The sequence below is a fragment of the Capricornis sumatraensis genome, chromosome 15, assembly GCF_032405125.1.
Source record: "Capricornis sumatraensis isolate serow.1 chromosome 15, serow.2, whole genome shotgun sequence".
NCBI classification, from domain to species: Eukaryota; Metazoa; Chordata; class Mammalia; order Artiodactyla; family Bovidae; genus Capricornis; species Capricornis sumatraensis.
In genome coordinates this window covers 70,267,865-70,339,052 of record NC_091083.1, presented here as the reverse complement: position 1 = coordinate 70,339,052, position 71,188 = coordinate 70,267,865, and the positions used below count along the sequence as shown (strand labels likewise).

Sequence of the window (71,188 nt, the reverse complement as noted above, 5' to 3'; positions counted from 1 at the left end):
CCTCAACACATAAACACGTCCTGTGGCTCAAGGAAGGATTTCGCAGCTGATTTTGTCCCAACGTTTCCCCATCTGCTTGGCCAACCATCTTGCAAAGCTGGGATCACTGGGGCCGTTGTGTGGGTGGGGGTTTTCTTGTTTCCTTCATTGTTTGTAGGAAAAAGGCTTAGCAACTCTGTTAATATGTTTCCACTGTAGGAAGGGCCCCAGGATTAGCTCTGCAAGGAGATCCAAGACTGAGCATGAGCCGGATTTGACCAGAAAGGGCATGATTGGGTCTGAGGGAGGGATCCAAGCAGTGTGGGCTTCCAGTGACAGTGCTGACGCCGCCTTGACCCAGGAGATCCCAGGCCCAGACCCCACTCTGGGGCCCTTACAACATGTGTGTGGGGCAGACTGCATTTCCCAAAGGTGGCTGTGACAGCCCCTACCATCTCACTTGCTTTTCTTACCATGTGACCCTGACTCTTCTATTGAGCACAGATCAGAAAAAATGCAAATCTAGGGACTTCGCTGGTGGTCCAGTAGTTAAGAACCTACTTTCCTATGCAGGGGAAGCAGGTTTGATCCCTGGTCAGGGAACTAAGATCCCACCTGCCGAGAAGCAGCTAAGCCCACGGACCACAGCTAGAGAAGTCAGTGAGTGCCACAGATACTGAGCCTTTCTGGTCTAGAGCCCGTGCTCAGCAACAAAAACCCAGGACAGCCATTGTTAATGGATGCCACGGGTCTATCGCTTAGGGTGCTTAGCCAATGAACACACCAGGTACTTTCATTAAAGCAGAAGCATTTATTACTTGTGACAAGTAAGGGGACAAGGAGTTAGCTCTCAAAGTACAATCTCCCAAAAAGCAAGATTCAGTTCAGTTCAGTTCAGTTCAGTCACTCAGTCATGTCCGACTCTTTGCGACCCCATGAATCGCAGCACGCCAGGCCTCCCTGTCCAACACCAACTCCCAGAGTTCATTCAAACTCACGTCCATCAAGTCAGTGATGCCATCCAGCCATCTCATCCTCTGTCGTCCCCTTCTCCTCCTGCCCCCAATCCCTCCCAGCATCAAAGTCTTTTCCAATGAGTCAACTCTTCGCATGAGGTGGCCAAAGTACTGGAGTTTCAGCTTTAGCATCATTCCTTCCAAAGAAATCCCAGGGCTGATCTTCAGAATGGACTGGTTGGATCTCCTTGCAGTCCAAGGGACTCTCAAGAGTCTTCTCCAACACCACAATTCAAAAGCATCGATTCTTCGGCAAAGTTTTAAGCTAAGGCTGCAAGCATATTCATGGAAGGGCAAGTGTGACCTTCCACATAGAGGTGGAGTTTGAGACCCGCTTGTGCAGTATGACAACATGCTCAAACACACACCGCATGTTCAAAAAATGGTGGTAATCCCCTCCCTTGGGCTGGAGAGTTTAGCATTAGAATGATGCAAATCTTACTCTAGGTTATCAAAATCCAGGCAGTTAGTTGAATGAAGTCACCAGGGTCAGCAAAAGTCAGTATCATCATTCCTTAGGCTCCGGTTAGTCTGGTGGATGAGTGCTCAAGGAGGGTTGGAGCCTGCAAAACAACTCAAAAATGTGCTTCAAGCTGATCTCTACCTTTGAAACAGAAACAGGAGTCTTTGTGATTGATTTTTTTTTAATGATTTTATTTCTTTATCTGGGGCTGTGCTGAGTCTTTATTGCTGCCCGGGCTTTTCTCTAGTTGCAATGTGTAGGCTTCTCTTGTTGCAGAGGGTGGGCTCGTGGGCTCAGTAGTTGTGGCTTCTTGGGCTTTAGAGCACAGGCTCAATAGTTGTGGCTAATGGGCTTAGCTACTATGAGGCATGTGGGATCTTCCTGGATCAGGGATGGAACCCGTGTCTCCTGCGCTGGCAGGCAGATTCTTTACCATTGAGTCACCAGGGAAACCCTATGGTTGATTTTTTATCTTTGCTGAAGTTATTTCTTTTGCCTGATCACAGTTGTTTGTTCCTGCATTCTTTTGGTTTTTTGTTTTTTTTTTTTGCAGAAGATCGGGTTCAATCTCTAGGTTGGGAAAATCCCCTGGAGAAGGAAATGGCAAACCTCTCCAGTGTTCTTGCTTGGGAAGTCCCATGGACAGAGGAGCCTGGTGGGCTACAGTCCTGGTGGTCACACAGAGTCAGACACAACTGAGCAACTAACTACTGAAACCTATTCTTTGTTTCCATGTGAAGACCTATAGGAGGCTATGGTTTACCTTTCTCGCACTCCTCAATAAAGAGAACACAGAGGGGTTCTGAAATTCACACTCTGGTTCTTGAGTTTATCCAGGGCATATTACACTTTCTCTCTCTCTCTTTTTTTGGTAAGATTTTTTTTTAAGTGGACCATTTTTAAAGTCTTGATTGGATTTGTTACAATATTGTTTCTGTTTTATGTTTTGTTTCAGTTTTTTTTGACCATGAGGTATGTGGGATCTTCTCTCCCTGACCAGGGATAAAACTGGCACCCCCTGCATGGGAAGGTGAAGTTTTAACCATTGGATTGCCAAAGAAGTTCCTACACTTTCTCTTATTGCCTGCTATTCTGCTTCTGCAAAATACGACATAGTCTGGTTTAACCACATCCTTTCCTTATCACTGTACTTCCCTGATGGCTCAGAAGGTAAAGCGTCTGCCTACAATGTGGGAGACCCGGATTCAGTCTCTGGGTTGGAAAGAGCTCCTAGAGAAGGAAATGGCAACCCACTCCAGTATTCTTGCCTGGAAAATCCCATGGACAGAGAAGCTTGGTAGACAACAGTCCACGGGGTCATAAAGAGTCAGATACGATTGAGCAACTTCACTTTCACTTTTCCTTATCACTGTCTTGCTAACATCTGGGAATGCAGCCACCAGGCTATAAGGCAGCCCCAAACTATCCACCTAGAAAGGGACCACCAGAAGGGGCCTTATGTAGGGGTTTTGGTGACCGCCCCCAATGAGCTCCTAGCTGACAGTTGGCATCAGTCTCCAGACCTGTGAGTGAGTTTGCTTCCATGTGATTCCAGCCTCCAGCCACTGAATCACCCTCCAAGCACTTCCAGTTGACAACATGGATCAGGACAAACTGTCCCTAATTGTGCCATGTCCAAATTCCTGGCCCACAGAACCAGGAAGTATCATAAAATGCTCTTCTTCGACCACAAAGCTTTGGGTGGTTTGTGATGCTGAGATAGTACGGGAATACTGGCCCTCCTAGGGGTTGCCTCACCCAACATCCTGAGCCCTCCCCCATGGTGTGGGTCTCATCCCCCTCGCTGAACCTCACCCAGAACCTTTCCCAGAATATCCTGTCCTTATTCAGATGGAGAGATGGGTTCAGGGGGATCAGGGACTTGCCTAGGGTAGACCTCAGTGGCTAGCTGCCTTGCTGCAGGGGAGCTCTGATTAAACCACATCTCTTAAAGCAACTGCAAAGGACAGCTGTGGGGTTGGCCCACTTTCTGTTTTTTGTAAATAAAGCTTTATTATCACATAGCCATGCCCATTTATTTACATATCTCCTTCGCCGCTTTAACCCTGCAAGGGCACAATCAAGTATGGCCCACAAAGCCTGAAACAGTAAATGGTCCTTTATTGGAAGTTCAGTTCAGTTCAGTTCAGTCACTCAGTTGTGTCCAACTCTTTGCGACCCCATGAATCGCAAGCACGCCAGGCCTCCCTGTCCATCACCAACTCCCGGAGTTTACTCAAACTCATGTCCATTGAGTCGGTGATGCCATCCAGCCATCTCATCCTCTGTCGTCCACTTCTCCTGCCCCCAATCCCTCCCAGCTGAAAGTTCAGTTTAGTTCAGTTCAGTCGCTCAGTTGTGTCCAACTCTTTGCGACCCTATGAATCGCAGCACGCCAGGCCTCCCTGTCCATCACCAACTCCCGGAGTTTACTCAGACTCACGTCCATCGAGTCAGTGATGCCACCCAGCCATCTCATCCTCTGTCGTCCCCTTCTCCTCCTGCCCCCAATCCCTCCCAGCATCAGACTCTTTTCCAATGAGTCAACTCTTCGCATGAGGTGGCCAAAGTACTGGAGTTTCAGCTTTAGCATCATTCCCTCCAAAGAAATTCCAGGGCTGATCTCCTTCAGAATGGACTGGTTGGATCTCCTTGCAGTTAGCCTTCCTTAAATCCCTGAGAAAGCTGCTGCCCCTCCCAGAAGCTCAAACCTCCCCCAAGGGATGAAATGGAAAACTTTAAACTGAAAGTTTAACCTCAAGAGACCTGGGTGCTAATCTCCTCCTCCTCTCCAGACCTTACTTTTTTCTTTTACAAAAGAGAACAATAACTGTTCCTGCCTCTGATAGGTGAAGGAAGGATGCAGAAGTAAGGAAGGTAAAGACGCTCAGTCTACAAGCCTGTAGCCTACAAGCCTGTGAGCTCAGTCTTATGAGCACCTCCCTTCCACCCTGAGAAGTTTCTGGCTGGCGGGGCGGGGCACGAATGGAGCTGGAGCCCCCAGAGAAATTAGTTCTTCTGGCCCCAGTGGCTTCACCTCATTTGTGATGTTAATTGCATAGATTTGCATAATGTGCTCACCGAGTTGTTATTTTACTTGCACATTTAAATCATTTAATCATCTGTCTTCCTCCCCACCCCCGTAATCTTGAAATGTCAAGATGAGGAGGGGGAGGTGAAAGAAAGACAGAGGAATGTGAGTCTTTCTAGGTTTCTCTTTCTCTGACTGTATCTCTGTCTCTCTTTCTTTCTCTCTGCCACATAAACATACATACACTCTCACCGTGACAAAGCGCACTCCCAAATGCGACTCTGATGTTTAACACTCTCCATCTCCATCACTGGACTCCCGGCACACTACTTCTTACTCTTCCTGATTCATCCCTGCCTTAGGACCTTGGCACATGCCTTCTCCTCTGTGCTGGTACCCTTTCTCCAGATATCCACAGTTCCCACTCTTGCTTTATTCAGTTCTTGCCTCCTCAGGGAATTCTTCCCTGACCTCCTTGTCTTATTTAGTAGCTTCTATCCTTTTTGCATTTTTCTGCAAAGCACTTGTTACCACTCGACATTATGGTACATTTTTTTGTCAACTCATTTACAGAATGTGAACTTGACAAAGGCAAGGATTTTGTTTTTCTTTTCCTGCCTGGATTTTGTCTACTCCTGTCTCTCTAAATGCCTAGAGCAATGCCTGGCACATAGTAGGTACACAGTAAATATTTGTGAAATTCATGAATACACAGTGAAGGTTTCAAAGCCCTAAAAGGATAAGATGTAATGACTATACAGTCACGAGCTGTCCAAGGCACTGTCAACTCTGAGTCCAGGACCCAGGTTTGCTATCCCCTGAGGTCAGGCTTTCTCCAGAAATGGAGCTGTTTCTGAAAGAGCCCTTGAAACAATGACCCCAGGCCAGCATCCCCTGGGGGCTGACATTTCCTGGGCAAGCAAGAATTGCTGTCTAGGGTGTGAGCCCAGGGAGTCTGAACTGGCAGCCTTTGGGGGAACTGGGCAGTTGTTTCACAACCCTAAGCGTCATATGTGGCAGAATTCAGCAGTCAGACTGATAAGCACAGAGGTCACAGAGGGCACGAGGAGGAAGGCCTGGGTCACAGAGTCAGAGTCCTGAGAAAGCTGCTGTTCTCACTGCTCAGTGAATGTTTTGAGCCAGGGATCAGAGCTGGAAATTCAAGCCTCCTCTGCACCATTGTGCAAATGAGGAAACTGAGGCTCAGCCCAGGGAACTGGCTTGTTCAAGTGTCCTGAACAAGACCCATCTCCCAGGAGGAAAGGCTCTGGTCCCACTGACTGTATTGTGCCCCTTCCTCCTTCAGATCCTCCTTAGGCATCCCTTCTTCCAGGAAGCCCTCCTTGATACCCTTGGTTTTGGTCAAGTGCCTCTGTTCTCAGAGAGTAACACTCTCTCCCTTCAAGGTCCACATCTCTTCGGTGACAATCTGGCATTTGCGTCCCCAGCCAGGCTCTAACCTCCAACAGGGCAGGGACCATGCAGGGCTGTTCCAGTCATCCCTGTTGCCAGAGCCTAGCACACAGTGGTTGTGTCACAGGGACTCGATGACTGTTGGTTGACTGAACGCACACAGCACGTGCAGAGGTGTGGACAGAGCAGGAGCATTTTGTAGGTGACAAGGCGCCCACAGGGACTGGCCCAGAGGCTGGGACGGTGGCTCAGAAACTCTCAGGATATGCTCTGCCCGCATCCTCAGATCCCTTTTCTGCTTCCTGTACACCAGCTTCTGGTCCACGCTCATTTCCATAGCCATTACCTGGGTCTCTGTCCTGGGCTGCCTCAGGCTGCCCGGAAGCCCCATTTCTTGTGTCTGGGAGGGAGTTAGAAGAGCCTGGAAGAAACTTTCCAGCTTTCAACTTCCAATCTCTGCTGAGTGTCCTTGGTCCTGACCCTGGCATACCCACAGCATCCTCTTGTCCCTTGTCTGGATCGGAGCAGGTGTTAGGGTACTCCGAGACAAAAGCATCAGGGATCTGCATGGTTTCCCCAAGCCTTACTTTAGGATGACTGGCTTTCTGGCTGCTATTTAAAGAAGCTGTGCTCTCCTGCTCCTCCAGGCCTTTGCACCTGCTGTTTTCCTATACCTGCCCTGCAAACTCCTACACACCCTTCAAAGCCCAGCTCCAATGTCACCTCCTGCTGGAAGCCTTCCCTGACCATGCTTTTCCCCCAGGTAAGGTTTGGTGACTTCTCTGGGCACTGACTCACAGTCTCCTGTTCCTGACCCAACATAGAGCTGGCCACATATGTGCCTTTTGGTAACTGCCTCTTTTCTAGTCTGCCTCCAGGAGAACTGGGACTGATTTGTTCATCACTGAATCCAAAACACCCACCATAGGGTTTGGAATACAGTAGGTGGTTGAACAACTGTTTGGTAAATGAATGAATGAAGAAATCCAGCCACTCCTGGATTTATCATCTAAATTTGTAGCTCAAAGGTCAGGATCGGCAGTGGATCCAACTGCTCATTGTGGGGTTTTCTGGTTTGGGGTTTCATTTCATGTTGGTTTGTTCTTTTCTAAGGAAGTGGTTTCAGTCCCAAGGGGCCCTGTCTTAATTCTCTCATGACCAGGAAATTGTGGGCCTTGGCATCATGAGAGCATTTGGCAGGTCCTGGGGGAGCTACTGATGCCCTCTCCTTTGGGGATTTCACACACACGCTGCCCCCTCCCAGGTTCTTCCTACCTCCTCGGGGAGGCCCTGGGCTGTGTAGAGAGCTGGGCTCGAGAGTCCAACACATGTCTACTTTGCTGGCTCACTGACCCTGTGTAAGTCACATCCATGTTCACTGCCTCAGTCTCCCCAGTGGATAAATGGGCATCTTAGGAGTCCATGTGGGCATTCGGGGTCTCCTCTCCCTGTCCCTTGGCCCTGGGGAAAATGAAGGGCCAAGACATGTCAAGGGGTTTTCAGAAGAGGAAGACAGAGCTCAAGGCAGGGCTGGGAGCCTCAAACTCTTGGGGCTGAACGTCCTGCCAAGCACAGCCTCAGCCCCAGGGAGGGCGGCCTTGCCACCAGGCCCCTAGCAGGGCTGGGAAAGCTGAGCTGGCAGAGAGGGAGGAGGCTTGTTTTTCAGTGCCTGGACTTCCCTGGGGGAGGCTCCTCCTTAGCCTCAGGGCTCGGCCCAGTCCCTGGCACAGCCACGCCTCAGCTGGGGCGGGAGTTACCAGGGGGCGACCCTGGCCTGGCCAGGCTCCACTCTGGCATTTCCTGCTTTTCAGCCTTGACGTATCTTCCCTGGAGGCCACCCTCAGGAGCCTGGTTCTCTTAGGCCACAGACCAGTAGTTGTGAGGGCCAAGGGGTCTGCCTGTAGCAGCGACCATAGGGCTTGACCAGGGTGAGATCTCTAGAAAAGTATAGCATGGTGGTGAAGGGCCTGATGGCTGCTTTTGCAAATCCTAGCCCTGCCTTCTAACTTTGCTGGGCCTCAGTTTACCCATCTTTAAAATGGGACTAAGAATAGTGTCCATGTCTTGGAGTTGCTAAGAAGCTTGGATAAGTTATATTATACTCACTTGGCACACAGCCAAGGCTCTATAATAAATTTGTACTTAGGTTCAGAGACCTGTGGGAGACCCAAAGTACAGACCCTTTCATGAAAGTCTAGTTCATGGGGGCCTGAGCAATCCCAAAGAGATGAGCAGCAGGACAGACAGGCAGAGTGTCCCAGGAGGGAGAGAGGAGAAGAGAGGGAAACTCCCTGGCAAGGCAGAACGTGGAGCAGGTGGAGGGAGTCTTTCTTTGACTGGGAGGATGGAGCACTTTACTGTAGGTTAAAAGACCCTGAGGGTGTGTGCATGTTGTAGGGGTAGGTGGGGGTGAGGGCAATGACCTGGACTGGGGTCAGGAGCGCCAGGGTGCCAGTTCTAGCCTGTGTTGCTGGGTGACATAGGAAAGCCATTGCCCAGTTGTGAATTCTGGATTTCTTGGAGGCTGGGAGCTAGAACCATCTGGTCTTGAGGGGTTGCTTCCAGTGCAACTGATGGGTTGAGGCTAAATCTCAGAAACCCAACTCAAGAACCCGTCGGACTCTGAGTCAGAGGCAGGAAGACACAGTTTTAAGCCTCACTCTGATTAATTCTTCCTTCCTACCCAGAAAGGACCTTCTGCTCACTTTATGGATGAGGAAACAGACTCAGACTCAGCAGCTCACTAACAACCTCTCACCTCTTACCAGCAGGAATGGTTCCAGGGCTCTTTCACATGCACAACCCACTTAACTAAAGTGTCTATCTGTTACCCTGGGGCTTTCCCGCAGCAGTGAAAAATCCACCTACCAGTACAGGATGTGCAGTTTCGATCCCTGGGTCAGGAAGATCCCCTGGAGGAGGAAATGGTAACCCACTCCAGTATTCTTGTCTGGGAAATTCCATGAACAGAGGAGCCTCTCGGGCTACAGTCCATGGGGTCGCAAGAGTCAGACACGACTTAAGGACTAAACAACAGCAGCAGCAGCAACTGTTACCGTATCACGTGACGACAATTGAGTGGATGTTCACACACCAGAGATTGTGCGGTTGGGATGTGTTAAGTGTTAGTTGCTCAGTTGTGTCCAACTCTTTTGCGACCCCATGGACTGTAGCCCACCAGGCTCCTCTGTCCGTGGGATTTCCCAGGCAAGAATACTGGAGTGGGTTGCCATTTCCTTCTCCGCGAGATCTTCCTGACCCAGGGATCAAATCCAGGTTTCCCACATTGCAGGCAGATTCTTTACCATCTGAACCACCAAGGAAGCCCATGATGTTAGATACAGGCCACCCTCGAGTATTTAGAACGCATGCTGGACATTTCAGAAAGAAAGCAGATACCATCTAGCGGGGCTGGACCTGAGGCCCAAAGAGAGACAAGTGGGAGATGAGGCCCGTGTATTTAAGAGCCAAGTAAAGAAAGAAAACAATCAGGCTGGAGGGATGGATATTTCAGATACAGACACCGATTTTTTTTTTTTTGACAGCACAGTGTCCCACATGGGATCTTCGTTTTCTGACCAGGGATTGAACCTGAGTCCCCTACAGTGAAAGCACATAACCCTAACCACTGGACCACCAGGGAACTCCCAGGGAAGCCAATTTTCAATGAAGATAGCATCACAAATTCAAGTGCATGCCGTTGGAGTTAAGTGCTTCTCTGGAAGAGACAGCAGGGGTTATTTGTTTAATGACGATCAACTTGATGTTTCCACTTGAGGCAACTCAAACTTCCCAGGTCCCAAAGCAAACTTCTGCTCTAGGCTACCAGTCCAGCTCCTCCCACAGCCATCCCATTGTAGACAGTAACAACTTCCTCCTTCCTTAGGTCAAAATCCTTGTAATAATTTTCTTTTTCTTTTTGGCTGCCCCACGTGACATGCAAGATCCTAGATCCCTGACCAGGGATTGAACCCATGTCCTCTGCAGTGGAAATGCAGAGTCTTAACCATGGGACTGCCAGGGAAGTCCCACTTGGAATCATCTTTGATGCTTGTCTCTCAATCTGTTAGCAAATCTTATTGGCACTACTTCAAGATGCATCCAAATAAGGACTTCTCTGGCTCTTCAGTGGTTAGTACTCTGTGCTTCCATTTCAGGGAAACAGGTTCAATCCCTAGTTGGGGGAACTATGACCCTGCAAGCTGCATGGCACAGCCAAAAATAAAAAGAGATATATCCACAGATGTCACCACCTGCCCAGCTGCCAACATCATCGCTCACCTGGATGACTGAGACAGTCCTTTCATGCAGCCACTCCTCCCACACACAGAATCCAGAACACCCTGTGGAAACCTAAGTCAAATCACTTGTCTGCTCAAATGCCTTCATTGTCTCTCACCTCATCCAGAGTAAAGGACAATGTCTTTGGAATGTTCTAGAAGGTCCTCCTTGCTGGCTGTTTACAATACCCCTGGGAGGTGAGCAAAGGAGGAGAGATAGCTTTCACTTTACAGAAAGGGAAACAGAGGGCTGAAGGATGGCGACGCTGCTTGGGCCACCCGTCGCAGGGCTCCGTCCGCCAGTCTGTCCTGGATGCCTGAGAAGGCAGCTGCTGGTGTCTCTAATCTCGTGAGCACTCATCCCACACTCTCCATGGAGTGCTGGCTCCCTGCCCATTCTCCAGAGACAAGCCAGATGCCAAAATAGACTTGTGGACACTTTGCCCTTGGCTGGGAGAGGCCCCTGGATTCCACCCCTTTTTAGGCCAGCTTGGAGCAGTGCACGGTCCACCCTGGGCTTCTGAGTAGCCGTCAGAGGAATGTAAATCTCCTGGAGCCTGGAGTGGGTCAGTTCTGGGGCAACCGGCTGTACCCCAGCTTGGACTATCATTTGCCGAGTGACCTTGGGCAAGTCAGTTTTCTGTTCTCACTGTGCTCTTTCTGCTCTTATGAAGTTCCAGCATTTAAGCATTCTACTTAAGAACAAGCCGGTGCAATGTGGGCTGCATCCTATGAGACCAACAAATAACCAGCAGCCAGAAAATATCAGATGTCAGCTCCCTGCTGGCCTGAGCAAAAGTCTAAAATGGACTGTCACAGGGTTCTGTCCCAGCTCCATCCTGTTCAACTATCTATCCATCATTTTACAGTGGAAAGATGGCCCTTTCCAGGGTGTCTGGGAAGGGGTGGGGGGAACAGGACGCTGGGTATCAGGACCAGGGTGTCCAAAGACTTTGATCAACAGGAACAATGGGCTGACTATACAAAGATGAAATATAATGAGTGAATATCAGCTCCTATACTTGAACCCAAATGCCAACAAATGCGTTTGGGATGAAGACAAAATTGAGATGAGGTCGATTTAAGTCAATAGTTCTCTAGGGGGGCATTTTACATACTCACAGGGTCATTTGGGGCTGTCAGTGCATTACAATATTGAAAGCTTTTCATGAGCTGTCACATGAAAAACTCAATAACTTAGAAGAAGGTTGTTATTGACAGGAAAGCATAAATGGAATAAGGACATTAATTCAATTATTGAATAATTTTCTCTTTCTGCAGTCTGTCTGGTCAATGTATTAGACCATCACTGATTACATATTGAGAGGAAAAGGTTCCAAGGCGTGGATGATATTACTGCAGAAAAAAGTGAAACCAACTGTAAATATTTAATAGAAGAGATATGTAACTCATAATCCATTATGTATACATAATCCTTTTTTTTTACAGGTTTAGAGCCAAATATTAATAAATTAGAGATGCACGAAATCTGAGTTCCTTTAAGGATGGTTGCTTTGAACTTATGTTGTGAAAATTTAACATTGAGATGATTTACTCGGAGGTTACCTCTCATTTTTCAGTCTTACTCAGAAACTGTCTTCATGGAAGCACCACGAGGTTTCTTGACAGCATTAATTGGAAAACTTCCTTTTGTGATCCACCTGCTAATCCCTAATGAGGAATGTTGCAGCAAAGGACTCTTTTCTTTTAAAGTCCTGAAGGCAGAATGCACCTGTCTGTTGAGGAATGAGATTCTAAAGAAGATGTGTTTTCTGTGTGGCCACACCATTCCCCTGTCCTGTGCCATCAGTCAGTCAGTTCAGTCACTCAGTCGTGTCCGACTCCTTGCGACCCCATGGACTGCAGCACGCCAGGCCTCCCTGTCCATCACCAACTCCCGGAGTTTACTCAAACTCATGTCCATTGAGTCGGTGATGCTATCCAACCATCTGTCGTCCCCTTCTCCTCCCACCCTCAATCTTTCCCAGCATCAGGGTCTTTCCGAATGAGTTAGTTCTTCACATCAGGTGGCCATAAAATGGAAATTATTTGTCACGACACTCAGCTTCCCTTGTGGCTCAGATGGTAAAGAATCTGCCTGTAATGTAGGAGACTCAGGTTCGATCCCTGGGTTGGAAAGATCCCCTGGAGAAGGGAATGTCAACACACTCCAGTATTCTTGCCTAGAGAATTCCATGGACAGAGGATCCTGTCGGGCTATAGTCCACGGTGTCGCAGAGTTGAACATGACTGAGTGACTAACACTTTCATACTCAAATGCTCACCTTCCTTTCCTCTACCTGTCTTGGCGTGTTCTCCTTACTCCAGTGAAAGTTATGTCTGTTATCTTACACAAATGAGTTGGGTCTGTTGTGTCTTGCTCTAACAGCTGTTTTGATTTTAATTTTCACCTGTGCCTCCTGCCCTGTCATTTTCCTGCACGGCTTGTGTATCATGGCGTCTGAACTGTAATGTCCTTGGAACCCAAACTTATTCATTATGAGTAGATATGGGTTATTATGTCTTTTTGGGTGGTTGTTCCCAAGAACATATGGAGTTACACGTAATTTTATTGTAAATGACTTCCCTTTTATACCTCCTTTATATTACAGACTAGGCATTCTATTGACATATACATGTTTCTGTAGATTATCCTTCATGAATTTCATTTTGGAAAACAAAATGCAAGGAAGCATAAGATATTTGCTATGAAAAAGGGGTTTTGGCAATTACAGTTTTGGGTTTATAGCTGACTAGAACTGTTACAAGTTTTCACTGATAAACATGTGTAAGAATGTTGGTAATGACACATTCCTAATAATCCCAAACTAGAAACAATGGAATATCCATCAGAGCTGGATGGATACATAAACTGAGGTGAGCCACACAATGGAATCCTCTGGAGCAAAAACAACAAGCTTTTTACAAGAACAGGCAACAATGCAGATGAATCTTAACTAAACACTGGATGAGAGAAGCCAGACACAAAAGGGATTGTCCTGAGCAAAGGCTGTTTCTATAAAGTCCTCAAACCAGCCCTATCTGATGCTATTAGAAGTCAGTATACCATATATATTAGTATGAATTAATCTATGCTATTAAAAATCAGGATAATGGTTACCTCTGGGGAGTCAGTGATTGGTTGGAAGCACAGGGAGGACAATGGTTGTGTCCTGTTTTTTCATCTGTCGTGTTCAGTTTATATGTCCACTTTCTGTGTATATGCTTGTATTAAGAGTTTTCTAGAGAAAGAGGACCAATAGGGTATATAAATACATGTATATATATGTATGCATGTATGTTTGTATGCATATAATTTGAGGTCGTATTTTAAGGAATTGATTCATACAATTGTGGAGGCTGGCAAGTCCTTCGTCTGCAGGGGAGGCTGGCAGACTGCAGACCTAGAGAAGAACCGATGTTGCAATTCATGTCCAAAGGCCATCTGCTGGTAGAATTATAATTCCCTCTTTCTTGGGGAAGGGCAGTTGTTTTCTATTAAAGGCTTCAACTGATTAAACAAGACTCACCCACATTATGGAGAATAATCTGCTTTGTCCAAGGTCTATTGATTTAACTGTTAATCTCATCTAAAAAATATCCTTACAGAAACATCTAGAATGCTTGGTTAAATACTTAGATACTGTGGGTCACCCAGGTTGACACATAACAATGTTTTACATCCATAGAAAGCTATTAAGGGAGGAGTGTCTCTGGACTGACAGGGTTGAAAGCCACTAATTTAGCTGAAGTTCATAAGGAAATCTACAGTAAGTTACAGTCACCAGAGAACCCATTCTACATTAAACTGCATGCATAGGAGTATTGTACCTAGATCAAGGGATTCATGCAGTCTCTCTCTTCCTCTCTCTCTGCTGATCAGTCATCACTTGGAGAGTTTTGGTCATGCCTAGAGGCTACACTTTCATAGTGACCCAGGTTGTCATTGGAATGTTGTAGCCAAGAGAGTAGCTGAAGGAAAATGATTGGCACGTAAAAGGACATGATTCATATAACAAAATGAAAGTCTTAAAAAATGGGTGAGTCCTTATCCTGATAAAGGGCATCTATGAAAAACTCACAACTAATATCCTACTTACTGGGAGAAAACTAGATGTTTTCCCTCTAAGATCAGGAACAAGAAAATCATATTTGTCCTTCCTATTTCTACTCAACATTGTACTGGAGATGCCAACCAGAGCAATCAGTTAAGAAAATAAAATAAAAGACATCAGATTGGAAAGAAGTAAACTATATCTATTTGTAGAAGACCTAATTTTATACAGGGAAAATCCTAAAGGAACTAACTAGAAAATTATTAGAACTAATGAGGCTAGCAAGATTGAGGTATACAAGATCATTACAAAAAGATCTATTATATTTTTATACCCTAGCAATGAACAATATGAAATGAAATTAGGAAAACATTACAAGAGTATCAGAAGAATTAAGTATTTAGGAGTACATTTAACAGAAGATGTATAAGACTTGTATACTGAAAACTACAAAACATTGTTGAAAGAAGTGAAAGAAGATCTAAATAAATGGAGAGATATCCCATGTTTATGGACCAGAACACTTAATATTGTTAAAACGGCAATACCCTCCAAATTGATCCATAGATTCAGTACAATCTCTATCAAAACTCCAGCTGGACTTTTTTTATTTAGCAGAAGATGATAAGATGATCCTGAATTTCATACAAAATCAAGGGACACCAAATACTGAAAACAGTCTTGAGAAAGAAGAACTAAGTTGGAGGATTCACACTTGCCAATTTCAAAATTAACTACAAATCTGCAGTAATCAAGACAATGTTTTCTGGCATTAAGAACAGAGAGATAGATCAAGAGAAGAGAACTGAACGTCTAGAAATAAGCTCTTAAGTTTATGGTCAATTGATTTTCAACAAGGATGCCAAGACTATTCAGTGGGGGAAAGAAATCCTTCAAAAAATGATGCTGGACAACTGGATATCCACATGCAGACCATACATAAAAATTAACTCAATGTAGATCATATATCTAAACGTAAGAGTTAAAACTACAAAGCTGTTAGGAGAAAATACTGGCATAAACCTTCATGACCTTGATTTAGGCAAAGCCTTTTTAGATATAGCACCAAAATCACAAATGGCAAAAGAAAAAAAAAGATAAATAAGGCTTCATCACAATTAAAAATTTTGTGCTTCAGGGACTTCCCTGGTGGTGCAGTAGATAAGAATCTGCCTGCTAACCAGGGAACAAGAATATGATCCCTGTCTGGGAATATTCCACATGCCTCGGAGCCACTAAGCCTGTGCACCACAACTACTAAAGCCTGCATGCCCTAGAGCCTGTGCTCTGCAACAAGAGAAGCCACTGCAATGAAAAGCCTGTGCACCACAATGAAGAGGAGCCCAGCTCGCCACAGCTAGAGAAAGCCCGTGCAAAGCAAGACACAGTACAGCCAAAAACATAAAAATAAATGGACAAAACCAAACTTTTGTGCTGCAATTTCATCAAAAAGACAACCCAATAATGGGAGAACATATTTGCAAATCACATGTAGTATGAGGGATTTGTATCTAGAATATATAAATAACCTTAACAACTATATAAATAATGAAAAAAAATTTTAATGGGCTAAGGATCTGGATGGGTTTCCCAGGTGGTGCTAGTGGTAAAGAACCTACCTGTCAACACAGAAGGATCTGAATAGACATTGCTCCAAAGAAGATATACAGGTGACCAATAAGCACATAAAAAGATATTTGGCATCATTAGTCACTAGGGAAATGTAAATCAAAACCATGATAGCCACTAGAGTGTTTATAATAAACAAAGAGACAATATTAAGTGCTGGGGAGAATGTGGAGAAAACAGAAATTCAGACGTTGCTAATGGGAATGTAAAATAGTGCTACAACTTTGGCAGTCTCTCAAAACACTAAACAAGAGTTACTGTGTAATTCAGCAATTCCACTTCTAAGTCTATACCCAAGAAAAATTAAAACATGTGTTCAGTCACTCAGTCGTGTCTGATTCTTGTGACCCTTTGGACTGTAGCCCATCAGGCTTCTCTGTCCATGGGGTTCTCCAGGCAAGAATACTGGAGTGGGTTTCCATTTCCTCTTCCAGGGAATTAAAATATACATCTTCACAAAAACATGCACACAAATGTTCACAGCTGCATTCTTTACAATAACTTAAAACTAGAAACAACCCCACTGTCCATCAACTGATAAAAGGTATCTCTACTAATGGAATATGACCTGGCAATAAAAAGCAACAGAATTTTGATGCTATATATGCTACACCATGGACAAACTTTGAAATTATAATGCTAAGTCAAAGAGCCCAGTGAAAAAGATCACATATTGTGTGATCCTATTTGTAGGAAATGTCCGAAACGGGCAAATCCTTAGAGACAAAAAGTAGATTAGTGGTTGCCTAGGATGAGAAGGCGGAGAAGGCAATGGCACCCCACTCCAGTACTCTTGCTTGGAAAATCCCATGGATGGAGGAGCCTGGTGGGCTGCAGTCCACGGGATCACGAAGTCAGACACGACTGAGCAACTTCACTTTCACTTTTCACTCTCATTGGAGAATGAAATGGCAACCTACTCCGGTGTTCTTGCCTGGAGAATCCCAGGGGCAGAAGAGCCTGGTAGGCTGCCATCTCTGGGGTCGCACAGAGTCAGACACGACTGAAGCAACTTAGCAGCAGCAGCAGCAGCAGCAGGATGAGAAGGGGGGTAAAGAATAACTGCTAATGTGTATGGAGCTTCTTTTGGGGGGAAAAATGTTCTACTATTAGATTGTGATGATGGATGCACTACTCTGAATATATTAAAAGCCATGAAACTGTGCACTTTAAATGGATGAGTTTTATTGTATATTAATTATATCTCAATAAAACTATTTAAGCCAAAAATGGGTCCTTGATTCCATGATTAGAAATTTATGCTAAGGCAATCACTGCCAACAGACTCAAAAGAGTAGTTTGCATAATTCAGAGTTCAGTTGCAAGAAACAGAAACCACATTTTCTACTTCTAGTGAAGACTTAATAAGGGAAGTTGGGTTCTTCCAAAATTATTGAAAGACCTAGTGAGTGGGATGTGCTTCCAGGAGCGACGCTCATAAATCACCACTGTACTGCTGACCTGTAGGAGCTGCTGCCTCTACCACTTCCTGGAAGCTTCATAATTGTTGTCTTCAGAAATTTGTCACTGTGGGGAATTTCCTGGCCGTCTAGTGGTTAAGACTCTGTACTTCCACTGCATGGGGCACAGGTTCAATCTCTGGTCGGGGAACTAAGATCCCACAAGCCATGTGGCATGGCCAAAATTTTTTTAATTGAAAAAAATTGTCACTTCAGTTTTAATTTAGGGATCAGATGTGCTGATGCCCCCTCACCACCTCTCGACACCATGAGCTGGTGATAACACTAAGAGCACATCTGTAGAAAATCTTAACACCTTCACAACCAGCAGTAAACAGCCAAAGCAGGAAGATAACCTAGACATTGTTTCGCCTTTAAAATCTCACACAGTTCAGTTCAGTCACTCAGTTGTGTCTGACTCTTTGCAACCCCATGGACTGCAGCACACCAGGCTGCCCTGTCCATTGCCAACTCCTGGAGTTTACTCAGACTCATGGCCATTGAGTTGGTGATGCCATCCAGCCATCTCATCCTCTGTCATCCCCTTCTCCTCCTGCCTTCAATCTTTCCCAGCATCAGGGTCCTTCCCAATGAGTCAGCTCTTGCATCAGGTGACCAAAGTACTGGAGTTTCAGCTTCAACATCAGTCCTTCCAATGAATATTCAGGACCGATTTCCTTTAGGATGGACTGGCTAGATCTCCTTGCAGTCCAAGGGACTCTCAAGAGTCTTCTCCAACACCACAGTTCAAAAGCATCAATTCTTCAGCGCTCAGCCTTCTTTATAGTCCAGCTCTCACATCCATACATGACTACTGAAAAAACCATAGCTTTAACTAGACAGATCTTTGTTGGCAAAGTAATGAATGTCTCTGCTTTTTAATATGCTGTCTAGATTGGTCATAACTTTTCTTTCAAGGAGCAAGCATCTTTTAATTTCATGGCTGCAGTCACCATCTGCAGTGATTTTGGAGCCTCACACATGTGCATCCAATGGATATAAGCAAATAGGTCTCCAAACTTTAGCTGCAAGGGAGTCTAGGAAGGTACATCAAAAGAAACTGAAATGAATGTCTAAATGAATTATAATAAATGTCTGCATTGATGACCACTGTTTGCAATAGTGAAAACTAAATGTGCAACAATAGGGGTTTGATAAAGTGGGCTTCATCTATTTTGTGAAATTCTGTTGTAGAAATACCTGTTGTGACCTGAAACATGTCAGACATACAATGAAAAAAGGCAGGTGTCAGAATAGTACTTATCAGCAACTGTCATGACTTTAGGAACCACAGATGTTTTGTCCTCCTGTGTATCCCACTGGCTGGCACATGTTGGCACAAAGTAGGTACTCAATAACATTTGTTGAACGATGAAAAGTAATTTCAGTTTTAGAAGTTAAATCCAAAATAAGAAGTTAAATGCACACTTATATACATTTATATACATGTAGGTAAGGAATCTGCCTAAAATACAGGAGACTCAGTTTCTATCCCTGGTTCAAGAAGATCCCCTGTGGGGAGGGAAAGGCAACCCATTCCAGTATTCTTGCCTGAGAAATCCCATGGACAGAAGAGCCTGGTGGGCTACAGTTCATGCAGTCACAAAGAGTCAGACACGACTGAGTGACTAAGCACACACATAAATACACATATACTTACATATGGTATAACCAGCCTGAAAGAAATACAGAAAAATGTTAATAATTCTCTCCAGAGATAATATTTGAAATGACTTTTACTTTCCTCTTTTGGCTTTTCTGCATTTTACAAATTTTGGAGAGTGAATATGCATTAATATCAATTAAGGGGAGAAAAAATCACAGATGTTCTGCTAAAGCCACAGAAAAGAAATATGCCTGCCTCATTTCTCTGTCTCCCACAGGGTCTGACACAGAGGTGGACCCAAATCTATGTGTGGTGACCAAGTGACTGCACCTCTATTTTCTGCCTGAGTGGTTTCTGGATCTTTCTCAAGCAGCTGGAGGGTAGAATTGAGCTTCTAGGATAATCCTGACTCTAACATAGTATGCTTCTTCCAGCTAAAACTGGCAGAGTTCCAAAGCCATGTGCCCATCTCCCCAAGAGCCAGTCTTGAGTTTTGCAGAGGCTGTGCCAGAGTGAGGTCATGTTCAAGGGTCTTAAGGGACTCGATCAGTGACTCAGTCTTGCCTCTCCCATGCACCCAACAGGTCCTGGGGCCATTAATGCTTTGGCTTGCCAAGTCAGCAAGCAGGCCCGACATCCCTGCTACCAGCTGGACTCAGCCAGGTAAGGTCTCGGGGAACTAGAAGACGGGTATCTGTACTGCTCCAGGGCTGTCCCTTCAATATTATGAGAAGTCCATCAGTGGATGGTTTTTTACCACCTTCACTTACACAGCTGTTGAGGTCTTAGTTCACATTAAGAGGAGCACAACAAAGTGAATGTACTAGTGCCTCTGAACTGTGCAGTTAAATGTGGTTAAAATAGTATGTTTTATGTTTTGTAACTTACATCACAATATAGACAACATTAGGGCTTCCCTGGTGGTCCAGTGGTTAGGAATTCTTCTTAACAATTGCAACGCAGAGGACACCGATTTGATCGCTGGTCCAGGAAGATCCCACATGCCGTGAAGCAACTAAACCCATGCCCCACAACTACTAGGCCTGTGTTTGAGAGTCTGTGCTCTGCAACAAGAGAAAACACCGCAACAAGAAGCTCTCACACCGCAACTAGAGAGTAGACCCTGCTCGCCACAGCTGGAGAAAGCCCTTGCACAGCAACAAAGGGCTCCAGTGCAATGAAAAATAAATAAATAAATAATTTTTTCATTAAAGAAAAAAAAGAAGTATAGGGACCTGAGTGAGAAAAGTGAGAATCCAGTTGGCTCTGTGTATCCCAGAGTCACATTTGGACCAATCGTGTAAATTATTTTAAAAAGTTGTTTTTCCGAACTTTCCCTAGTTTTTCCAACTAACAGCAACTTTCTGCCTCATACTTTTTGCCATGGTCAGGAAACCTGGTCATGACTGACCTCCGTCCTCTTTAGGAAGTGAGGGTTGGAGGAGGTCCCAGAATGTTTGATAGTCAGCACCAGCCATCACTTCATTTATTTTTTTAGATTAATTTTTGTTGGAGTACAGTTGATTTACAATGTTATGTTATTTTTTGCTGTATAGCAAAGTGAATCAGTTATAGAAATATGTAAATCCTCTCTTTTGAAGATTCTTTTCCCATATAGGTCATTAGAGAGTACTGAGTAGGTTCCCTGTGCCATACAGCAGGTTCCTATTAGTTATCTATTATATATAATCATGTATGTATGCCAATCCCACTCTCCCAGTTTATCACCGCCCCCCCACCTTTCCCCATTGGTAACCATAAGTTTGTTTTCTACATCTGAAAATATGGAACGCTTCACAGATTTGTGCTTCATCCTTGCACAGGAGCCATGATAATCTCCTCTATATCATTTTAATTTTAATATATGTGCTGCTGAAGTGAGCACCATCTCTTCATTTATCACACCCATTAACCAGATAGAAAAACTGAAGCTCCCAAGGGGAAGGGACATGTTTAGGGTCACACAGCAGAGAAGGAACTTGTAAGAAGAGGGGCTCCCATATGCACCATTGTCTTTGGAGACTATGAAGGGCAGGACCAAAGAAGAGAAATGTCACAGAAGGATGGGACCTCATCTTATTGGGAACAGCTTACCTCACAGGACATGCAAGTACATCCCAATGTCCCAGTCTCAGGATCAGCTCACCTACAGAGGCAGGGTGGGAGAAAATGCTTCTCCTCCTGGCCAGCTGTGGGCAACATATTTTGACCTCAATTTGTTCATCTTTAAAATAAGGTCCAGAGATCATGACAATCACTCAGTTTAAGCTCTAAAATTCCATGGTTAATGATTAGATCATCTATCATTATCTTCCCCTAATCACACCACTCCACTGTTTAAAAGCTTTCCCATGACTCCCTATGGGCTAAGATGAGCCTGGAACTGAAGGCTGGCTGTGGTCTGGGGCCCACCATGCTTTCCAGCCTTAACATTCCCTCCAAACACCCCTAAACTCCAGCCACACTATTTGACATTCCATTCCCATGAATTCTCCACACTCTTTCTCACCCCTATGACTTTGCCCCTTATGCACAGATAGGTTCCTTTGGCAGCAAATGCTCTTCTTCATGGTATCTGACCAACAACTTCCTACTCATACTGCAAAACCCAGATTGTGTTACCTCTTCCATGAAGCCTGCCCTGATCTACCACACGGAGAGAGTCTCTCTCCCATCTGGGTTCCCTCAGGCCTCAAGCTTTCCTCCACCACAATCCTGAACACAGTATATGGGAAGTGATGTTTACATAGGGAGTGCCTGTTTCTCCCACTCACCTGAGAATTCCTTGATGGCAGGAACTGTGTCTTATTCATGATTCACCCCATAGTAGGTACTCAATAAATGTTCAATAAATAAATTATCCAATAGGTAATCTCTTAAAAAAAAAGCAAAACAGTTTTATCTCTAATACTTTATGGGTCTCAAAACAACATGAATCCTCTCTTGACTTCAGGATCCCTAATTATATAATGACAAGGCTGAACTGGTTTGTTTCTCAGTGAGAGAGTCATTTCCTAGGCAGGCTGATAAGAAGTCTAGGGGTCCCCAAGGAGAGAGGGGTCTGGAATTCTCAAGGAGGAAGAAAGGAGAAATTTTTTCCTTCTCTACATTCCTTAGGATTATATAACAACAATGTATTCTGCCTGAGGACAGTCTCTGGATTAAACCTTCTGGCTAATTCTAATTATCTTAAAATGTAAATTATGGGAGTAGGTCTGGTGAGGTCTTTACAACTTCCAGACATTCTTTGGATTTACTGGAGAGTATATAACTTCATTGCTAACATTAACAAGCGGGTACTCTTTCTACCCCCTTCTGATGCCTATGTCAGAAGCTTTCTCTATCTCCTTTATACTTTAATAAAACTTTATTACACAAAAGCTCTGAGTGATCAAGCCTCATCTCTGGCCCCGGATTGAATTCTTCTCCTCCGGGGGCCAAGAATTCCGGCGTCGTGACTCAACAACAACCTTTCATCTGGACATGACCTCTCTCCCCACAAGCTGTGAAGAATCAGTCCCCAGTGACGCTGTCCATCTCTTAAGAACTAAGGAGGAAATTGAGACAGAATAGAGTTAAGTAATCTCCAAGTTTTTACAGCAACCAATGTGTAGGGGCCAAATCTTTACCCCTTCCTTCATTGAGTTTCCTATAAGCCCACCATTCAGACGTAGCACACCCTTCTCAGGCACCCACACTGTGCCCAGGTCTCCACATCAGGGAAGAGCATGTCAGGCAGAGGGAACAGCCAGTGCAAAAACTCTTAGCTGGGAGCATGCCTGGTGAGCTAAAGGGGTGGTGGGGAGGCCAGCATGGTGAGAGCCGAGTGAGCAGGAAGGGAACAGAGTGGGGGATGGAAAGCACAGGTCCACAAACACAGCGAGCACTGAGCGAATGATAGCCATGCATATACTGACATATCAGTAGCAGCCATCATCGGGACATGTGGCCCTGGGAGTAAGATGTGAAGGACAGACAAGCATAAAGAATAGAAGACGAAGGCACAGAGGTGCAAACATGGCCCCACCACCTCCTCCCTAGCCTGGGCTTCCATCCTATCCCACCTGGACTCTGACACCAGCCTCTTCTCTGAGCTCCCCACATGAGAATTGGCCCTTTGACAGGGGAAAGGTATTTTGCAAAAAGCATGGGTTTTAGAGCTGGGCAGACCTGGTCCTGGGCAAATGCATCAGTTTCCCCATCTGTAAAAGGCGGAGGGGGGCTGTGTGGCTCTGAAAGGCTTTAATAAAAGATGGCTTTAATGGGAGGTGGCTGAGCTGGTGTTTGCTGCTCCCTGTGAACCTGGAAGGGAGGGCCGATGAAGGTCAAAGTTCTGCTGACCTCTGCCTCCTCGGGGCACCACAACAGATGCTCTGCCCAAACTCCAGCAGTGCAGTCCCAGTGGGTCTTGAGCTGCTGGTCTAGAAAGATGCACCTTTTCCAGGCCTGCTGGATGGCAGCTGAGAAGGCACGCCATGTGGAGGTGGTCCACTGCGTTCAGCTGGAGGGATGCATCAGAAGATGGAGCTGGGATCCACAGGGAAGGGGCAGACCAAGTGTGAAGCCACCCAACAGCCCCAGGGTCCATCCCAGCTCCGGAATGTCCACCCAGTGACCGGGCGTGCTCAGTGAACCTTGTTGCCCTCTCACAACCTCACTCTTCTCATCTGGCAATTGGGGGGATGGAGCCATTCTTCATGCAGACAGAGAATTATGGAAGAGAAGGACAACTCAGGGTCTTTGTAGGGCCGGATGGGGCTGCAAACAAACCAATGATGAGCAAGTACATGCATAAGGCTTCTCCCCACAGAGCCGGCGCACAGTGGGTGCACAAGATGCTAGCATCTCCCTCTCACCCATACCCGAGAGCTGACCTGCGGAAACAGACGGCACTTGAAGCCCCTAAAAATAATGAGTCATTAAAACAGCCAAGGTTTGTGTGGCTCCCACTGTGCCCTATGCTGACCCATACAATAGCGCATTTATTCTCAAGTCTGAGAGACTGGAACTCTCACTCTCATTATTTGGGTGAGAAAACTGAGGTGAAGTTACGTGTAACACGAAGTTACATGCACGACCTGTGTGTGGACCTGTGCTTTCCGTCCACCACTTTTGTTCCCTTCCTGCTCACTCCGCTCCCACTACGCCGGCCTCCCTGCCACCCCTTTAGCTCACCAGGCGTGCTCCCAGCTAACAGCATGTGGCTGTTGCACCTGGAAGGCCTCCGTCACTCTGCCTCTGGGTTTCTGGAGAGGCCTGGGTACCACCCAGGGAGGATGAGGATCTGGGAAGAAGGTGGGTCGAGGCATCAGCCTCTTTCCTCTTTCCTCTTCTCACCTCTCCATCCCCCAGCAAGGCTAAAAGCCCAACTGCCACTTGGGAAAGGACAGGGTTAATCTAATTTGAGCCTCCAGACCATGTTCAAGGTGATTCGTTTTATTCTTAAAAAAAAAAAACAAAAACCTAACCTGTCAGGTCTTGTTTAGAAACCTGAACATTCTGAAAATATTGACAAAGAGAGGGGGCTGCACCCAGGAGAAGATTCTCAGCGAGAGGGGTGATGTTAATCCAGTGTGACAGGGGTATTTTTTTCTCTCAGGCCAGGAAAGCAGAGAGTGCAAATTGCTCTGCTGGGGGTCAGCCGGGAAGGGTGCAAGCTCAGGAAGCCATCTCTGGGGGCTGCTGTGTGTTGGGGGGGCGTGTGCTGGGCTCGCCTCCCCCACTTCCCAGGAATGGTTTATCAGACAGCTCCATTTCCGAGGAATGGTTTATCAGACAGCTCTATCTTATTAATAGTCATAGCGTGTTGAAACCAGTGAATCTAGAGCATCAGAAATTCATTGTTGGTCCAATCTTGTCATTTCTCCAGTGGGCAAACTGAGGTCGGAGTAAAGGGGTGAAGCATTTATTCTACCAACTGTCAGCCAATCAATATGAGTTAGAACCCTCATTATGAAGCTCTTCTCCCACCAAGGTGACCAGGGATTTAGAAAGGCAGCTATGACTCCCTTTAGGACTTTGATTTGGATTCAAATCCTTGCTCTGTGGTTCAACGCAGGTTATTTAGGCTCTCTGAGCCTTGATTTCCCCAGTAAAATGAAGACAATAATCCCTAAATCCCTTAGAGTCATTTGGAGAATTTAATAAGAGAAATGTCCATTTCGGTCTTTGGTTATATGAATAGACACAGACTCAGGGGAGCTTAACAGTTTACAAAAAAAAAAAAATCAATTGTAAGGACTTGGGGATGGCTTACAGGTACTTACACAAAAGAAGTGAAAATATATGTCCACACAAAGAACCGTAGCTCTGTATTTATAGCAGCTATATCCATAATCACCCAGAGCAACTCAAATGTCCTTCAACTGGTTAACGTAGAAATAAACTGTGATGTATTCATTCAATGGAATACTTACTACTCAGCAACACAAAGGGAGGAACGGGCACTTGCAGCAATTGGATGAATCTCAAATGCACTGCGTTAAATGAGAGAAACCAGACTCAAAAGGGTATCTATTGTCTGATTTCACTTACATGACATCCAGAAAAGACAAAAAATAGGAACAGTAATCAGTTAGTGGTTGCCAGGCACAGAGGAAGTGGGGAGAGATTTGCCAGGAAAAGGGCAGGAGGGAAATTTGGAGACTGTTAGAGACGTTCTAAATCACAGTTGTGATGTGGTAACAGGACAGTACATGTCTGTCAGCTCATTGAACTGTATACTCAAAAAAGTGAAATGGAAATGCATGTATAAATTGCAACTCAATAAATCTGACTTTTAAAAGTCAAACAAAAGCTAAAAAGCCGAGCTTCAGAAAAGACAAAACGTGAAGTAGTTTTAGGAATGAACCAGCGAATTTTACCATCATTTAGAACTTGTACCAGAGTTGGAAGATGCCAAGTCCCAGAAGAGCTTCTGATTGGCTGTGTTTGGGTCCCAGGCCTGCAATTAACTAGAGTTGGGCAGGGCCATTTGATTGACAGCCCCATCAAGCCCGCAGAAAGGGGAGTTTCCCCAGAAGCAAACAAGCTGTATCTACCAAGAAGGCTGCAACTGCAGAGGCCTATAGCCTAGGGGTTCATTATCCTAGATGCTGAGCTCTGTCTTTGTAGGAACGTGGCCAAAGCTTCCATCTTCTGTGACGGTGGGATGCGCTGCTGGCAGACTACCCTCAGATGTGAAGGTTGGGTTTCAGACTGACTGGGTCAAGCTGAGGACTGCTTCAGACCTACAAGCCCTGGGTTCAATCACTTGAGTGGCTCATCAAGCAGGCGGGAGAAACAAGTGGTTCGTTCAAGCCACACAAGTGTTCAATTTAGCCGGACAAGCTCAGCCTCTGCCCTAGAGAGTCATTTATTTCCATGAAAGAGTGTTTGATTCTTATTGACTGAATGGGGTGTGTCAGGCAGACACAACCAATGACTCAGTCTAAGTGGGGGAGAAGCAGGGTAATGCTACAGAATCCAGTGGTTCATCTCCCAGGCCTCTGCCGCCCCAAATGGCCATGGTGGCTTCGCCAGGCTCCCACACCAAGGCTGAACTCCCCTGGCATGAAGTCCCAGCCATGTGGATTCCAAGTATGCACTTTGGAGCACTTGCTCTGCCCCTTCTGAGCTACGTGACCTTGGGCAAATCACTTCACCTCTCTGACCCTCCTTTTAACACAGGAAAGGATTTTTCAAGCACTTTCTTAGATTTCACTGGGATTAAGTGCTCCAGAAGCATTTAAAGACATCAATAGGACTGGGAAGTAAACAGAAACTCAGTGTACCCTTTTCAAAATTCCAAATTTCAGATGTGGAAACATTTGTGTATTTTGTCTTTACTCATGTGCTGTGCTCATGGGTTTGGTTTTGTAAGATTGTGCCAATATTGACAAAAGTTTGTTGTGTTTTTTTTAATAGACTGATGGTGAATTTTTTTTTTTTTTTGGCAAATTTCTTTTCTTTTCTTTTTTTTTTCCTCAGTCTGTATTTTTTTCTACCTACTAGAATTTCTTTTGGAGTATTTCCATTTTTATAAAAACTCAATTCTAAATGTAAACAGGTTATTATTTTCCTCTACTTAAAAATTTTATCACCTTCCAGGGAATACTGAAATCACCTTTAATCACCACTTGTTGTTGTTTAGCCACTAAGTCGTATTTGATTCTTTTGTGAATCAATTAGATTCGCCAGGCTCTTCTACACATGGGATTTTCCAGGCGAGAATACCAGAGTGGATTGCCATTTCCTTATCCAGGGGATCTTCCTGACTCAGGGATCAAACCCTCCTCTCCTGCACTGCAGGCAGATTCTTTGCCACTGAGCCACCTGGGAAGCCTTTGATCACCACTACCGCCCCCTAATTATGGTCCTCATACTCCCCCCATCACCGTCAGCAATTTGGAGAGAAATTTTCCAGACCTTCTTCTGTGTACTTCCGTTTACATATTTTGCATATATTTACTTATTATTTTCATAGGAAATGAATAGTCTTGTGGAATCACATCCTAGATAATGTCCTGCAATTTCCTTTTTTTGCTCAACGTTGTGACTTGGAATTATTTTCATGTCCATACACAGAAGCCTACCTCTTCTGGCTTTTAATTGTTGTATAATATTCCTCAGTTCAGTTCAGTTCAGTTCAGTCGCTCAGTCGTGTCCGACTCTTTGCGACCCCACAAATCGCAGCACACCAGGCCTCCCTGTCCATCACCAACTCCCAGAGTTCACTCAGACTCATGTCTATCGAATCAGTGATGCCATCCAGCCATCTCATCCTCTGTCGTCCCCTTCTCCTCCTGCCCTCAATCTCTCCCAGCATCAAAGTCTTTTCCAATGAGTCAGCTCTTCGCATGAGGTGGCCAAAGTATGGAGTTTCAGCTTTAGCATCATTCCTTCCAAAGAAATCCCAGGGCTGATCTCCTTCAGAATGGACTGGTTGGATCTGCTTGCAGTCCAAGGGACTCTCAAGAGTCTTCTCCAACATCACAGTTCAAAAGCATCAATTCTTCGGCGCTCAGCTTTCTTCACAGTCCAACTCTCACATCCATACATGACCACCCAAAAAACCATAGCCTTGACTAGACGGACCTTCCTAAGCATGACTTATTTATCCATCCCCTTTTGCTGGGCACTTAGGTTTTGGCCAGTTTCACCATAACAAATAATGCTGTAAAGACTCTCCCTGTACAGGCTCTTTGGGCACAAGTGCAAGTATTTCTGTTAGGTTTAATTCAAAAATGGGACAATATTTGCAAAGGCTTCCAGAGTTTTATTCTTACTTTATGTTTTTTTTTAAAATCCACTACCATTTTATTTATTTATTTGGCTGCACTGGATCATAATTGCAGCATGTGAGATCTAGTTCCCCAACAGGGATCAAACCCTGGGTCCCCTGCATTGGGAATGTGGAGTCTTAGCCACTAGACCACCAGAGAAGTCACTCTCAGTCAGTTCAGTTCAGTCGTTCAGTCATGTCCGACTCTTTGCAACCCCATGAATCGCAGCAGGCCAGGCCTCCCTGTCCATCACCAACTCCCGGAGTTCACTCAGACTTATGTCCATCGAGTCCGTGATGCCATCCAGCCATCTCATCCTCGGTCGTCCCCTTCTCCTCCTGCCCCCAGTCCCTCCCAGCATCAGAGTCTTTTCCAATGAGTCAGCTCTTCGCATGAGGTGGCCAAAGTACTGGAGTTTCAGCTTTAGCATCATTCCTTCCAAAGAAATCCCAGGGCTGACCTCCTTCAAAATGGACTGGTTGGATCTGCTTGCAGTCCAAGGGACTCTCAAGAGTCTTCTCCAACACCACAGTTCAAAAGCATCAATTCTTTGGCGCTCAGCCTTCTTCACAGTCCAACTCTCACATCCATACATGACCACAGGAAAAACCATAGCCTTGACTAGACGGACCTTAGTCGGCAAAGTAATGTCTCTGCTTTTCAATATGCTATCTAGGTTGGTCATAACTTTTCTTCCAAGGAGTAAGCGTCTTTTAATTTCATGGCTGCACTCACCATCTGCAGTGATTTTGGAGCCCCCAAAAATAAAGTCTGACACTGTTTCCACTGTTTCCCCATCTATTTCCCATGAAGTGATGGGACTGGATGCCATGATCTTCATTATCTACTGCCATATTAAAAAACCATGTTGTTGAGACATAATTTACTCCCCAGAAAATTCTTCCATTTATAATGTTCAATTTAACGGTTTTTAGTATAGTCACATATTTGTGCAACCATCACCACAATCTAATTCTAGAATATTTCCTTCACTCCCCCGCCCTCAAAGAAACCCTGTACCCATTATTATCCACTCTTCCATTCCCCACTCCTCCCTTCGGTCCCTGACAACTACTTTCCCACTTTCCCTTTCTACAGACTTACCTGTCCTGTACATCTCATATAAATGGACTCATACTCTGTGTAGACCTTTGTGATTAACTTATTTTCCCTGCGTGTGATGGTTTGGAAGTTCACCCATGTTGTAGACACATACTACTTCATTTTCTTAATTGTCAAATAATCAGTCACCCATTTCTGAATGTTTGTTCTCTACCAGGCATGGTGTTAATCCTCACAGAAAGCCTGAGAAGAAGTAAGCATGATTATTATCATACCCATTTTACAGATGAGGAAACTAGGGCTTGGAAGTGCTATGACTTGACCAAGATCACAGAGAAAAGTATTGGTTTGCCCAAAAATTTCTTTGAGTTTTCCCATAACATCTTATAGAAAACCTGAACGAATTTTTTTTTTGCCATCCCAATAACTGGCAGAGCTGGCTCTGAACCCAGGTCTGTGGAGCTCCCACATACATCTGTGTCCTTCGAGCTGGACGTCAGTGCCATGAAAAGAAGCAGGGAGGGACTGAAAAGTGTCTCAAGGGCTCCATGGGCAGATCATAAAGTGCCTTTTACTCACAGGCTGCCTCTGGGTCACTGTCATGGCCGATGGTGATGGCCCCATGAGGCTGGACTATTAACCCAGTTCCAGACGCCCCCAGACCTTACCAAGGTCAGAGCTCTCTTGTCTTCTTGTGCAGTTTTTCTGACGTCTCCCACTCTCTCAGCACCTCCCACCTCTAGCGTTTCTTCTCCCCAGTCCTAATGTCTCAGTGTCTAGCCTTTAGGGGCTGTTGCACAGGAAGGGTGTTACATCTTTGTTAGGACTGTATGTCAACTAAGTGATCACTGGTTGTGAGTAAGGGTCTGAGGTGGGTTTTCCCACGAGTAAAGCAAGTCTTGCTGCCTGAAATGAACAGGGCTCGACTCCCCAAAAATCCTAAACCCTCCATTCCCTGGGCTGTCTGGAGAGTTAAGAACTGCAACCACATAATGGTGACAATAAGAGGATCAGCTTACTCTCCTTGGGAGGAGCTGTCACTACTTTGGGCCTCCTCCTCTGAGTCCAGCGGGCTGTGGCAGGGAGGGGAGGGGTTGTATAGGAGATTAAGACTTGAGGTCACACAGCCAATAAAGGGAGGGAGAGACTGCTGGAGCCTGGCACTCTTGGACCCTGTGTCAGCCCCTGCCACACCAACTCACCCTGATTCCATCACGCAAGTCTCAAGTTTCACCCCATTCTCGGTTTCAACTGATGTCCAATTGCCAAGTTAAATAAAAGCAACTTTTTGCCTTTCCAAAATTGAGAGGAGAGGTACAGGCCAAGACTTATTGTTCTGTAGGGTTTGGAGGCCCTACCTTGACTCTGCCCTAACTTGCTATGTGATCTTGAGAAAGTCATCTGCATTCTCTGAGGCTCAGCAGTGGGTCTGTCTGCTCCTAGGATCGTAGGAGATATGATTGGAGAGTAAGTTGGGCCCAGACCTCTTGTCTCTGGTGGAGGCAACAAGAACTGAAAGATGCCCCAGAATCATGTTCTTTCCCCAGGCAACCAGCACCACAGGTCCTGCCAACCAAGGCTCTAATCTAACCGTCAGAGCCAGCCCCAGGCTTGAACAACGCCCCCATGCTCCCCCTTCTCTCTGTCTCTCTCTGAGGCAGGTCACTTGTTCATTCAACAAACATCTATTGAGCAGCCACCAGGAGTCTGGTGGGCAGTGGGAGACAGACACACACACATGGGTCCTTATACAAGGCATATACTGTAACTGTGCCCTGTGTGTGCTGGGCATGAAGGAAGGAAATCCTGCTTGGGAGCATGGAAAGCCTGGTGAAGCTGATAGGTGAAGAGGGATGGCATCTCAGATGGCACAACTTGCGTCCAGGCCTGGAAGTAGATAACTTCAGGATGCATTTGAGGGGGTTCTGGTGGGGCTGGAGGGTGCAAATGTGGGAGATGCAATTGGAGGGTAAGAAGGGCCAGACCTACAGGGCCTCAACTTTTCAGCAGGAGTGGGACAAGCTCAGATCACTTCTCAGAAGGCTCCCCTTGGCTCCACACCTCCTCCCATCCTCCCATCAGCCCCCTCAGGTCTTGGTGGTAATTCCTGCTTTCACAGAAACTGCAGTTTCAGAGAAATGAACTAAAGGGTCCATGGTCTCCAGAGCTTAAGTGGCAGAGTCGGGGCCAAGACCCTATGCTGGGGGCCAGGGACCGTGGGGAGTGGGGGACACACTGTAAGTGTGGAGCTGAGGATACCATGGCCAGGTCAGCTTTTCCATCTGCAAAATGGACACATTGGGAGGGCCCTCCCAGTCAGGTGCCCTGCTCTCTGCTCCGCATGGCCTGAGACACCCAGGTTCTGCCTTAGAGAGGCCACCCACCCGCTCCCTCTCAAAGGGCTGAAAAGGTCATGCCTGCCCCCTTGACATTTTCCCCAAGGCTCCTTTCCTGATGTCCCTACCTCAGCCCCTCCCACCTCAGGGGAGTCTGGCCCTGCCTGCTCTGGGCTTTAAGCTAGACGCTGCTCATCCGTCATTAGTCACCAGCTGGTAGAAAAGCTGAGACCATGTCCTATCGTGGTCCCACCCACTACTGCCCAGCCCTCCCTCCACTCCCAACTCAGCCAGCCAAGAGGATCTCTGGTCTAGGGGTCCGTGGTCCTTAGGGAAGAGCTGAGTTCAGCCAGGGCTTGGGAGCCTCACTGAGCCGTGTGACCCCAGGAGGTTTCCCCAGCCTCTCTGAACCTTAATTTCTTCCCTTCTTTCCTTCTTCCTTTTACTCTGTTTCATCCCCATACCACCCATCCCCATTCCCACCCCCATGCCATAAACATTTATTGAGCATCTACAATACACCAGACCCCATGGGTCACAACCACGGACCACAGCCCTTAGAGGTCTCACTTGCCCAGAGCTTTAAGACTAAACATGACCCAGGCCCCTGAGGCCCCACTCCTAGGTGGGTGGGAATGGAGGGTGGAGGGGTGGGATAGGACTGACCTCTGAACCCTGGAAAAGCCAGCAGAGGGTTTTGAACCAAGCCCAGGTTTCACGTCCCCACTTACTGACTGTGATCTCAAGCAAGTCACTTCATCTTTCTGAGTCCCCGTTTTCTCATTTAATAAAGGACAAAAATCATATTGTGAGTTTTAAATGAGACTTCTGGCCAGTAATGGGTTATTTTGAAGTTCTAAAAATTCACCTTTGTCTCCACCTCGAGACCTGGAAATCCTTATGGAATGAAGGACTGATCCCTCGAAAGGGGGAGTTCAGGCCTCAGTCATTGACCCTGGGAACAGGAAGTTCTAAGTTACCCTCACCAAATAGCCTATATTGTTTGCAACCTGAGTCACCTACACACGTCAGAATCTTCCTTTTGTGGGGAAAGGGGAATCCTGACTCTCTATTTTCTTTTTGGCTGCACTGGGTCCTCGTTGCGCATGGGCTTTTTCTAGTTAAGGGAACAGAGGCTACCCTTCACTGAGGTGTGGAGGCTTACTGAAACACTTCTCTCGTTGCAGAGCATGGACTCTGTGTGGGCTCAGTAGTTGCAGTGCACAGGCTTAGTTGTTCCTCAACATGTGGGATCTTCCCAGATCAGGGAAGATAAAACCGCTGTCCTCTGCATTGGCAGGCAGATTCTTAACCACTGGACCAGACAGGGAAGTCCGGAGTCCTGACTCTTGATGACATCATCATAAAAAAGTTTTAGGTGATACCGAGCACTTACTATGTGCCCCCCGTTGCATAGATGCTATCTTTAATTCCCAACAATGGTGACTCTTATTATACCCATTTCAGAGATGAGGAAATTGAGGCTTGGAGATAACTTCTAGTAATTTACCCAGGATCATACAGTCATGATGACCTCAACTGTGCCCTGCCCTGTACTTCCCCTGCAAGGGATGATGAAGGACCCCTTCCTGCACTGTCTGGGACCTTGAGCCCATAACTATGCTCCCTGGACCTCAGTTTCCCCCTCAGTAAAATGCTTTTGAATTTTTGACTTGCCCAACGAGATAAGACAAGGCAGCATTTCCCAGGCCTCCTGAACAGATGTGAAAATGGAGTCCCAGAGTGAAGCAAAGCCCCCTGGTCAATAAGCCTGGAATTCAGGTTTTGGGGCCCAGCCTGGGTTCTGGTCTTTATTCACCACTTCTCCGAAGTCAGTTCTGACCCCAACTGTCCTGGGATTGCTCAAGGCCCTGCATCATGTAGGTGGTCACAGTTCTACAGAATCGGGGAGAGGAAGGAAGAGGAGGTGGCTGTCTGGGTCAGGAACAGATCTGGGCCTGTGCCAAGCCCCAAGCCAGGCCCCAGGAACAACATGATGGGCATCCTAATAAGAGTCCGGTCCATTCCTGCCTTCCAGGGAGCTCCCAGGTGGGGGCAATTAAGAAAGATGAGTACCACGTGGAGAAGAACATGTCATTTTCAAATGGAAAAGAATGAACAAAGGCAAAATTTATCCATTTCTTTGGGGCAAGGCTGGCTCTTATAGAAACATTTAACCTACAGCCTTCCTTCTGCAGAGCCTGACTGTCCCCAGGCCTCCTCTCTTTAGGGTCCCTGTCCCTCAGGGCCAGGTTCTGGGACACATGGCATTTTTGCTCCAAAACTGAGACATCCCATTTATCTAGTGCTCACCAGGTACTAGTTGCCCAACCTTAGTCATTTTGGTTGAGTCTTATGCCAGACCTGAGAGGGAGGAATTCTTGCCCCCGTTTTGCAAAGGAGGAAACCTAAAATACCTGGAGACCCAAAATACCTGCTGGTGGATCCATAGTGGGATCTCAGACCCTGTATTCACTTGCCCCTCTTCCTCCTCGGAGCTCTCGTCAGCTGCAGGGGACACTTTCGACAACAACCTATAAAATGGGGCAATTACAAGGTTCACCTGTGGGACTATTTTATGGGTTGGCAGGGCCCAAAATTTATGGGTTGGCTGGGCCCAAAATCATTGCGTTTGTTCACTAAGATCCCGGGCAGGGTCCATTTGACTCAGGGACAAACATCTACTGAAACAACAGGTTTATTCCCTGTGCTCTGTCACACAGGAATGGAAACTGGGGCCGATTTTGTAAGCCCCAATCCATCAATAGATATGGAACTTTCAGGAAGTTCCATTCAGGAAGAAGGGTTGGGGGAGGCTCACAGGCCCCTGTCTCCCCAGAGACCCTTCCTGCTCAGGACTCATGGTGGATAAGAAGCACAGAAGGCTGGAAGATCAGAGGGAGAAGACTGGGTGAGGCCTCCTGCCCCCAGATGCTAGGAGTGAGACGGCAGAGGTTGAGTCCCTGGGAGACTGGCTTTGTCTCCTTCTGGCACAGGGTGGGCCTGCGAGAAGCATCATCAGTGGAAGTGAGAGGGGAAGGGGTACGTGGATGATGGATGGATCGATGGACGGATGAGTGATTAGATTAGATGGACCGGGCAGAGGAACAGATGAGCTAGAGGGATGTCTGGGTTTTGCTCCAGAGACAGGTGTATGTCTGTCTCCGCGGGTGTGTCTGCATGTCTATACATGAGGCCCTGTCTGTGTGTGTGTCCCGCTCCCAGGACCTGCAGCTTTGTGTGTCTCTAGGTGCCCCGATCTGATTTTGTGTCCACCTCTGACAGGGTGTTGTCTCTGTGTGTCTGGGAGCTGAGTGCCTCTGGACACCTGTTTATTTCTGTGTGGTTCTCAGTGGGTACCTGTCTAAGTGTGTCTGGCTGTGTCTATGTACAGGCATGTCACTGATTTTAAGTCCATGTCACCAGCTGTGTGTGTCCAGATTCATCTGCTGTATCTGTCTGTCTGTGTGTCCACATCCTTAGGTCTCTGTGAGTCTGTATCTGAGGATGTGTGTGTCTTCTTGATCCCGAGTCTGACCTGACTGTGGGTCCATGTCTGTGTATCCAGGTATGCCTATGTGTCTTGATGCAACAGTGTGTCTGTATCTGTGTGTGTGTTTCTGTATCCAGGTGTCTGTCACCCAAGATCTGACTCTGTGTATCCAGGTGTGTCTGAGTGTCCTGGCTTGTGTTGCCTGTGGCCGTTGTCCCAGCCCTGCGCTCGTGTCTGCCTCCCCAGAGGGCGCCCTTGCCCAGCCCTCTCCCGTCCTCCCTGAGCTCCTGCCTCCCAGCGCGCCCCTGCCGGCTGGTGGAAAGCACGTGGGCCCAGACCGGGCAAAGCCGGCCTCGCCGGGCCCCGCCTTCCCGGGCGGCCCCGCCCCCAGCCCGCCCCTGAGCGGGCTATAAGTTCACTTCGCTCTCAGCCTCTGCATTGCCCGCCGCCAGTGGTCTGCACTTGGAGTGTCCTGCCAGCAGTCCGAGGAGCACAGCCACCACCTGACCATGGCCGAGGGTGAGTATCAGGGTCAGGGGTGCCGCCGCCGCGCAGGGGGCCCGGGGTCCAGGGGCCAGCCATCTCTCCCTAGTCTCGGTGGTCCCACCAGTGCAGTGGGGTCAGGACTCGGCTGGACTCAAGCCCTAAACCCCCCATTTGGAGCACAAACAGGAGGGCTGGGCTGGATGAGAAGTGCCCGGCCCCCAGTTCTGGCTCTGCTTGGAACCTCAGTTTCCCCATCCCCAGGGCATATTCATTAACCCCTGCCTCCTGGATCAGATGAGGCAATGGACCACGAAGGCGTGTTCTAAACTGTAAGGTACCTTGTTCACGGACCATTGTCAGCTGTCCTCAGTTAGTGGAGCCTGGCTCCCTGCTGTGTGCTGGTCACGAAGCTGTGCAGAGGGTGCTGGCCTGGCCTCAGGGACTGAGCTTTGGTTAGTCCCTCATGGCATGTAAGCCAAGCCTGGCTGTCTCCTTGGTCTCAGCGGATGGAGAGGAGCTCCTAGCATGCAGTGGAGGAGAGGCCTGAGAACAGGCTTGCTCTCGCAGGCTGCCTCCAAGTTCTGCATCCCCTGTCCTTGGCCACTGGTTGAGTCTCGGTTTCCCATCCTGTAAAACACAGACAGTAACGCCAGCCACTGGTACCTCTGTGAGGAGAGGAGTGGAGAAGGGGTCAATTCACACACACACTAATGCTGCTGTGCTCAGCACCCTGGCTGACTCTTGGGTCAAGTCCATTTGGAGGTGGCCTTGGCACTGCAGCCCCCAGGAAGGAGGGTGGGCGGAGGGGCCGTTGGAGGGGCACACGGGGCAGATGGAGAGGGAATGAGCAGGAGGAACCATGCCTGACCAGCTGTATGTTCTCGGGCCATCTTTGTCCCCCTCTGGGAACCAGCTTCCCAACACATGTGACTGAAAGCCAGCTAGGTGGCCACGTATGTCCCATGCAGTTTCCCATCTCTGTCCCCAAAAGGGAGGCTCAGTAGGGCTGGAGGACCTGGAGTTTCCAGTAACGATGAGCCCCCTGCCCCATTGCCAGAGTGGTCACTTCCTACAGCGATCCCGGTGGCCTGGAAGTGGTCCTTTCTCGGTACAGAAATACTATGATCCTAGACCCTGGTGTTTCTGCACCTCTAGAGCTGGGCGTAATTTCTGGGATCCTTCTTCACACAATTAGCATGAGACAGCACCCCATTTGCCCCACACCAGGGTCTGACCATCTCTCTATGGTCTCCCACGGGGAGAACAAATTTCAGAGGCAAGATCTCTATGTTGGGGGACGTGCCTGCGCTAATGCTGCTGGACTCAGCACCCTGAGCCTCTTTGCTGCGTCAGCTCTCTGGAATTGCAGTTTTCCTTCTTCACCCAGGAGGCCAGCAGGAAGTTCCTCCTTGTGGCTAGTGGAGGTCTCTCCTGCTATGATCCCAGGGGCCTCACCTTCCTCCCAGGTCTCCTCCCAGGTGTGAAACGCAGTATGTGGGTGGGGGATGGACAACAGATCCTGAGCTGAGAGTGAGGTGGTTACCAGGCTGGGCTCCAGACTCTACAGCCCTGGATTCTGGATTCAAATCCCCAAGCTTGGTCTTGCGCTTGCCATGAGACCTGGGGCCGCATAATGTCCCTACAAAGTGAAGATAGTGATAGTAGTTGTGTCTGATGCAAAGAACTGACTCATTGGAAAAGACTCTGATACTGGGAAAGATTGAAGGTGGGAGGAGAAGGGGACAACAGAGGATGAGATGGTTAGATGGCATCACTGATGTGATGGACATGAGTTTGAGTAAACTCCAGGAGTTGGTAATGGACAGGGAAGCCTGGCATGCTGCAGTCCATGGGGTCGCAAAGAGTCGGACACGACTGAGTGACTGAACTGAACTGGGCAGTTGTAGTTTAAGTGGAGATAACCCACGTCCAAGTCCTTGGCAGTCAATGGGCAATTTGCGCCTCGTTTAGAGGATAGATGTTCAGTGGCGGGAGGAAGGAGAACTGCGTGGATGACCCCATGGGAGAACCCACTTGCCAGGTGACTTTGCCAGTCCCTGCCTCAGGGCCTCAATGGGAGAACTTACTCTCAAGGGCCCCATAGCTCTGGGAGTCCTGCCTTGCCCATTCTTCCGACCCTACTCTCCCCCTAATCTTGACCTTGATTATGTCAGATTGAGCTTGCCAAGGTTATGAGAGTTGTGCTTTCCTTAGCCCCTCACTGTCCCTACTTTGGTCTTCAGCTCCTTTAGAAATTATAAAGAGAACTTTCACATATCAAACTTTTACCCTGGGCTAAGCCCTTGAATCTTCAGAAAAGGAGGCACAGAGAGGGAGAGACACCTGCTGAGGATCACACAGCAGTACATCCGAACTGAAACCTAGGTCCTGAAGACTCTCAAACTCCTGTCATTAAAAAAGAAATTTTATTATAGAGAATATTGAGTACATATAAAAGTAGAGAGAATAGTGTAATAAATGCCTATGTTCTCATAACCCAATCTCAACCACCACCAACTTATAGCTACTGCTGCTTCCTGCCCCTTCATCACCCCCTTCTCCACTATTTGAAAGCAAATCCCATACATTGGGCTTCTCTTGTAACTCAGCTGATAAAGAATCCACCTGCAATGTGGGAGACCTGGGTTCGATCCCTGGGTTGGGAAGATCCCCTGCAGAAGGGAAAGGCTACCCAACTCCAGTATTCTGTCCTGGAGAATTCCATGGACTACAGTCCATGGGGTCGCAAAGAGTCGGACATGACTGAGCGACTTTCACTTTCACTTCCCATACTTCATGTTGTACAACTGTAAATATTTCAATATTTCTCTCCAGTGAATAAGGACTCCTTTTTAGACATGAATAAAAAATTCCTTAATATCACCATTTTCTATCAGTGTTCAAATTTCCAATTGTATGTGATAAATAGTTTTTCAAATCAAAATCCAAGTAAGGCTCATACAGCACAGTGGGTTATAATGTGCCGTAGGTTTCTTTTCGTTTACAGGTTATCCCTTCAACTTTTTTTCTTGTCTTTTTTCTTGATTTCTTTCTGCTTTGCAATTTATTGGTTAAAGAAACCAAATACTTTGCTTGTTGTTTCCCAGAGTATGAATTTTGTTGATCGAGTGCTGGTCCTGGGACTTCCCAGGTGGTTCAGTGGATAAACAATCCACCTGCAATGTAGGAGACGTAGGTTCGATCCCTGGGGCAGTAAGATCCCCTGGAGGAGGGCATGGCAACCCACTCTAGTATTCTTACCTGGTGAATTACATGGATGGAGGAGCCTGGCAGGCTATAGTCCATAGGATTCCAAAGAGTTGGACATGACTGAAGCAACTGAGCACGCATGTCCTGGTCCTAACTTTAATGAGTTCCTCAGTCCTCTGTATTCCCTGGAAACTGAAAATTAAACCTAAAAGGCAAAGCCCGTGTAACTAACCAATACCAAATATCACCCCACTTTTTACCAAAAGAACCCTCCAGTCACAGCAGACTAGCCCATATCTAGAAGGTACTTAATTATGTGCAAGGCACTGGGCTAAATGGCTCACAGCCACCCTGGGTCCTGCTGTCTCTCACTGTGAACTCAGGTGGGGAAAGTGAAGCCCAGAAGAGTTGAGTCGCCTGAGGGCCACGGCCAGGAGGTGGCAGAGCCTTCCCCACCTGCCCCAGTGTACACAACCTGTGATTGTTGGGGAGGATTTCCCTGGTGGTCCAGTTAGAACTCTGAGCTTCCACTGCAGCAGGCTGGGTTCGATCCCACATCAGGGAACTAAGATCCCGCAAGCAGCGTGGCATGGCCAAAAAAAAAAAAGAATTGGGGACATTTAGGCCTGGTTTACTTCTGCACAACAGGGTTGCACAACTTCTGCAATTGAGGATTGGGAGGGCCCTGAACACCCCATGTCCAGGGAGCCTGGGGCACACAGCTGGCTGTGAGATTGAACCTTGGCTCAAGCCCCTCACTGTCTTTACAGATCTGGTCCTGGAGAGATGTGACCTGGAGCTGGAGGTCAATGGCTGTGACCACCACACAGCTGACCTGTGCAGGGAGAGGCTGGTGGTGCGGCGGGGCCAGCCCTTCTGGCTGACTCTGCACTTCGAGGGCCGAAACTATGAGGCCAGCGTGGACAGCCTCACCTTCTGTGCCATGACTGGTGAGTACTACCCTCCACCCCTTCCCATTCTGTGATTTCATTGTCCCCTGCAGACCATGGGAAAATTGATGCCATTCCTCCTCCTGATTCCCCTGAGAAATTCCCCGTAGTCACTACCCCATTTTACAGATGAGAGAATCGAGGTCCAGTGAGTGGAGAGATGTCATCCCGCACCACTCAGCCTTATAGACAAGTCTGTGATCCTGGGTGCCTGGCTTCCTGATAACCTTTTATCACCAGGGTTGGGTATGGGGTGGGGGCGGTATTTGCTAGCACATAGGTCCATCAAGATCCTGCCTGTCTTTTCCCACATCCAAACAATTTTCCAATTATCAACAGCTTTTTCTCCAAACCCACACAACCTGACCAGGCCTCTGGGATGGGACCCAAAGGGAGTCTGGGTGGTGGAGAGAGCCCAGCTTTCTCTAGCTCTCTGAGTGGGCAGTTTTGTGTTCCTATAGTTCTTTCTCTAAGCATCAGGAGGCTGCCTCAGACTCACACACTTGGATTCTGGTGTGGACCAGACTGCCTGCCCGCTGTGTGACCTCGGGCAAATTACTTAGGCTCTCTGAGCTAAAGCACTCCTAATAGAAGGTCCTTAAGTAAAAAGAGCCTGACATGAGGGAGTGCCCTGCAAATGTTCACAGCAGTTGCTGATCTTGCTCCAGGGACTCTAGTGATGGGTGAAGGGACATTAAGGCCCCAGCAGCCCCATCCCCAGATACCCAATGCCCAGTCAACTTTGTTTGCCATAGAAAGTGACCTTAAATGCCACTGGGTTTGGCTTCTGGTGGGAACCACTCCCTTGAGGTCAGCGAGGGGCCACCAGGCTGGGACTCTGGCCTGAGGGTGGGAAAGGCCAGCTCTAGCTCTTTCTGAGGTCTCTGAGGCCAGAGAGCAAGCAGGCTGATGCTTGTATTACCTGGGAAGCCGTTTGATAAAGCTTATCACAATGCCTGCAGACCTGCTACGGATATCCCCTCCATCCCTTTCCTCCCTCCCCTTTCTCTTCTGGCAGGGACACACCTACTAACCAGGGGCATCCCCCTCAACACACACTCACAACCAGCAGCCTTGGGGTTCATTCTTTAGACCTGAGGGGCCTCTGGCAAGTTTCCCATCTTTCTAGTCTCAGTTTCCCCTTCTGTAAAGTGAAAGCCTGAATCTGTGGAACTTAAGGGCTGGGGGTAGTGCCCTGAGAAGAGTCAGGCTTGGGCTGGGGAGAATCACATCTGTGGTGTAAGTATACTTATCCAGAATCCTTCTGTTCTGAATGCGTAACTAGCCCCCATTTTACAGATGGGAACACTCAGGCTCAGAAAGGTCAATTTACTTGCCCAGATCACACAGCAGGATTCAAACCCTGACCCCAGAATTGAGGCTTTTTGTTGCTGTGATCTGAGAGCAGAGACATCTACTTGCTCACCACAAGGGCCTGCTGGCCTTGGTTTATTCTTCTGTGAAATAGATGGTCATTGAACTGCTGGTATGGGAATTTCCCACCTTTTTTCCCCTTCTTTACTCTCAGGGTGTCTGGTTTCTTCTTCCTTCTTTTGCATTTGTCTAGGCAGCCTGGTGCTAGGTAATGAGGCCCCTAGTTCAGGGTTGGGACCGCAGCGGGAGGCAGGCAGCTGATCTTACTCCAGCAACTAATCTCTGTTCTCTGGTCTCTGCCAACTTATCTCAAGCCATCACCAACCTGCCCTGCTAACTTCCGCAGCCCCCAGGGCAACCATAGAAGGCACTGTATCTCTGAGTGCTCTTGACTTCCCTGTCTGAGCTACCCGGACCCTCTCGTGGGCTGAACAAGCTGAGTGACAATGCCAGGAAGCCAGGCTTCCCGCCTTAAGGCCTGGCTTGGGTCAGCCTCTGGCCGAGCCTGGCCCAGGCACCCTGCTTTGGTGTTAGAACATTCTAGCCTGTGATCCACTTCTCCTACCTCTTTAGGGAAACTGAGGACCAGAGAGGGGAGAGAGCTGGTGAAGGTCACCCAGCGAATGGAGTGTGTGGCCTGATGCCCCCCATGCCCAGATGCTGAGCATCTCACCCTGACACTTCAAGGCCAGACAGGCCTGTTGTGGGGTACAGACCACAGCAGACAAGCACCATCGTTTTTACGGACTAAAACTCTACTTCCCCCACAAGGGAGGCCAGGGTTTGAGGGTGGAGGGGTGACAGTGAGGTCAGCCTGGAACAGTGAAAAGAACCCTTATGAGGCTAATAGCAGGCTTGACTCTGGAAGCTTCCCCTCATCGACCCCACCCAGCCCCTCACTGCTGTGGTCAGGATAGAGGCCAGGACCCCTCCAGGTCTCCAGGGTCATTTATGCCCAGTGGGATCTCTGCGGAGCCTCTGGCTCCACGAAGAGTACCACATGGAACCTCAGCCAAGGAATTTTCTAAGCCAGCTTACGTGAACAGTGATAGGGTTGGGGGACAGCCCATCCTCATCCCATCCCCCAGGACCCCTCAGAAGAAAGGGGTGTGTGTGTGTGTGTGTGTGTGTGTGTGTGTGTACAAGGCTGCCACAGGACAGAGAGCAAGTGTTTCCTGGCCAGTCCCCAAGGGCGGTGTGTCAGTGGTGACAGTGACTATGGGACCCGGCCCAGCCTGTAACTGTGGAAACCAGAACATTGATCATCCCAACAGAGTCTCTTCTGAGAATGAAAAGATTATGAATGAAAGAATTATTCTGGGACCAGAGGCATGAAAGGGTTTCCCTGGTGACTCAGTGATAAAGAGTCTGCCTGCAACACAGGAGATGTGGGTTCAATCCCTGGGTCAGGAAGATCCCCTGGAGAAGCAAATGGCAACCCACTCCAGTATTCTTGCCTGGGAAAACCCATGGAGAGAGGAGCCTTGCAGGCTATAGTCCATGGGGTTACAAAAGATTAACCACCTAAACAACAACAACAGGCATAAAATGGGACTATCCTGAGAAAACAAGGATGTATGTTCACCCCAACTTTATCACTCTCAGCCCCAGTTTCCATATCTGTGAAGTGATGCAATTGAGCTAGGCAATTACTACATTGCACTCCAGTCTCAAAATCTGTTATTTGGTGTGAGAACTCTGATTTGTAATGGTCTTGTTGGATGACATTGAGAATAGCTCATGTTTACTGAATAATTACTTTGTGCTAGTCACTGCTTTAAATGCTTTCTATGAACTCTCACCAATTCCTGTAAATGTCATTTAGAAGGTGGTAGTGACAGTAGTAAATAATTAACTATTACTTATGAGTGCTTACTGCATGCCAGGCACCTTGTACTGTGCTTTACAAGCCTCAGCTTCTTTAAGCCTCACAATGACCTTATGAGAGGTACTGCAATTGACCCCATTTTACAGATGAGGAAACTAGGGCACAAAGACACTAAATAGCTTGTCCAAGGTCACAGAGTCAGTTTCAGACCTGGAATCACACCTTTCCGGGAATGTAGTCTAAGCCTGTTTTCGTCTTTGATGAGAAAATTGCAGATCAGAGAGGTCTCATGACTTAGCTGAGGTCACACAGCACTCCAGGTCTCAATGGGGGAACCAGATCAGGCTGGCTCTCAGGCCCCAGTGCTGCCCAGTTCTTCCCCTAAATGCTAACCCTGGAAGACAGGGAGTGTTTAAAGGACAGCTGGCTCCTGGCACTCAGGGACCCAGAGGCTGACATCATGCCTGTTAGTTCAGAGTTATATTTGGGTCTGGTGTGGGCGGGGCTGGCAGGTAGCCCCTTACTGAGCAGGCCCCTGTACTGTCAGCGGTGGATGGGCAGAGTGGCAGGGAGGGAGATGGAAGAGTAAACAGAAACCCTCCCGGGCAGCCGCCCAACCAGGCAGAGAAAGTTCTGTTTCTTCTCTCCACCACCCAAGTCCAGAAGAGGGGACTGGCCCCCCTCGCCCTCCTTATGACTCAGACCTGCCTGCAAAATCTGGGCCCTGCCCTCCCCCAGAAAAAGAGCCAGGGAGGCAGGCCCTCAGCACACTGAGACCTGAGACACTATCCTCCCAACTAGGGAAACCTCCCCTTTGGGAATGAGTGACAACGTGGGGACCCCAGGGCCTGGAGACCTGGGCCCAAATCCTGACTTTGCCACAGACCCCTGGAACATTCTTGGAAGAGCCCTTCTCTCTGAGCCTCAGTTTTTCCACCTGTACAAGGGGTCTCAGGGGAAGCGGGAAGTACCAAGGGCACTTGGTAAAGTGTCAGAGGCTGCAGGGAGGTGAGGGATGGTTCTGGCTCTTCAGAGTTGCCTGTGGAGATACAGAGGCCAAGAGGTGGAGGGGGCTTTGGGGAGACAGACACCTGGATCTACAATGGCCAGCACCCTCTGCTAGCCAGGAGCAAGCAGGCTCTCAGACAGGCTCCACTGGCCACTTCAGAGGACTGAGGTCCCATTTTACTCAGAGTCTGGGCTTCTTTTTCTGAAAGAGAAAGCAGGATGCCAGCAGGTAAAGGATTTAAATAGGAATGGAGGACCATTGGGGAGTACCTTGCCTCATTCCTGTCCATTTTATAGATGGGCAAACTGAGCCCAGAGAGGAGGATATTCTTGCTCAAAGTCACACCAGTCCAGAACAGTGTCACTGTGACCCTGTCCCAGGCCACGCTGTCCCTGCTCCCAGGAGACTGAGGACATGCTGTGTGCCTGCCACTCTCTGTGCATTCCCACAAAACCAGCCTGTACATTTTGGAGTCCAGTCCCCAGATGAAGAAGCCAAGGCTCAGAGAGATGAAACCACTCCTCCAAGTTCCTTCCGGGCCTCACACCCAGGCCCAGGGCACCCCCAGGAGTGTGCTCTGCCCCTGCCAGGCTTGGTGCTCACCCTCCCTCACCACGCCTGGCTCATGGCCCACTGCTTTCTTCCTCTGCAGGCCCAGACCCCAGTGAGGAGACCGGGACCAAAGCCCTCTTCAGGCTGTCCGATGCTATGGAGGAGGGGGCCTGGGCAGCGGTGGTAGTGGACCAGCAAGACAGCACCCTCTCGCTGCAGTTCAGCACCCCAGCCAATGCCCCTATTGGCCATTACCGCCTCAGCTTGGAGGCCTCCACCGGCTACCAGGGCTCCAGTTTCATGCTGGCTCAGTTCACCCTGCTCTTCAACAGCTGGTGTCCAGGTGAGCTGCACTGTGTCCATGGGCAGGATGGGAAGATGGGCAGGGCTGGACCCACCCATGGGAACCACTTGGTGGCAGGGGGGTGGTGGGCGGAAGATGGGGCAGCAGAGACATCCAGGTGGACTGAATGAGGCTCTAGCCTTCTAAGACTTCATGATGTCAGAACTCTCATCATTCCCATTTATGGAGGTGGGGACAGGCTCGCAGAAGCAAAATGACTTGCTCCAGTCTACACAGTTACTTGGGCTTCCCTGGTAGCTCAGAGGGTAAAGAATCCACCTGCAATGCGGGAGACCCTGGTTTGATTCCTGGGTTGAGGCTACCCACTCCAGTATTCTTGGGCTTCTCTGGTGGCTCAGACAGTAAAGAATCCACCTGCAATGCAGGAGACCTGAGTTCAATCCGTGGGTTGGGAAGATCCCCTGGAGGAGGACATGGCAACCCACTCCAGTATTCTTGCCTGGAAAATTCCATGGACAGAGGAGCCTGATGGGCTAAGAGTCATGGGGTTGCAAAGAGTCAGACACAACTGAGCGACTAAACACAGCACACAGCTACAAAGGGATTCCACCTTGCCTGGAGGTGGCCTGGGTTCAGAAGCCCCATTCAGGAAAGGACTGTCCAGTGGAGGCCCAGGGCCATGGCCTCATACCTGGTTCTGTTTTGTGGGGCTCTGTTTTAAATCTCACCAGATTGGCTTGGGGAAGAGAAACAGGGAGATGGAGGGATGGGGTACCCAGAAGAGGTGTGCAGGAGTAGTTTGGCCACCTAAGTGCTCCTTATACACTCTTTTATTTTTTAAAATAAATTATCACTATCACCATGTTTTTTAAACTTCTCTTTTGATTTCTATTTTTGAAATATATCTTTATTTATTTTTGGCTGTGCTGGGTCCTTGTTGCTGTGAGGCTAGTTTCTCTAGTTGCAATGAGCAGGGGCCACCCTTTGTTGGGGTACCTTCTCATTGCAGTGACTTAAAGCACAGGTTCTAGGCATGCGGGCTTCAGTAGTTGCTTCACTGCAGCACGGGGGCCCCATAGTTGCAGCTCTCAGACTCTGTAGGGTGCAGGCTCGGGAATTGCAGTGCACAAGCTTAGTCGTCTCATGACAGGTGGGATTTTCCTGGACCTTTACCATTGAGCTGCCAGGGAGGCCCCTTTATACACTCTTTTAATGGTTGCTCTCAACAACCCAATGGCACCCCACTCCAGTACTCTTGCCTGGAAAATCCTATGGATGAAGGAGCTTGGAAGGCTGCAGTCCATGGGGTTGCTGAGGGGACATGACTGATCGATTTCACTTTCACTTTTCACTTTCATGCATTGAAGAAGGAAATTGCAAACCACTCCAGTGTTCTTGTCTGGAGAATCCCAGGGACGGGGAGCCTGGTGGGCTACCATCTATGGGGTCGCACAGAGTTGGACATGACTGAAGTGACTTAGCAGCAGCAGCTCAACAACCCCCAGGGGCAGAGATTAGCATCCTTGTTTTACAGACAGGAAACTGAGGCTTAGAGATAAGTGGCTTTGGCAGCTCCTTCAAGAAGTAAGTTGGCGGATGCCGGACAAAACCAGAGAATCAGGGAAAGAGCTGAGTCTGTCTGGAGCAGGAAAGAGGAGGGGGTTTGCAAAGAGTCCATGGGGTTGCAAAGAGTCGGACATGACTGAGCAACTAACACTACTACTGGGGCTCATACCTAGCCAGGCAGAGAGAGGGGCCATGTGGGCAGGCCCAGCTTGGTGATGGGCTTCCCTCCTCGAAGCCCAGCCCCAGAACAGAAATTCTGGCCTCCTACTGGGCCAGACCAGACCTCCAGACCACCAGCCTCCTACTGGGCCACTGCTTTATTTATTTATTTATTTATTTTTCTTCTCCATCTGGGGGCATTTTCTTTGAACAGAAAGATTTTTTATTTTCTCTTTTATATACTTTGGCTGTTCTTTCTTTTTTTCATTTCGTTTTGGCTGCGCTGGGTCTTCCTTGTCGCACGGGCTTTTCTGTAGCTGCAGAGAGTGGGGGCTACTTTCTATTCATAGTTGCGGTGCGTGGGCTTTTCACTGAGGTGGCTTCTCTTATTGGGGAGCACGGGCTCTAGGCTCGCTGGCTTCAATAGTTGTGGTTCCTGGGCTCTAAAGCACGGGCTCAGGAGTTGTGGCACACGGGCTTAGTTGCTCCCTGGCATGTGGGATTGTCCCGGATCAGGAATCAAACCCCTGTCTCCTGCATTGGCAGGTCAATTCTTTACCACTGAGGCACCAGGGAAGCCCTGGCTTTTACTTCAAATTATAACAGTAAGATATGAGAACACCCTCTTTGTAAAAGCTTCAAGCACTACAGAGAGATAGCCGCCCATCCTTCACTCCCCTCCTTAGGAAACACCATTATTAGCTGTCTGTGGAGGGCTTATCTCTTTAGATTCAGTGTTTGTATCTGGAGACATCACTGTATTTTTTTTCTTCCAGTTTTATTGAGATATAATTTACGTACAACACTGTATAAGCTTAAGGTGTATAGCATAATGATTTGACTTACATACATCATGAAATGATTATCACAATAATTTTAATGAACACCCATCATCTCATATACATACAAAATTAAAGCAAAAAGTATTTTCCTTATGGTAAGAACTCAGGATTTATTCTCTTAAGAATGTTCATATGTAACATACATCAGTGTTAGTTATATTGATCATGTTGTAGAAGACATCATTGCATTATGGATTTCCCTGTCTTAAACATTAAAGAATCCCCATTGTATACATCAGCCTACAACTTGGGATTTTTTTTTCTCCCTCTACCGTCTTGAGGCTCTTTCCACACAGTTTGCATACATTTGTTGTTGTTTTGTTTTTGTTTGGTTTATTTATTTGGCTGCACCAGGTCTTAGTGGTGGCCTGCAGGATCTTCAGACTCTTTGTCGTGGTGTGCAGAACCTTAAGCTGTGGCACGCAAACTTTTAGTTGTGGCCTGTAGGATCTTGTTCCCCGAACAGGGATTGAACCTGGGTCCTTTGCATTGGAAGTGCGGGGTCTTAGCCACTACACCACCAGGAAAGTCACTGTTCATCCTTTTTAAGAGCTGCAAGTGCCCCGGGCCTTGCCATCTGGCTCCCATCCACGGATATGAGTTGGTTCCCTATGGCTTATCACAGGGAGGAGTTTCCTTGCTCACATGCCCTGTGGCCACACCGAATGGTTTCTCAGGACAGAAGTGGCCTTGCTGGTCACACTGTCTGCTCATTTTTATTTTAATCAGTGTGTGAACTTGCACGTAGTTGGCGACCCTGCCCCTGGGGCAGACACTTGACAGTGCCCCTCCCCAATCCCATCACCGTGGGGTTTCAGAGTTCAAGGAACGGGCAGTGAGGTTCTGGGGCATGACTCCTCCCTGTGGCCTTGCCTCTTCCCTGCCCGGAGGGATGGGGTGGCAGCCAGCCAAGCACCACAGTGACTGAAGGGAGCAACATCCCGGAGGGTGGGGGGAGCTGGGAATAAGGAGATAGGCAGTTGGGCTGAGTGGGGTTGTGGGGCGCTAAGGGAGGAAACTGCTCTCCCTCTTGGGGGAGAGGGCAGCATCTGCCCATGACCTGCGGGCCTCTGGTCCCTGAGTTCCAGCATGGCCAGGATCCCAAGGGAGCATCCCCAAGACCTCCATCTTTACCAGCCAGAGACCTGAGTGGGGACACCATAGTCCCAGCCTCCTGGGCTGAGGTGGGGACAGTTCAACATGTGCTGACCCTCCCACTGGATGGGGAAATACCACGGCCTTTTCCTTCTCTCAGATTCTTCCTCCCACGCCACCAGCTGGTTTACAGCCACATAGCTCATTTATCTGAAGACTGGTGTTCATTGCGCAATCCCCCGCCCAAGCCTCCTGGCAGGATGCATAAGGTGCTCAGCCACTTTCACATTTGTTTTCCTCCAGGTGGTGCGGGCGGGGGCTGCCTGCCTGTTGCTGTAGAGGGGCCCAGGGGTCTGAGGGGCCAGGCAGCCGCTTCCCCAGGCGCTGGACATGTTTCCCCAGGCTGATTTCAGTAGGCACGCTGCCTGGGTCCACCATACTCTTAGGGACCCGTGAAAATGTGTTCATTTCTAATTAAAATTTAAAAAAAATTATGGTGTCAAAAAAAAATCAGAAGACCAAGAAAAAAAGAGGTTCAGGCCAGAGAATATGTTTTAACATATAATATTAATTTATTTGGGCTTCCCTGGTGGCTCAGAAGACAAAGAATCCTCCTGCCAGTCCCTGGGTTGGGAAGATCCAGTGTTATACCAATGCAGTCAAAAAATATGTTACAAAAAGATTTTCTTTAATGGAGGAAGGAGCCCATGGAGGCAAAAATGCCTAGGACTGATCAAAGCCATACAATGGCTCTGGATTTCCCCTTCCCAGTCTTAATTTCTTCACTTGTGAGTGGGAATTGGAAAAGTTGGACTAACCTTTGCCCTCCAGCTGGTCTCACCACCTCAGGCCCTCTTCTGTCGTCACAAGCCACAGGGAACTAAGTATCATCCATTTTCCAGCAGCTGCACCACTCATCTCTCTAGTCCTCTGCTTAGAATGTCATTAAGGCAACCTTCAGATGCCGCCTGACCCCCAAGCTGGACAGATCTGCTTCCTCTGAGTTGCAGCGACCTTGCGTTGACTCCCTCTGAATCATGCTCCTTCCTCACACCATCTCAGGGCTTCAGCTTGCAAAGCACCTTCCTGTTCTGTGATCACATTTGACCTTCAGGAAACACAGTCAGGTGGTAGGAGAAGTGAGCTGCCCAGAGTCATACAGCAAAAATCCCCTACTCAGAGCTAGGGGATTCCTGACTCCTGGCCCCGGTCAGTGCTCCTCTGTCTCTTGTGCTGGTGTGATTTTCCCATTCGTAAAATAGTCTCAAGCCTCAGTTTTGCCATCTGTAAAATGGAGCTTCCAAGGATGCCTTCCATGTGAGGCTTTGGTGGAGGTTAAACAAGTTAACTTATGTCATTACATTTATCACAGGTCCTGGCAGGTGACAAGTGTTGGATAAAAGACAGCCATTGTTATCACCAACTGATAATACTTTATCTTATTGGTATGAGATTATTAATTAATGAGTTAGTTTTTCTGATTTAAAGAGAGAATGGCCTCTGGGGCGCTGCCCTGGTCCTGAAGGGTTGGCACCCCAGGTGCCATGTCTGTGGGGAACCTGGGCCTTGCCGGACGCTGAATTGAGGCCTTTTCCTTTTTACCCACAGCGGATGCTGTGTACCTGAACTCAGATGAGGAGCGGCAAGAATACATCCTTACCCAGCAAGGCTTCATCTACCAGGGCTCAGCCAAGTTCATCAAGAGCATACCTTGGAATTTTGGGCAGGTAGGGCCACACTCTGCCCCTCCTAACCATCTCTGGCTTGCTGTAAGTTGGGCCCTGGGTCTGAGACAAAATCAGAAAGTGTAAGCAAGGTCTCAGAGTCACCCACCCCATACTGTCAAGGATTCAAGGGCTCTGAAATGGCTGGTGGCTCAGAGAGGGCCCAGGCCAGGCCTGAGGTCACACAGCAAAGGATGGCGCTGTGCACTGTGGGAGCGGCAGCTCAGAGGCAGAGAGCCTGTAGGAGCTGTGGGGCTGGCGAGTGCTCCAGGAGGGAGGAGGGAGCCATTCACGGCCATAGCAAAATAGTGGGCAGCACTTGGAGAGCACTGACTGTGCTAGGCATGTACTGAGAGGGGCTTTAAACCATTGTCTGAATTAGTGGTTCTCAAACTCGAATTATATGTCTAAATTGCCAGAAACATTTGCGTTAAAATACATTTTTAACATACTGGTGCGCAGTGTCCTAGGGAATAGCATGAGCAGAAAGCACAGAGGTGGGAAAGTTTACGTTGTGCCTAAGAAGTGTCCTGCAGCTAGGGGAGCACTTGGATGAGATGGGGCCCCAGGAGATGACCTGGGAGAAGTCCACAGTATTCAAGCTGTGAACAGCCCTGAATGTCAGGGCGATGGCAGTAGGGAGTTGAAGAATGAATGGGTCAAGCCAGGGGGGACTGCTCTAAGTCATGGAGGGAGGCCTGTGATAAGGCCTGATTTGGGACAAGGCCACAGACGCAGAGAGCCGGGAACAGACCTGCGAGCCTTTAAATGTGACCGAAGTGGTCTGAGGGATGGTGACAATGAGAGATTTTGATAAAGACAGCACCTAAGCTGCAAGGATGAGAAGGTGTGAGTCATAGAGAGAGGGGCAGAAAGAACATTCCAAGCAAAGGAAACAGCATGTGCAAAAGCCCTGGGGCAGAGTGAGTGTGGTTGAGAGTGGTGGGAGGTGAGGTTAGGATGGAGTGGGACACCGATCATGAAGGGCCTTGCAGGCCACAGGGAGAAGTCTCCATCTTACTCTGGGGGCAGTGGAGATGAGTGATGAGATTAGATTTACATCTTTGCAATTTATACTTTGGTTCCAATCAGCGCAGTGTGTGGGGGTCGGGGAGGAGGGACACTTATCAGCTCTGCGGGGTGAGTCAGGCTTTAGGGAAGTGAAGGTTTGGCTGTGGGGGCAGGGAGGGCAGTGGCTGGGCCTGAGGTGACTGAGGGCAGTCAAGCTCCAGGGACTCTGGGCTTTCCTTCTACTCCAAGTTCCCAGGACCCCCGCCTCCCCTGCACCCCCGCCAAGTCTGGATGCAGGCACACCCCACCCCCTTTCTCATACACTCAGTCATCGTCCCATCCCACCTCCCCCACTTTCCTGGGCCAGGAAAGCTGGCGCCACAGCAATGTGACAGACCCAACCTGAGCCTCCAGGTGTGATGTGTGAGACAGAACAGGGGGGTTCCCACAGCTGCTGGACTTCAAGGCAGGCTTCCTGGAGGAGGTGACTTCTCAGCTCCCTCATCCTCCCCTTCTTTCCTCTGACACAGTTTGAAGACGGGATCCTAGACATCTGCCTGACGCTCCTGGACGTCAATCCCAAGTTCCTGAAGAATGCCGGCCGAGACTGCTCCCGCCGCAGTAGTCCGGTCTATGTGGGCCGAGTGGTGAGCGGCATGGTGAGTGAGCGCAGGCCCGCCTCAGGTGATAATGGAGACCAGGCCCTGGGCTGTCACGGCCAGGGAAACCTGGGAGATGGTGAGTCTCAGCTAGGAGACCTTGTATTTGGACAGACAAGATGCACACAAATGAGGGTAAGGCCGTGTGGTCCCGCAAAGCAATTCATTCATTCATTCACCCAGCAAGTATTTATCAAGTGCTACCCATGTCCCAGGCACCAGGGAAAAGCAGGTGGAAGACATGAATGGTCTCTCACTTCCTAGAGCTTCCATTCTAGGGAGTGTGAGAGAAGACAGGAGTTAACCACAGGATCATGTGAGCGCCCAGTCATGTTGCAATGCTCTCTCAGAGGGGCCAGACGTGTGATAGTGTCTGACCACAGGGCGCAACCCCAGTGGAGGACTGGGGGACTTCCCTAAGTGATGATTCTTGAGCTGATGTAACTGGGAGGAGAAGAGCGTCCCAGGCAGGGGGGACCGCTTGTGCACAGGTTCCCCGAGGAGGGATGACTGGCAGATTTGAGGAGCAGAAAGGAGGCCAGTGTGACCGGAACAGAGAGCAAAGGGGCGGCGGTGAGGGGGTGGCGGTGGTTGGGGAGGGTTGCAGGTGGGCTGCAGAGGGGGCGGGGCCAGACCCTGCTTGGCTCAGGGCCAGGGCAGCAGGATGCTGAGAGTCGGGGGGCAATGTCACCGTCTGGGCAGGGCCAGAACAGGCCCCTGTAAGACTCAGATCGTGCCGCCTGCCAGCCCCCGCACACATTCACATCTCCAGCATCACCCTCATGACTCTGACCCTCTCCACCTCCTCTCCCACCGCCGCTCCTGTCTCCAACCTCCCCGTCAGTCATACCTCGGGATCTTTGCACCTGCTGCTCCTTCAGCCTGGAACGCCCCTCCCCTGCCTTTCACCACGTGCTGAGTTCGTGCCCACTCTATCAGAGCCGTCACTAACCCCAGACTTGGTCCTTCTGACGCTCTCGTGGGTCACAGGTCAACTGCAACGATGACCAGGGCGTGCTGCTGGGGCGCTGGGACAACAACTACGGGGACGGCATCAGCCCCATGTTCTGGATCGGCAGCGTGGACATCCTGCGGCGTTGGAAGAAAGATGGCTGCCAGCGCGTCAAGTATGGCCAGTGCTGGGTGTTTGCAGCTGTGGCCTGCACCGGTGAGTGGCAGGTGGATGTGGCGGGGCCTGGAACCGCCCTCGGCTTCCAGGAACTAAGGCTGAGTCAGGGTCCCTGTGGCCTTCTCCCAGGCCTGATGTGTAACAGATCCTGGGAAAACTTGGTCAAGTAACAGGACGTCTGACCCCGGTGATTGTGGGGTTTCTTCTCTTTTTTAATATTTATATTTATTTGGCTGCACCAGGCCTTAGTTGCAACATGCAGGACCTTTAGTTATGACACTTAAACTCTTTAGTTGCAGCATGTGGGGTCTAATTCCCTGACCACAGATCAAAGCCCAGCCCCCTGCATCGGGAGCTCAGAGTCATAGCCACTGGACCACCAGGGAAGTCCCAGCTGTGGGGTTTCTGCAGGGAGTTGAATAGTGGATCAGCCCAGGGACTGGAGTTGGACTTCCCGGTTTGAATCCCAGCTCTGCCTCTAATCCCTGGGCAAGAGAATCGGGGTCTCCAGGCCTCAGCTTCCTCACCTGTAAAACGGAGACAGTGGTAACTAACCTAAGTCACAGGGAGCTCTTAGGACCCAGGGGAGGTCACTTAGCACAGTCAGTCAGGTTAGGTTGGGTTTCGGGGTTTCCAGGGACATCTGGGATTCCTCAGCTGGATCCTGGGACATCTCTGTGTCCGTTAGTTGGCCAACAGTAATTGGACAGGTATTTGCAGTAACGGGCACAGTGACACACTTTTCTGTTCTGCCAGACTGCTCACACCCTTCCCTCTCTGAATCATTACAGCATCCCGACAAGCTGCTATTATTAGCTCCTCTTAGAGGAGGAAGTGGAGGCTCAGAGAGAAGTGGCTTGGGCAAGGTCACAAAGCTGGTGATCTGCACAGCCAGGAATGGAACCAGGTGGGCCCGCTTCAGGCACAGCCTCCTGGTCTTAGACTGTGAGGATGAGGCCCCTGAGGGACCCCATCCCCTGGGACAGGAGTGGAGCCTTGCTCCTGGGTCAGTGGGGACAAGCCTCCTCCAGCCTGCAGTCTGTACTCTGAAACTTGTCGTGATGGGGTAAGGCCTGGAATTGGAACACCAGCTCTCCCCACGGGCAGCAGAGAGTGGGGAGTGTCCCTACCCAGGCCAAAAGGCACAAGAACCAGGCAAGAGGTGGAAGGTCACAGCTGCTCCTTCCTCCCTCCTCCCAGGGCTCTCTCATCTCCTGACCTGAGTCTGGGGCCTTCGGGGAAGTTTTTGCCCTGATTGATGGCAGGCACTGGGCAAAGTTCACATTCCTGTCTCTCCCCCATCGCAGAGACTCAACCTCATCAAAACTAAAACAAAAGTCCTACAGATTGTATTTAGTAGGCCTTTCTGCTTCACTTCTTTTTTTAGATGTTACTTTCTTTATCTTACCCTGAGAATATGTTGCTTTTACATTTTACATAAAAAGTATATTAAAAAACGAAAGGGAAAAAGCACCCATAATCCCTTCTGTCAGGAACACCCAGCACCACTATTCGAGCAGGATTCTGTGGTCTATAGATGCCAATTGACCTCCTGCCTCCTCGTTACCTATCACTGCAACACCAGCCTCTCTGAAAACCGTGCCTCGACACAGTGCAGGCCCTCCTGGTCCACAGTGGAGCCCCAGACCACTGGAACTCTGAGCCAGAGAGGACGAAACAAGGCCCAGAGAGGTGAAGGGACTGGCCCCAGGCCACACAGCCTGGAGCAGCTGGGGCTGGAACGGAAGGGTCCTGACTTCTGTTGCCTCCTGCCTACCCCACTGCTTACTCCTCGCTCTGAATCTGTCATCCCTTTTCTCCTTTCCTTCCTCCTTCTCTTTCTACTTCCTTCCTTCATCCCATTTGACCAATTAGTCTGTGCCGGGTCTTGCAGGGCTCTGGGACTGTAACATAAGACAGATCACTCACTGCCCTCAGAGGACTAATTAAAGAATCCTTCACATACCCATATATTTTGAGTGATGATGCATCCCTAGTCTTACTGTGAATGCAGATGATGGGGTAATCTAAATCTGGCAGGGTGGCCTTCCTGGCTGAGGGATGGGCATACGCCAGTATCCTGGGGCAGGTGGGAACAAGGCGTGCTGGAGGGCAGTGTGGCTGGAGCAAAGTGTGCAGGAATTGATCAAGGGCCAGATCCCGCAAGGCAAGGCCCATAGTGGAGGTTTGGCCTTGACCTTGAGGGCCGTGAACAGCCATTGAGGGTTTAGCAGTAGACTCTTAATGTCAGATTTGTGTTTAGAGTCTTCTTTTGTTAGCTGTGAGGTGAAGGCGAGAGGCGGGCAATCAGCAAGGTGGGCACCATTGTCTGGGCAAGATGATGGCACAACCTCACCACTTGGACAATGGGTACAGTGCTCCCTGGGGTACAGATTGGTATGTGGAGGCCTAGGCAGAGCAGATGTCTCTAGGGCCCTAGCCCACCCCCTAAACTCTCTCCACCATGTCTTCCACCCAGTGCTGCGGTGCCTTGGCATCCCCACCCGCGTCGTGACCAACTATAACTCAGCCCACGACCAGAACAGCAACCTGCTCATCGAGTACTTCCGCAACGAGTTCGGGGAGATCCAGAGTGACAAGAGCGAGATGATCTGGTAAGGGGTTGCCCAGTAGGGAGGGTCACCTGAAGAGGAGATGGGGTGATGTCTCAGACAAGGTCACCTCTGAACTGGGTTTAAAAGTTGAGCAGTATTTGGACAAAAGGAAACAGGACTTGGAGAGGCTCCCAGGGAGGCAGGAACAGCAGGAGCCAAGGCCAAGAGGAAGGAAAATCAACACAGGACACGTGAAAGGAGAACGCCTTGTCCAGAGTCTGCACTGCAGGCTGGGGGTCTGGGCTTGATTCCAACAGCTTCAGACTGGAGAGGAGTGGTCTGATGACTGTGGGGATAGATCAGAAGGAAGGGGGTGGGGTGTGGTCCAGGTGGGTGTTGATGGGGCCTGAATCCAGGCAGAGCCTGTGGGCTGGAAAAGAAGGGGCAATCAAGAAATTAGGAAGTCAAGTCAGCTGGACTTCCAGAGCCACTGAGAGGGGAAGGGAAGTGGGCAGAGGGGTTGAGGGGTTGAGGATGACTCTCAGTGTCGGAAGGAATACCTGGCTGGGACCCCTGGAGGAAGAGCAAAGTGTTGGGAGAACGTGATGGGCTCAGCTTAGGACAAGGCAAGTGTGAACAGCACATTGGAGATGACCACGAATGTCTGCGTGTGAGTCCGGCTCCATATTCTGCTTTGTTTCCCCAACAGGAACTTCCACTGCTGGGTGGAGTCGTGGATGACCAGGCCAGACCTGCAGCCGGGGTACGAGGGGTGGCAGGCCCTCGACCCCACACCCCAGGAGAAGAGCGAAGGTGGGTTGGGCGGGAGTGGCCCCATTACTGAGATGAAGAAACAGAAACTGGAGGGGACCCACCCACCTGAGGGACTCCCCAGAGAAGGGCAGAGAAGGGCAGAGCTGGGATGCTAACCCAGGCCTGGCTGACTCCAAAGGAACTTTGAGTGTTGGTGTTTTATGAAACACCTCTTTTATAATTTGAAAAGCGATTCATGCACATTGTGAAAAGCAGAAAATATGGAGAAGCACAAAGAAAAAAAAATCAAATAGCATCTTTGTCCTCTTCCCCCGAAAGAAATTTCATTAACATTTACACACAGTTTCCAATAATTTTAAATGACTCTTTTCTCAGAATAATATTTTAAATGCACACAATATAACACCTATATTGAATATAATACCTTCATAAAGATGAAGCTTCTTTCTGCTGCTAATGTTAAATCAGGAGTGGAAAAAGGGTTGAATTCCATTGAAACATGGTTATCAAAAAATATTTAAATATTTTTGTGATATAGTAATATATGTGTTACATAACATGATCTAGTGATAGTCAGTAATTTCCCTAATCTCTTGATAGAGATGAACATAATCTCTATTTTCAGTTATCTGTGACCACTATAAAGATATATGAAAATATCTGTGGTTCTTATGAGTGACAGGTCACAAGTACACCTAAGAGTGTGGTTTGCGGTCTGCTCGCACAATCAAAAAAAAGTGTTATCAAAATATAATGAAAATAATGAGGTGATTTTTTTTTTTTCCTGTTCAAGTTCATGAACTCCTGAATTCTATTTGCTGCGCCTCGGGGGGATCCATGGGCCCCAGGTTAAAAACTGGCTGCACATGACCTTTTCTCCTGGCCCCCTTGCTTCTCCATATAGCATTCGCAGATCTGTATCAGGTCATTTTCTGTGATTTGAATTTTAATTGAATGTTATTATGTTCCATCAGATAGATGCATTGTAATATAGCTACAGCCTCTAATCCTCAACATTGCAATTGTGACTGGTTTGAGGCAGTTGTAAACCACGCCTAGATAAGCATCAAGCTGTCTTGTTCCTGAGTTCTCTTGTTCATTCAGTCAGCACACACTCCTGTGTCTGTGTCGGGCACTGACTGCCACTCTCATTCTGGGCAGGAAACCAGACAGACACACGCCCTTGTAAAGTATTGCCTACACTTGGCTCCCTCATTTCCTAAAGTGCCTTGGGATACATTTCTTTTTATCAAACACATAGCGGATAAGAGTTTGTGAGTCCTCATTTGTAGGTACAAATGTCATCACATGAAGCCAGGACTCGGAGAGGTTAAATGAATTCTCCAATGTCACACAGCTAGGAGGCTGTGCTGAGATTTGAATTCCAGAAGCTGAGTTCCAGAGTCCCCTGGAATTCTCTTTTTTGACTGCATTGTGAGATTTGCCAGCTCTCAGGTCCCGACCAGGGATTGAACCCAGGTCCGAGCAGTGAAAGCGCAGAGTTCTGACCACTAGACCATGGGGAACTTCCTCTCTGGAAGTTCTGAGTTCTTACCTGATGCTGCTGTCTTAGAAATGGAGTTCCTGGGTCAAAGCGCTGTATCATCTTGCGGGGTTTACCCACATGTGGTTTGATTGTGGAAGGTTTGGGAGATGCCATCCTCCCATCAACCCAAGTCCGTCTCTGTCTCCTCCTCCCCCCACCCCAGGGACTTACTGCTGTGGCCCGGTTCCCGTTCGTGCCATCAAGGAGGGCGACCTGAGCACCAAATACGATGCCCCTTTCGTCTTTGCCGAAGTCAACGCTGACGTGGTGGACTGGATCCGGCAGGACGATGGGTCTCTGCACAAATCCATCAACCACTCCCTAGTGGTGGGGCTGAAGATCAGCACGAAGAGTGTGGGCAGAGATGATCGGGAGGACATCACCCACAACTACAAGTACCCGGAGGGTAGGTGCTGGGGCTCATCACTGCAGTGATGAGCAGCTGGTTTTACCAGCCCGGTGGGCATGCCTGTGTATGTGTGTGTGTGTATTTTATCTGGCAGCCTGCTCATGACAGTGATCTGTAGGTTACTGTCTATTTCAAGAAATTCCTTAGAAACAAGTACAAATTTGACACACACACTGTGTGGTGGGGAGGCAAAGGTAAAGGATTTCTCATTTAGGGAAAGAATTTTATATTCCACAAAAGGATTCCATTTGGTTTTTAAGCCTCACTTTCTTGGTTGGTTTGACTCTTAGTAAAACTGGAAGGGACGGCTGTTATACAAGAGAGGCATGCATCGTAACAAAAAATTAGGATGTCCATGTTTATTAATAGTGCATGCATCCGTGTTGAGTCGCTTCAGTCGTGTCTGACTCTTTGTGACCCTCCAGGCTCCTCTCTGTCCATGGGATTCTCCAGACAAGAATACTGGAGTGGGTTGTCATGCCCTCCTCTAGGGGATCTTCCCAACTCAGGGATTGATCCCATGTCTCTTACATTTCCTGCATTGGCAGACAGGTTCTTTACCACTAGTGCCACCTGGGAAGCCCCTTAGTAACAGTACTCATTAGTCATGGGAGCTACAATAGAGGGGCAATTCCATGCCTTTATACTGCAGTGTATTTGTGCTGAAGAGGCTTGGAAGTCCAGAGGGGCCGTGTAAGAGAAGCTCCATGGAAGAGAAACTGTAGTGTTTATCGTTGCAGTGTTTCATATAGAGCTGGGGAAGTGGGTATGAAGGTAGATTGGAAAGGTTTAAAGAGAAATGGACCAAAAGAAGCTTAAAGATAATAAGACGGGCTCAGTCAGACACAAAGATGAAGCTTCTTTTTGCTACTAATGTTACATCAGGAGTGGGAAAAGAAAGTGGTTTAGTTTGCACATCCAGTGGCCGATTCAATAGACAGATATATTTGAAGCATCTACTGTGTTCCAAGCACAGTAGGTGTCACAGAAGTGACTAAGAAACCACAGCCCTCATCTGACCCCCATTGACCTTTGAAGGGCTGCCTGGGGATTGGCTGTGAAGTGGCCATGCTCCTGCAGAAAGGGATAAAGCAGAAGGAAAAGATGCTTTCCCTGGCCTCTGAAATGTCTAGAGCTGTTGATTTAATAGAAGAAATGGATATATACCCAACAACACTTGGGAAAAACTAAAAGGCACATAGGGGAGAAGAACATGGTATAAAGGAGGGGCAGTCCTGCTGGAGAACTCCACAGTTGGAGAAGTGATGGAAAGGATTTCAGGTAAAAGCAGGCCCTGTGCAAATGCTTGGAGGTGAGGAAGTTTGAATTGTATTAGTGCCTGCTAGGCACTAAGCGCTGTTGTAGGCACTGGGTTTGACTTAAGATTAAGTGAAACACAGTCTTAGTCCCCAAGAGACTTGAGAGGGTAAGCATATGAACAGAAAAAAACCCTAGTGGGCCAAAAAAAAAAAAGAAAACATGGCAGCTATGAAACTCCGAAAGGTTTTGTGAGTCAGTCATCCTGGGGAAGTAGTCAGAGAAGGCATCCTGGAGGAGGGGTCATTTGGGGATGGGTCTTGAGGGATGTATAGGAGTTTTCTTGCGGGAAGTAAATAAAATACTCTTTCCTCCTCCTGGCACAGTAATGTAAAGAAGGGGCTCCTTCTGGGTGCTCTGAGTCACCAAGACTTTGAGAAACCAGCTTGCTCTGCCCCCAGCTTCCTCTTCATTGATCCCCTGTCCAGCTGTGATGAAGCTCTCTACCCTATCCCCACAGGGTCCCCAGAGGAGAGGGAAGCCTTCACAAGAGCCAACCACCTGAACAAACTGGTTGATAAAGAGGAGACAGGGGTGGCCATGCGGATCCGTGTGGGCGAGGGCATGAACAGGGGCTGCGACTTCGACGTCTTTGCCCACATCACCAACAGCACCCCCGAGGAGCACACTGGCCGCCTCTTGCTCTGTGCCCGCACTGTCAGCTACAACGGGATCCTGGGACCTGAGTGCGGCACCAAGGATCTGCTCAGCCTTTCCCTGGAGCCCTACTCCGGTAAGGTTCTGTGTTCCTGGAGCAGCTGTTGACCACACTGACTGGATCGTGCTCTGAGCATTGAGCATGTACAATCTACCTCACTGCGGGGCTGGTCTTATCCTTGGCACTTTATAAATAGCAACCCAGTTCCTTCTTATAACAGAAGTAGGAGGTGGATTCTTTTATGGCCCCTGTTTTCAGGTTGAGAAGACTGACAACAGAGAGGTTAAGTAGCTTTCCTAATGGCACACAGGTAGGAAGTGACAGGATAGAAACTTGAACCTGTACTTGCAGCAACTATTCTGTTATGTTTCAGCTCATCTTCATGTGACCCCTGACTGCTTTCCCAGACTCTCTACTTACTGCCCCTTCCAGCACATTCCTTCCCTCTGTCTCTAGTAACTCACGCTGCAGCTGTCTCTCCCCAGAGCCCTTTAGAGAACCTCTCCTATTCCTCTGGAGGTTCTCAGGCTCAGGGAGAAGAGATTGAAGACTAGTGGTGCCCAGAGAACTGTCGGAGATATGAGAATGCTCTATATCTGTGCTGTTTAGTGCGGTGACCACTAGCGCCATGTGGCTATTGAACGCTTGCAGTGTGACTCGTGCAACTATGGGTCTAAAGTTTTCATTCCATTTAAACAGCCATATGTGGCCGGAAGATGCCATATTAGACAGTGTTGCTCCAGCAGTGATGGGAAAAGCCTTGACCTTCTCTTCTTAGGTTTCTATCTTTTTTAATTGGGGGTATAGTTGCTTTACGTTGTTGTGTTAGTTTCTGTGTCCAGCAGAGTGAATCGCTGTATGTTTACATATATCTCCTCCCTCTGGGACCTCCCTCTCACCCCCTGCTCCCTGTCCCACCCCTCTATGTCATCACAGAGCATTGAACTGAGCTATACGGTAGCTTCCCATTAGCTATTTAGTTTACACATGGTAGTGTATATATATCAATCCTAAATTTCCAATTCACACTTCTCCCAACTGTGTCTACCTGTCCATTCTCTATGTCTGAGTCTCTGTTCCTGCTCTGCAAATAGATTCTTCTGTGCCATTCTTCTAGACCCCACATTTATGCATGAACATATGCTCCAGGGCCTGGCTGGGCCTCCCTGGGAGCAGATCCTCTTCCATGTTTGGGGCTGAGATGATGTTGGCAGCTCACCCAGCCCTCACCCCTGGGCTGAGCCTCTGTTGCTCTTTCTTCCTGGTCGGCCGCCTGCACAGTCATTGTCCTCTTGATCCGTTTCACTGCCTGCTTTGTCACCACGCCTGGTTATCTCCCTAAAAATAAGCCGGAGGCCCTGAGCGGGGCTGTGGCTGATGAGGTCACTTAGTGATGCAGCGTGGAGCCTGGTCTCTCCCCCAACTCCCGCAGCGGCCCTTTCCTGGCTTCTGCGTTTGGAGCCTACGGTCATGAGGAGGACAGGGGAGTCTTAGAGTTGGGAGGGGACCTGGGAACAGCGTGGTTTCAGTAGAACATCAGTCAGCTCTAGGGCCTTTATCTCAGGCCCACGGCAGGCACTCCTGGAGCTGTACTCCAGGACAGAGCAGACTCGGTCAGGGTCCTGGAGCAGCGGGGAAGCCTTGGGGGCAGAGCCAGTTGGTACCAGAGCTAGGGCCCCAACACTTTCACTGCTAAAACGCATATGCAGAGGCCAGACTTGGCCTTGAATCTGGCTCTGCCACCTTCTATTATTGTTGTTAATTATTGGTCACACCAGGCAGCACGTGGGATTTTAGTTCCCAGTCTAGGGATCGAACTGCTGCACCCCTGCATTGGGAGTGTAAGGTCCTAACTACTGCACAGCCAGGGAAGAACCTCTCCCACCTTTTAGATGTATAGCCTCGGGCATCACACCACACTCAGCTGTCAGTCTTGGGTGTTGACCCGCCCCTCGCGGGTGGCTCTGAGGACTGAAGGAGATGTGTGTTCTGGAGAGATCTGGAAGATGTACAATGGTGCCCGGCCATGGTGGGGCCCTTCACGCCCCACTGAGCAAGCGCAGATAGGTGTGGGGAGGACAAGAAGCACCTTTGCTGAACAGCTGCTATGCCGGACAGTGCTTTCCAGGCTGGGCTCAGAGCTTCCTGAGTCATGGCCAACCCTGCTGGTGTCCAGAGGATGGGGGTCTCAACTCTGCCTCCGGGCCCCAAGTCAGGGGCAGGACTCCAGCCTTCCAGGTGTGTGGGACGTTTGGGATACACCCAGGTCCTAGTTTCTGCAATTCTGCCTGCAGGCTGTGAGCTCCTGGGTATTTCTCTTCTCTATTTCAGGCCTCAGCTTCCCTATTTGAAGAAAGGCTGGTTCACTTTTTCTTTTTTTTTTTTTTTAAGTAAAAGGTTGATTCAGGGAGGAAACCCACTCCATAAACAGAGCTGGGGCCACCTCCGAAGGCAAGAGAGACCCGGTTCATCTTTGGAGAGTGCCAGCCCCGTTGTGCGAATGCACGAGTCAGCTCTTCCTCACATTCAGCACCGCTTCAAAGGGCGGAAGGGTCTTTCCTGGAATATGTTTCATAAGGTGAAGCCCAACCTGAACCAAGATGCCAGAGTAACTTCCTCCCGGGCTGCTGTTGAGTCACACTTCGCCTCCCAGATATATCTCGGCTCCTCACAGCATTGTTCTGCTTCAGCCACGCCTGCTGGTGTCTCTTCCTGGGAAAGTGTTCATAGCAGAGGGGTCCCACCTGCTCCGTAGACCCCCGAGCGGCACAATCTGTCGGGAGAAGGCGGAGGATGGCAGCAGTCCGGGGTGTTGCCCTCAAGCTGGAAGGTGGGGTTAGGCCAGGATGCGCTATTAAGGCCTCCCAGGCCAAGGTTACCCTGAGACTGATTCTCCCACCCTCCGAGACCCTGAACTTTGGCTGAGTTGCTGGTTATGCTTTGATGATAAGATCCAGGGGATTTCCACGTGCTGGTGGACAGGAAGCCAGGCCTAGGACAACTGAACTGAAACCAGCAGCCCTTACCCCAGCCTCCTGGCTCTGCGGCTCTCCCCCTTCCTGCCCGCGCCCCCTCTCTCTGGGGCCCTCACCCCTCCAGGTGGGGCAGCACAATCGCTGTGATGATCAAAGGGACCATCTAAGGAATGAGTGACACTAACCGCACACGTTTCTTTCTTTCAGCCAGTGCTGGCCCAAAGCCAGGCCAAGGCCCCTAGCCTGTGGATGGCAATTCTCAAAGGTCCAGTCCCACCCTGACCTCAGCCTCCTGGAAAAGTTAACAGTGGGGGCCACCCCCTCCAGGCTCCTGGAGAGCCGTGTTTTCCTTCTTCTCTGTGGAACTGGTCAGAGTTTCCACTCCACTCCACCAAGTCCTGACCCAGGAATTTTTCACTTCTTTTTGTCCTTTTTGGCAGAAGCTGTGTTTTTTTTCCCTTCTATGTCATCAGAGCTGAGGTTGGGGCAGGTCCACCCGGGGAATGAGTGACGAGAGGGCTGGGCGCTCATTTTCCAGAGAGCAGGAAAGGGGACACCAAGTGTGCATGGCCAGGACCTAGGCCTTGACCCACTCAGAGAGAAGGTGGCTGTCTGCTCAGGCCTTCACGGTCCTGTAGATGACCTCCCAGAGGGTGCTCACTGGCCTGAGCACCCCTGACCCTTGTTAATCTCCCTCATTAACCGCGAACTCAGGTCCCGAACTCAGAGTGCTCAGCAGACAAGAATATGAGCCTGAATTGAATGAACTTGACTTTGTTTGCTGGTGTTTGTTTTTACCAGCTTCCTCCTACTTGTGGTACATAGACAGGTTTGCTGCAAATAATGGTAACAAGATTCCCTAACCAGAAAAGGTTGAAAAGTATGAAGCGAGCAGACTGAAAGAAAAATAATGAGCAGATAATGAGGATTTACTCAGACGTGTGAAACATCACGCGAATGACTGGAGTTTAGGAAACTCGAGTCTCTTGCAGGGAGGAAGGGAGCAGATGACAGAAAAAAAGGAAGCAGCATCTCCCATCATGGTTGACTGGGCTCCACGGAGTCTCAGCACCATCCTTCCAACATTCTTGTTTGATGGGGGAGGCTCTGCCTGCAATGCAGGAGACCTGGGTTTGATCCCTGGATTAGGTAGATCCCCTGGAGAAGGGAATGACAACCCACTCCAGTATTCTTGCCTGGAGAATCCCATGGACAGAGGAGCCTGGCGGGCTACAGTTCACGGAGTCACAGAGAGTTGACATGACTGAGCAGCTCACACACACACACACACACACACACACACACACAGAAAAGATTTCTCCCAAAGTTCTCTGTGACCACGTGAACAAGCAGGGCCTGCCATAAGCCTGTGGAGTCTCTCGCTCTTTTTTTAAAAAAAATTACAGTATAGTTAATTTACAATGTTGCGTTTCTGCTGTACAGCAAAGTGAGTCAGTTATACACTTATATACGCTGTTTTCTAGGCTCCCTTCCCAGACAGGTCATCTCAGAGTATTGAATAGAGTTCCCTGTGGGTTCTTATTAGTTATCTAGTCTAAATATCAGAGAAGGCAATGGCACCCCACTCCAGTGCTTTTGCCTGGAAAATCCCTGGTAGGCTGCAGTCCATGGGGTCACTAGAGCTGGACACGACTGAGCGACCTCACTTTCACTTTTCACTTTCATGCATTGGAGAAGGAAATGGCAACCCACTCCAGTGTTCTTGCCTAGAGAATCCCAGGGACGGGGAAGCCTGGAGGGTTGCCGTCTCTGGGGTCACACAGAGTCGGACACGACTGAAGTGACTTAGCAGCAGTCTAAATATAGTATGTATATGTCAATCCCAGTCTTCCAATTTATCCCACCTCCTCCCCTCCCCCCACTGGTAACCAGGAGTTTGTTTTCTACATCTGTGACTCAATCTCTATTTTGTAAATAGGTTTCTTTGTATCATTTCTTTAGATTCCACATATGAGTGATACCATTTGATATTTATCTTTCTCTGTCTTTCTTCACTCAGTATGATAACCTCCAGGTCCATCCATGTCGCAGCAAATGACATTATTTCATCCTTTTTTATAGCTGAGTAATATTCCACTGTGTATGTGTACCGAATTTTCTCTGTGGTATGTGGATAATCAGTCCAGTTCCTGTGCCCTTTTCCACTGCTCCTGCCTGCCTCTCACAAGCTGACCCTGGTGCCCTAGGGCTTCCGTGTTCTTGTCTGAGAAACAGGGCTGAGATCCACACTTTGCTTTTCTGCAGTAGGGAGGTTGGCCCTGCCAGCTTCGTTCTCACCCCCATTGCTGTGTGACTTTTGCTCTGAACTGATCTCTGGTCTTATCTCTGCCCTATGGGATCCAGATGCTCCTGGGAACAGAGAGGGAACAAGCAGAAACAGAGCAGGGAGGTCGTCTCCCCAGGCTCACACAGTCAGTCAGTGGTCCAAACAGGACCAACTTTCCCCTTCTGAACACTTATGGGCAGAAGTGTTTCTTCATCTGTAAAATGGGTACAATTCCACCAACCTCTTGGGGGAAATGGACATCCTGAGAGGTAGGGTGACTCACCCAGCACCCCCAGGTAGCAAAGGGCAGAGGCAGGATTAAAACCCAGGCCACTCCTCCCACTTCCTTCCTGGGAGTGCTAGAGCCAGGGCAGGTGGGAGAAAGTGCTGGGACCCGCCCAGTCATTCACCAGCTGTGTGACCTCAAGTTCATCCCTTGCCCTCTCTGTGCCTTGTGGAGGTGCCATAGGAGAGGTGGGGGTCACAATTCAGATGGCATGAGTGTTCTCCCCTCTCCCCTTCTGCAGAGAAGAGCATTCCCCTTCGAATCCTCTACGAAAAGTACTGTGATTGCCTGACCGAATCGAACCTTATCAAGGTACGGGGCCTTCTCATTGAGCCGGCTGCCAATAGCTACCTGCTGGCCGAGAGGGACATCTACCTGGAGAATCCAGAAATCAAGATCCGGGTAAGGGCTGAGTCCCCAGGTCCAGATCCCACACCTGCATGTACCTCCCTCCCTACAGACTCAAGATCTCTGATGCCCCAGGGTTCCTCAGATCTAGTTTCATCAGAGAAAAGCATCGTGAAACAGAATTTGGGACTCACAGCCTCTAGGAATGAATCCGCACATCCCAGAGTAGTAGGATCATGACATTTAGGGATCTCAGAACTGTGGGCCCTTAAAAGCTAAACTCCTAAGGCAAGATTCTGAGGTCCTGGGGCCCTGGTGGGGCAGGAAGGGGTGGAGTTGTTAAGGGCTCAGACTCTGGAGTCTATTCATCTGTAAAATGGGTGTTATAAGGATTAGCTGTGCGTCTACAGGAAACACATAGACTGTATCCAGCATGTCATGAGGGTGCAGTAAAAGCTGATTAATACTGACCATCAGCGTCATCATGGTCATCACAGTGATTCACTTGGAGCAGTCTCAGCCCCAGGTCCCCAAGTGCTGCCGTTACAAATAAATGGTAAAGGGCAGGGGGTGGCGGGGTCGGGAGTGAGTGCTGTGTGCCGGACAGTCTGCTAGAATCTTGCATATGTTAGCTCAGTGAATCCTCGTGAGAACCCTGCAGTCAGGCATTTCTCTCCTGTGAAGAAACCAAAGTTCAGAGAAGGTGGTATCTTTGCCAAGGTCACACAGCAAGGAAGGGACAGAGATCAGCCTGCTTCCAAAGCCTCTGATTTTTCCACCCCAGACCTTAGAATGAAGGAGGCACTTTACACATCCTGTGGGTCACGTGGAGCCTCTCTGCACCTCCATGAAGGAGGAGGCCTGGGCAGGAGTCATCATCCGTGTTTTCTGGGCGAGGCGAGGAATGACAGCGGCGGAGCTGTGCAGACATGGGGCCAAATTGCTGCAGAGATGGACCTGGCTCATTTGGGACCGTGCCTGCCCTGGAGGGGCTCTGGGCCCCTCTCCCTCTCTGCTGCCCCTGACATCCGCCCCGTGTCTCCTCCAGATCCTAGGTGAGCCCAAGCAGAACCGCAAGCTGGTGGCTGAGGTGTCTCTGCGGAACCCGCTCACCGAGGCGCTGTCGGGCTGCACCTTCACTGTGGAGGGGTCGGGCCTGATTGAGGGGCAGAAGACGGTGGATGTGTAAGTGCCCATCCCTCCCCCCAGGGCCGGGAGCAGAGGGCGGACGCTCGCGGAGGGGACGGGTACCCTTGGACGCCAAGCCCTGGGCTATAACCCCCTCCTCTCATCACCCACACACTCACCCACACTGGTCTTCGTCCAAACACCCACATATCAGCTGCATCCTGCACACACGGTTCACACACCTGAACAGGTACACATTCAGTCACTAAACCCCTGCCTTAGGACATACAGGTCCTCCCATGCACACAGGTGTACACACATGCCTATGCCGTGTACCCTCACAGATAATTGTCTATATACACTTATGCTTATGAGCATTTACACTTGTTTTTTACTTTTTTGTTGCAATATCATTTGCATACAGTATACAATACAAATCACATAGGTACAGCTCAGTGCATTTTCATGCATGTGGTCACGTGAGCATCCACACTTTTATGCCCTGGCACACCATTCACTCTCATACACACACAGGAGGCCGGATGGCCCAGGCCCTTGAGAGTTATGAGCAGGGCCCATTTTATCCTGTCATTATTCAGCTGTACATCCGTGGGGGCACTGGGCTGAGATCTCAGTAGTCACGTGTCATCCCGGCCTGGCCTCATCATGGGGACCAGGCCAGGGCCCCTCTGCTCACCCTCCTTCTCTCTCTCTCCCAGCCCGGACCCCGTGGAGGCAGGGGAGGAAGTCAAGGTGAGGGTGGACCTGCTGCCCCTGTACGTGGGCCGCCACAAGCTGGTGGTGAACTTCGAGAGCGACAGGCTGAAGGCCGTGAAGGGCTTCAGGAACGTCATCGTTGGCCCCGCCTAAGGGGTCCTCGTGCCAGCCCCACCTCAGCCACCGAGGGCCCCCAAATTGACCCCAGTCTGTATCCCAAGCTAATGAGCAAAACTTGCCCCTCCTTGGGCCCCGGACCTCAGGGCAGGGGTGGGCTGCCTGCGGGGGCCCTTTGGAATCGAATGTACTTCCCGCCCACCTTGACCCCCGAGCTTGTCTCCCCACGCCCCTCACCTGTGAGGGAGGCTCTGTGCCTGCACTGTGAGAGCCCTCCTCTTGGCTGACTGGACCTAGGGGGTAGGCCGTCTCCCCCTCCCTTACCAGCCTAGAGGCCCCTGAAAAAGCCACTGACCACCTGCCAAACTGATTGATTGACGTCAGAGCCCCTTTCCTGGGAGCAGGCAAAAAAAGTGTGCCCAGTGACCAGATCAAGGAACTCAGCTCCCTAGAGTACCCTGAACCCCTTCCCCAGGTTGAGCCCAGACCCCGGGGGCCCTTGGCAGAGCCTGAGCAGGTGCGGATGGGGAGGGTCCCAGGAACAGACCACACCCCAAGTCCCCTCACCTCGCAGCAGCCCTGACCCAATACTTCCCCCACCCTCTCACAATGGCGAGGCGCCTAGTAAGTGCCCGGCACTTCCTGGGCTTACTGGTGCTCCCACGCCCATCAGCCCATTCAGTCCCCACGGGAAACTGCAGAGCGGGAGCTGAGGAGACTGGGCTTGGAGAAGGGAGGCGGCTGGCCCTGGTCCCGTGGGATCCTGGATATTTGCAAGACTGGCTAATGTAGAGGCACAAGAAAGGAGCCTGGCCCTTCTGACTCTGCATCCAGGGCCCCATCCACCACTCCAGCCCTGACCTGGCTGCGTCAGAGAGGCCATTTGGAACCTGATCAAAAAGGATCCAATTAGGACAGGAGACAGGGAGGGCTTAGAGTCCTAGGTTCGAGCTCCAGGCCTGGCCAGCTACTGCCTTCCCCTCCTCTGGACCTCAGTTTCCTCTTTGGTCACAGGGAATGATTGAACCAGCTCATCTCCAAGGCCCTCCCAGCTCTGCACTTCCGGTGCCTTGTAGGACCCAGCCTCGCCAATGACAGCAGGTTGTCCTCCCAGGCTTCACGGAGCCTTGGGTCACAGGATGCCTCGAAGTGTGAGACCATAACCATGACCATCTTCCTGTCCCCAGTTGTGTCTGGGTCCCCCACCTGTGCCCAGGCACCTGCCTTGGGAGCCCATTTCTAGGGGGAAAGAGACCCCCCCCGAGAAACCCTCTTCCTAACCATGAGCCTGCCCACCGCAATGCCTAGACTTCACAATAGCCTTAGTTGCCTATGCTGATCACCCACCAACAAGGCTGGCATCTTAGCCATCTCCTCTTTGAAGAGCCAGAGTCCTGGAACACAGCCCCTGCCCCCCTGACTGAGCTCGGGGACCCCACGAATTGCCTTCTCTGACTTTATTCCTCACTCTCTCCATGTGACCGGGGTTCCCTCAGCCTGGAGAAGGAAAGTGGGAGAGAATTCTGTGAGTGGGATCAGAGCCTCCAGGGAGCCCCCAAGCCCCAGAGAGGGACTTGGGGAAAGTCACGCTGATACACTTAGAACTTTCTGCTTTGCACAAGGAGAAACACAAGATGAGCCAGTATATATTCATTCTATATAAATATTGCTCTATTTCCCTATGGTTTTATAAATGCTTTTGGGTTCCAAGCAAGCAGTAGATGTGCTTTTGAGCCACAAACAGCGAGCACTGAAATAAAAGTTTATTTTTCACATTCAAACAAGGTCTGATCATGCTTTTGAGGAGAGTGAGTGGGTGAGCTCATCTAGCATCTGGACAAGCCACTTCATGCTAAGAGCCTTTCCCTAGCTTTAGTGCCTCCCTCAGATCTAAATTTAACCAGTATTCAAGGCTCTACAACTGTTTTGCTCCGTCTCCAATCCCATCTCTAAACAGCCATGTTCAGATCACAATGAAGTGCCTGTTTCTCTTCTAACATCCCATGCACTTTCAACCTCTTACCTTGGAATACTGCTCTTTTTTTCCTTACTCAGCTTATGAACTCCTATTCATTTTATAATGCTTCACATTAAAGTCACCTCTTCTGTGAAGACTACCCAGATTTCTTCTCAGAACCCTGGAACATGGACCAACTCAAACATTTATCACAGTGGCTTTTTAGTTCCATGTTGATATACCTGCCCCTCACTTCCTGTCTGAAGTCCTCAATGGTGGGGATCAAGTATCTCTTAAACAGACCCTAATAAATGCTGAATTAGTCAATTGATGTGTTTCAACTCAGTTCCCCTAAGACCTGTGTTGTTCAGTAGAAAAATAATGTGAACCACAAATGCAAGTCATATATGTAATTTAAATTTTTCTAGTGGCCCTATTAAAAAAAAGAAACAGGTAAAATACATTTTAGTAATGTATTTTGTTGAACCTAATATGTCTGAAACATACTATGTTTAATAAGCATGTATAATAAACATTGTTATTGCAACACATAATCAACATAAAAATTATGAGTGAGATATCTTACATTCTTCTTTTCATACAAAGTCTTTGGAATGCGGTATATATTTTATACTGACAGCCCATTTCAATTAGGACTAGCTGCATTTCAAGTGCTCCGTGGCCTCAGGTGGCTACTGGCTACCACACTGTGTTACCGAGCAAGGGCTCATGTGCCTGCCACACAGAAAGCCAAACGCTGACAGCGGGTATTTGCAGCAAAGTAAGCTTTTATTTGCAAGGCTCCAACTGCCAACAGTGTGTTTTGAGCTTCGCTGATGGCTCCATTGGTGAAGAATCTGCCTGCCATGCAGGAGACCTGTGTTCAATCTCTGGGTTGAGAAGATCCCCTGCAGAGGGATAGGCTACCCACTCCAGTATTCTTGGGCTTCTCTGGTGGCTCAGACGGTAAAGAATCCACCTGCAATGCAGGAGACCTGGGTTCGATCCCTGGGTTGGGAAGATCTCCTGGAGGAGGGCATGGCAACCCACTCCAGTATTCTTGCCTGGAGAATCCCATGGACGGAGGAGACTGGCAGGCTACAGTCCATGGGGTTGCAAAGAGTCGGACA

The 71,188-nt window shown here is 48.9% G+C and overlaps 1 protein-coding gene and 1 non-coding gene across 2 annotated transcripts; one reads left to right on the top strand and one right to left on the bottom strand.

Annotated features, from left to right (window-relative positions):
• Positions 1-20,710: 20,710 nt before the first annotated feature.
• LOC138091958 (U6 spliceosomal RNA) lies at positions 20,711-20,817 on the bottom strand. The gene has a single exon (XR_011145983.1). It is a non-coding gene; the product is annotated as a U6 spliceosomal RNA (small nuclear RNA).
• Positions 20,818-35,513: 14,696 nt separating this feature from the next.
• Positions 35,514-70,492, top strand: TGM2 (transglutaminase 2). Its single transcript, XM_068987046.1, has 13 exons — positions 35,514-35,605; positions 39,553-39,732; positions 44,596-44,838; positions 50,070-50,188; positions 51,727-51,855; positions 52,846-53,023; positions 55,464-55,599; positions 56,249-56,352; positions 58,023-58,265; positions 60,046-60,318; positions 66,033-66,193; positions 67,188-67,324; positions 67,987-70,492. The coding sequence occupies exons 1-13, from the start codon at positions 35,596-35,598 to the stop codon at positions 68,135-68,137; spliced, it is 2,064 nt and encodes a 687-aa protein (XP_068843147.1). The 5' UTR covers positions 35,514-35,595; the 3' UTR covers positions 68,138-70,492.
• The last annotated feature ends 696 nt before the right edge of the window (positions 70,493-71,188 follow it).

Coding starts and splice junctions, on each gene's coding strand:
- TGM2 (XM_068987046.1), top strand. Junction 50,189..51,726: donor TACCTTGGAATTTTGGGCAG/GTAGGGCCACAC, acceptor CCTCTGACACAG/TTTGAAGACGGGATCCTAGA. Junction 66,194..67,187: donor ATCCAGAAATCAAGATCCGG/GTAAGGGCTGAG, acceptor TGTCTCCTCCAG/ATCCTAGGTGAGCCCAAGCA.